Source organism: Mya arenaria, chromosome 14, assembly GCF_026914265.1.
Source record: "Mya arenaria isolate MELC-2E11 chromosome 14, ASM2691426v1".
NCBI classification, from domain to species: domain Eukaryota; kingdom Metazoa; phylum Mollusca; class Bivalvia; order Myida; family Myidae; genus Mya; species Mya arenaria.
Genome location: NC_069135.1, coordinates 48468171 through 48540259, shown reverse-complemented (window position 1 = coordinate 48540259; position 72089 = coordinate 48468171). Strand labels below are relative to the sequence as shown.

The 72089-nt window shown below is 37.2% G+C and overlaps 2 protein-coding genes across 2 annotated transcripts; one reads left to right on the top strand and one right to left on the bottom strand.

Annotated features, from left to right (window-relative positions):
• Positions 1-53751: 53751 nt before the first annotated feature.
• Positions 53752-55349, top strand: LOC128216195 (uncharacterized). The gene is made up of 3 exons (XM_052922768.1): positions 53752-54348; positions 54509-54513; positions 54567-55349. The coding sequence occupies exons 1-3, from the start codon at positions 53962-53964 to the stop codon at positions 55027-55029; spliced, it is 855 nt and encodes a 284-aa protein (XP_052778728.1). The 5' UTR covers positions 53752-53961; the 3' UTR covers positions 55030-55349.
• Positions 55350-55424: 75 nt separating this feature from the next.
• On the bottom strand, positions 55425-70555 carry LOC128216939 (glycoprotein-N-acetylgalactosamine 3-beta-galactosyltransferase 1-like). Its single transcript, XM_052923666.1, has 4 exons — positions 70421-70555; positions 61434-61634; positions 60417-61075; positions 55425-58807 (listed from the first exon to the last, which is right to left on the bottom strand). The coding sequence occupies exons 2-4, from the start codon at positions 61627-61629 to the stop codon at positions 58664-58666; spliced, it is 999 nt and encodes a 332-aa protein (XP_052779626.1). The 5' UTR covers positions 61630-61634; positions 70421-70555; the 3' UTR covers positions 55425-58663.
• Between the last annotated feature and the right edge of the window lie 1534 nt (positions 70556-72089).

Genomic DNA, 72089 nt, shown 5'->3' with positions numbered 1-72089 from the left:
TAAAATCAAATTATCATTCACGTACAGACAGACGAACAGTCGTATAATATTTTCAATACTTGCATTGTCTTTGAAATGTAAATATCTAATAAAACGGTAAGTTTGAATATGATATATTGACTAATAAGAAAATAATAAGCGCTTTACCATTTATATGTTTTATAAGGCGTAAAATAGGTCCTAAAGTCGTATTATCGTTAACGTACAGACATACGAACAGTCGTATACTATTTTCAATACTTGCATTGTCTTTGGAATGTAAATATCTTATAAAACGGTAAGTTTCAATATTATAACTTGACGTATAAGAAATTAATAAGGACTTTACTATAATATAAATGTTTTGTAAGGCTTAAAAATAACGCCTAAAGTCGTATTATCGTTCACGTACAGACAGACGAACAGTCGTATAATGTTTCAATACTCTCATTGTATTTGGAATGTAAATACCTAATTAAACGGTATTATTAAATATTATAACTAAACGAATAAAACAATTATAAGCACTTAACCATAATATGAATGTTTCGTAAGGCTGAAAAATAGCCCTAAAGTCGTATTATCGTTCACGTACAGACAGACAAACAGTCGTATAATGTTTTCAATGCTTCGTTTGTCTTTGGAATATAAATATCTATTAAACTGGTAAGTTTCAATATTACAACTTGACCAATAAGAAATAAATAAGCACTTTGCCATGATATTAATGTTTTGTAAGGCTTAAACACGCAATTATAGCCATATTATCGTTTACGTACACACGGACGAACAGCCGTATAATGTTTTCAATGCTTCGTTTGTCTTTAGAATATAAATATCTATTAAACTGGTATGTTTCAATATTATAACTTGACCAATAAGAAATAAATAAGCACTTTACCATGATATTAATATTTTGTAAGGCTTAAACACGCTGGTATAGCCATATTATCGTTTACGTACACACGGACGAACAGCCGTATAATATTTTCAATGCTTCGTTTGTCTTTAGAATATAAATATCTATTAAACTGGTAAGTTTCAATATTATAACTGGACGAATAAGAAATAAATAAGCACTTTACCGTGATATTAATGTTTTTTAAGGCTTAAAATAGCGCCTATAGTCGAAATATCGTTCACGTACGGACGGACGAAAAGTCTGATAATTTTTTAAACGCTTGCACGGTCTTCAGAATACAAATATCTATCAAGTAGCAAAGTTTTAATGCTAACCCTTGATGAATAAGAAATAAATAAGCACTTTACCATGATATTAATGTTTTTTAAGGCTTAAAATAGCGCCTATAGTTGAAATATCGTTCACGTACGGACGGACAAACAGTCTGATAATTTTTTAAACGCTTGTACGGTCTTCAGAATACAAATATCTATCAAGTAGCAAAGTTTTAATGCTAACCCTCGATGAATAAGAAATAAATAAGCACTTTACCATGATATTAATGCTTTTTAAGGCTTAAAATAGCGCCTATAGTCGAAATATCGTTCACGTACGGACGGACGAACAGTCTGATAATTATTTAAACGCTTGCACGGTCTTCAGAATACAAATATCTATCAAGTAGCCAAATTTTAATGCTAACCCTCGATGAATAAGAAATAAATAAGCACTTTACCATGATATTAATGCTTTTTAAGGCTTAAAATAGCGCCTATAGTCGAAATATCGTTCACGTACGGACGGACTAACAGTCTGATAATTTTTTAAACGCTTGTACGGTCTTCAGAATACAAATATCTATCAAGTAGCAAAGTTTTAATGCTAACCCTCGATGAATAAGAAATAAATAAGCACTTTACCATGAGATTAATGGTTTTTTTAGGCTTAAAATAGCGCCTATTGTCGAAATATCGTTCACGTACGGACGGATGAACAGTCTGATAATTTTTTAAACGCTTGTACAGTCTTCAGAATACAAATATCTATCAGGTAGCAAAGTTTTAATGCTAACCCTCGATGAATAAGAAATAAATAAGCACTTTACCATGAGATTAATGTTTTTTTTAGGCTTAAAATAGCGCCTATAGTCGAAATATCGTTCACGTACGGACGGACGAACAGTCTGATATTTTTTTAAACGCTTGTACTGTCTTCAGAATACAAATATCTATAAAGTAGCAAAGTTTTAATGTTAACCCTCGATGAATAAGAAAGATATAATACCTTACTATTATATACCCCCTTATATATATATGTGATATAAATAGTATAAATAAAAAAATTGAAAATCTTTGGTCAAAAGCACATTTTTCTTACAAAATGTTATAGAATATAACTTAAATAATATTTATTATTAATGCAAAGTACAAAGAACCTAAATATAATGCTTTTATTTCGTGTTTTTGAATCTGAAATACTTAGGGTTTGGGTTTCGGGAAAATGCAGTCCAACTTTGGGGTTAAAAAAAATATATTTTTAAATGATATAGAATAATAAAAATAATATTTATAATACACATAATTATGACGAATTCATAGATGTAAACCGTTTTTTGATATCTTTAAAACAAAAAACTATAACAACTTATTTCAAGAAAAACGGGAATATGCAGTCTAACCATTTTTTTAGGGTTATTAAATTTTGACGTAGAAAATGTTAATTAACGTCATTTAAAAAAGCCATAAACGTCAACAATAAACGTCTATTCAGATTACGTTAATGTTTATAAATAAAAAAATGACACACCGAATACCGCTGACCATATATATGCTGTTCATTTTTTATCTAATTAAAACTAAGGGAATATTTTTTGTCAAAACGGTCGACAATAATATATTACGTAATATGTGACGTTTTTGGCGTAATATATACATAAATAACAAAGATATTAAGAAATTACTACTCGGACTGCATATTCCCGTCTCGGACTGCATATTCCCGTCTCGGACTGCATATTCCCGTCTCCGGACTGCATATTCCCGTTTTTCGGACTGCATATTCCCGTTTTGACGGGAATATGCAGTCCGAGACTGCATATTCCCGTACAAAACCATAACCCTAACCCTAACCCTAACCCTAACCCTAACCCTAACCCTAACCCTAACCCTAACCCTAACCCTAACCCTAACCCTAACCCTAACCCTAACCCTAACCCTAACCCTAACCCTAACCCTAACCCTAACCCTAACCCTAACCCTAACCCTAACCCTAACCCTAACCCTAACCCTAACCCTAACCCTAACCCTAACCCTAACCCTAACCCTAAACGAATAAGAGAATTATAAGCACTTTACCATAATATGAATGTTTCGTAAGGCTGAAAAATAGCCCTAAAGTCGTATTATCGTTCACGTACAGACAGACGAACAGTCTTATAATATTTTCAATACTTGCATTGTCTTTAGAATGTAAATATCTAATAAAACGGTAAGTTTCAATATTATAACATGACGAATAAGAAAATTATAAGCACTTTACCATAATATGAATGTTTTGGAAGGCTTAAAAATAACGCCTAAAGTCCTATTATCGTTCACGTACAGACAGACGAACAGTCGTATAATGTTTCAATACTTTCATTGTCTTTGGAATGTAAATAACTAATTAAACGGTAATTTTAAATATTATAACTAAACGAATAAGAAAATTATAAGCACTTTTCCATAATACGAATGTTTTGTAAGGCTGAAAAATAGCCCTAAAGTCGTATTATCGTTCACGTACAGACAGACAAACAGTCGTATAATGTTTTCAATGCTTCGTTTGTCTTTAGAATATAAATATCTATTAAATTGGTGAGTTTCAATATTATAACTTGATGAATAAGAAATTATTAAGCACTTTAATATAATATTAATGTTTTATAAGGCTTAAACACGCTATTATAGCCATATTATCGTTTACGTACACATGGACGAACAGCCGTATAATGTTTTCAATGCTTCGTTTGTCTTTAGAATATAAATATCTATTAAACTGGTAAGTTTCAATATTATAACTGGACGAATAAGAAATAAATAAGCACTTTACCATGATATTAATGTTTTGTAAGGCTTAAACACGCTATTATAGCCATATTATCGTTTACGTACACACGGACGAACAGCCGTATGATGTTTTCAATGCTTCGTTTGTCTTTATAATATAAATATCTATTAACTGGTAAGTTTCAATATTATAACTGGACGAATAAGAAATAATTAAGCACTTTACCATGATATTAATGTTTTTTAAGGCTTAAAATAGCGCCTATAGTCGAAATATCGTTCACGTACGGACGGACAAACAGTCTGATAATTTTTTAAACGCTTGTACGGTCTTCAGAATACGAATATCTATCAAGTAGCAAAGTTTTAATGCTAACCCTCGATGAATAAGAAATAATTAAGCACTTTACCATGATATTAATGCTTTTTAAGGCTTAAAGTAGCGCCTATAGTCGAAATATCGTTCAAGTACGGACGGACAAACAGTCTGATATTTTTTTAAACGCTTGTACGGTCTTCAGAATACAAATATCTATCAAGTAGCAAAGTTTTAATGCTAACCCTCGATGAATAAGAAATAAATAAGCACTTTACCATGATATTAATGTTTTTTAAGGCTTAAAATAGCGCCTATAGTCGAAATATCGTTCACGTACGGACGGACGAACAGTCTGATAATTTTTTAAACGCTTGTACGGTCTTCAGAATACAAATATCTATAAAGTAGCAAAGTTTTAATGCTAACCCTCGATGAATAAGAAATAAATAAGCACTTTACCATGATATTAATGCTTTTTAAGGCTTAAAATAGCACCTATAGTCGAAATATCGTTCACGTACGGACGGACGAACAGTCTGATAATTTTTTAAACGCTTGCACGGTCTTCAGAATACAAATATCTATCAAGTAGCAAAGTTTTAATGCTAACCCTCGATGAATAAGAAATAAATAAGCACTTTACCATGTAATTAAAGTTTTTTAAGGCTTAAAATAGCGCCTATAGTCGAAATATCGTTCACGTACGGACGGACGAACAGTCTAATATTTTTTTAAACGCTTGAACGGTCTTCAGAATACAAATATCTATAAAGTAGCAAAGTTTTAATGCTAACCCTCGATGAATAAGAAATAAATAAGCACTTTACCATGAGATTAATGTTTTTTTAGGCTTAAAATAGCGCCTATAGTCGAAATATCGTTCACGTACGGACGGACGAACAGTCTGATAATTTTTTAAACGCTTGTACGGTCTTCAGAATACAAATATCTATAAAGTAGCAAAGTTTTAATGTTAACCCTCGATGAATAAGAAAGATATAATACCTTACTATTATATACCCCCTTATATATATATGTGATATAAATAGTATAAATAAAAAAATTGAAAATCTTTGGTCAAAAGCACATTTTTCTAACAAAATGTTATAGAATATAACTTAAATAATATTTAGTATTAATGCAAAGTACAAAGAACCTAAATTTAATGCTTTTATTTCGTGTTTTTGCATCTGAAATACTTAGGGTTTGGGTTTCGGGAAAATGCAGTCCGACTTTGGGGTTGAAAAAAATAATTTTTTAAATGATATAGAATAATAAAAATAATATATATAATACACATAATTATGACGAATTCATAGATGTAAACCGTTTTTTGATATCTTTAAAACAAAAAACTATAACAACTTATTTCAAGAAAAACGGGAATATGCAGTCTAACAATTTTTTTGGGGTTATTAAATTTTGACGTAGAAAATGTTAATTAACGTCATTTAAAAAAGCCATAAACGTCAACAATAAACGTCTATTCAGATTACGTTAATGTTTATAAATAAAAAAATGACACACCGAATACCGCTGACCATATATATGCTGTTCATTTTTTATCTAATTAAAACTAAGGGAATCTTTTTTGTCAAAACGGTCGACAATGATATATTACGTAATATGTGACGTTTTTGGCGTAATATATACATAAATAACAAAGATATTAATAAATTACTACCCGGACTGCATATTCCCGTCTCGGACTGCATATTCCCGTCTCGGACTGCATATTCCCGTCTCCGGACTGCATATTCCCGTTTTTCGGACTGCATATTCCCGTTTTGACGGGAATATGCAGTCCGAGACTGCATATTCCCGTACAAAACTATAACCCTAACCCTAACCCTAACCCTAACCCGAACCCTAACCCTAACCCTAACCCTAACCCTAACCCTAACCCTAACCCTAACCCGTACCCTAACCCGTACCCTAACCCGTACCCTAACCCGTACCCTAACCCGTACCCTAACCCTAACCCTAACCCTAGGGTTAGTCAGGGTGTCAGGGTTAGGGTATGTTATTGTTTTTATCAAAGTGGGTCAGGGTCAGGGTCACCCCTGACCACCCTGAGTGAGTCAGGGTGTCAGGGTCAGGGTCACCCCTGACACCCTGAGTGAGTCAGGGTGTCAGGGTCAGGGTATATAAAAAAATCTTTCAAAGTGGGTCAGGGTCAGGGTCACCCCTGACCACCCTGAGTGAGTCAGGGTGTCAGTGTCAGGGTATATAATTGTTTTTATCAAAGTGGGTCAGGGTCAGGGTCACCCCTGACCACCCTGAGTGAGTCAGGGTGTCAGGGTCAGGGTATATAATAATTTTTATCAAGGGGGTCAGGGTAAGGGTCACCCATGACCACCCTGAGTGAGTCAGGGTGACAGGGTCAGGGTCACCCCTGACCACCCTGAGTGAGTCAGGGTGTCAGGGTCAGGGTATATAATTGTTTTTATCAAAGTGGGTCAGGGTCAGGGTCACCCCTGACCACCCTGAGTGAGTCAGGGTGTCAGGGTCAGGGTATATAATTGTTTTTATCAAAGTGGGTCAGGGTCAGGGTCACCCCTGACCACCCTGAGTGAGTCAGGGTGTCAGGGTCAGGGTATATAATTGTTTTTATCAAAGTGGGTCAGGGTCAGGGTCACCCCTGACCACCCTGAGTGAGTCAGGGTGTCAGGGTCAGGGTCACCCCTGACCACCCTGAGTGAGTCAGGGTGTCAGGGTCAGGGTATATAATTGTTTTTATCAAAGTGGGTCAGGGTCAGGGTCACCCCTGACCACCCTGAGTGAGTCAGGGTGTCAGGGTCAGTGTCACTCCTGACCACCCTGAGTGAGTCAGGGTGTCAGGGTCAGGGTATATAATTGTTTTTATCAAAGTGGGTCAGGGTCAGGGTCACCCCTGACCATCCTGAGTGAGTCAGGGTGTCAGGGTCAGGGTATATAATTGTTTTTATGAAAGTGGGTCAGGGTCAGGGTCACCCCTGACCACCCTGAGTGAGTCAGGGTGTCAGGGTCAGGGTATATAATTGTTTTTATCAAAGTGGGTCAGGGTCAGTGTCACCCCTGACCACCCTGAGTGAGTCAGGGTGTCAGGGTCAGGGTCACCCCTGACCACCCTGAGTGAGTCAGGGTGTCAGTGTCAGGGTATATAATTGTTTTTATCAAAGTGGGTCAGGGTCAGGGTCACCCCTGACCATCCTGAGTGAGTCAGGGTGTCAGGGTCAGGGTATATAATTGTTTTTATGAAAGTGGGTCAGGGTCAGGGTCACCCCTGACCACCCTGAGTGAGTCAGGGTGTCAGGGTCAGGGTATATAATTGTTTTTATCAAAGTGGGTCAGGGTCAGGGTCACCCCTGACCACCCTGAGTGAGTCAGGGTGTAAGGGTCAGGGTATATAAAAAATTTTATCAAAGTGGGTCAGGGTCAGGGTCACCCCTGACCACCCTGAGTGAGTCAGGGTGTCAGGTTCAGGGTATATAATTGTTTTTATCAAAGTGGGTCAGGGTCAGGGTCACCCCTGACCACCCTGAGTGAGTCAGGGTGTCAGGGTAAGGGTATATAATTGTTTTTATCTAAGTGGGTCAGGGTCAGGATCACCCCTGACCACCCTGAGTGAGTCAGGGTGTCAGGGTCAGGGTATATAATTGTTTTTATCTAAGTGGGTTAGGGTCAGGGTCACCCCTGACCACCCTGAGTGAGTCAGGGTGTCAGGGTCAGGGTATATAATTGTTTTTATCAAAGTGGGTCAGGGTCAGGGTCACCCCTGACCACCCTGAGTGAGTCAGGGTGTCAGGGTCAGGGTCACCCCTGACCACCCTGAGTGAGTCAGGGTGTCAGTGTCAGGGTATATAATTGTTTTTATCAAAGTGGGTCAGGGTCAGGGTCACCCCTGACCACCCTGAGTGAGTCAGGGTGTCAGGGGTAAGGGTATATAATTGTTTTTATATAAGTGGGTCAGGGTCAGGGTCACCCCTGACCACCCTGAGTGAGTCAGGGTGTCAGGGTCAGGGTATATAATTGTTTTTATATAAGTGGGTCAGGGTCAGGGTCACCCCTGACCACCCTGAGTGAGTCAGGGTGTCAGGGTCAGGGTATATAATTGTTTTTATCTAAGTGGGTCAGGGTCAGGGTCACCCCTGACCACCCTGAGTGAGTCAGGGTGTCAGGGTCAAGGTATATAATTGTTTTTATCAAAGTGGGTCAGGGTCAGGGTCACCCCTGACCACCCTGAGTGAGTCAGGGTGTCAGGGTCAGGGTATGTAATTGTTTTTATCAAAGTGGGTCAGGGTCAGGGTCACCCCTGACCACCCTGAGTGAGTCAGGGTGTCAGGGTCAGGGTCACCCCTGACCACCCTGAGTGAGTCGGGTGTCAGGGTCAAGATATATAATTGTTTTTAACAAAGTGGGTCAGGGTCAGGGTTGTCAGGGTCAGGGTCTATAAACATTTATATACATGTGGTGGGTCAGGGTCAGGGTCAGGGTCACCCCTGACCACCCTGAGTGAGTCAGGGTGTCAGGGTCAGGGTATATGACAATTTCTATCAAAGTGGGTCAGGGTTAGCCTTAACAGCTATATAGGGTTATTGGTGAACCATTAGTGTCATCATCTATTTTCCCGCCAAATTGAAGGCGAGAACAAAGGAATCTATTTATAGTGCTTATGCAATGACTTTTGCGAAGTGCCCCTAGAAGTAATCAACAGTTTTCGAAAGTGTTTCATAGTGAGTGGTTGATTTATTTTATTTGGATAATTTCATTTGGATAAAAGCTAGGTAATTTTCATTCTTATTATTATACCCCCACGTTGTAAAAGTCCTTCCGTCCTTCCGTCTGTCCGTCCGTCCTTCCGTCCTTCCGTCTGTCACAGATTCTGTTCCGGAGCATAACTTCGAGAGGATTGATGCTAGAGGAATGAAACTTCATATGCAAATAGACCTCGATGAGACGACGTGTCATGCATAAGAACCATAACTCTGTTTGCACTCTAAGCGGAGTTATTCCCCTTTTTTACTTTTAGACTGTTGATTCTGTTCCGGAACATAACTCTCAGACAGTTGATGCTAGTTGAATAAAACTTCATATGCAGATAGACCTCGATGACACGACGTGTCATGCACAATAACCATAACTCTGTTTGCACTCTTAGCGGAGTTATTCCCCTTTGTTACTTTTGGACTGTTGATTCTGTTCCGGAATATAACTCCCAGACAGTTGATGCTAGTTGAATGAAACTTCATATGCAGATAGACCTCGATAAGACGACGTGTCATGCACAAGAACCATTACTCTGTTTGTACTCTAAGCGGAGTTATTCCCCTTTGTTACTTTTGGACTGTTGAGTCTGTTCCGGAACATAACTCCCAGACAGTTGATGCTAGTTGAATGAAACTTCATATGCAGTTAGACCTCGATGAGACGACGTGTCATGCACAAGAACCATAACTCTGTTTGCACTCTAAGCGGAGTTATTCCCCTTTGTTACTTTTGGACTGTTGATTCTGTTCCTGAACATAACTCTGAGACAGTTGATGCTAGTGGAATGAAACTTCATGTTAAGATAAACCTCGGTAAGACGACGTGTCATGCACAATTACCATAATTCTGTTCACACTGTAAGCGGAGTTATTCCCCTTTTTTACTTTGGACTGTTGATTCTGTTCAGGAGCTTAACTTCGAGAGGATTGATGCTAGAGAAATGAAACTTCATATGCAGATAGACCTCGATAAGACGACGTGTAATTCACAAGAACCATAATTCTGTTCGCACACTAAGCGGAGTTATTCCCCTTTGTTACATTTGTACTGTTTATTCTGTTCATGAACATAACTCTGAGACAGTTGATGATAGTGGAATGCAACTTCATGTTTAGATAGACCTCGATGAGACGACGTGTCATGCACAATAACCATAATTCTGTTCGCACTCTAAGCGGAGTTATTCCCCTTTATTACTATTGGACTATTGATTCTGTTCCGGAACAAACTCCGAGACAATTGATGCTAGTGGATTGAAACTTCATATGTAGATATACCATGCTGAGAGGAAGTGCAGTGCACAAGAACCCTAACTCTGCTTTGCCTTTGAAAGGAGTAATTTCCATTTTTATTTTTGGTCTTTTGATTTTGTCCGGAGCATAACTCTAATACTAATGATGATAAGTAGATGAAACTTCATATGTAGATAGACCTAGATGAGAGGAAATGCAGCGTATAAGAACCATAACTCTACATTTATTTTGAAAGGAGTTATTCCCCTTTTTGTATTTTCCTTTGTTATTTTGGGTATTTTAATTTTGTCCGGAGCAAAAACTATTGTTAACATTCAGTTTATGTGTCATGTGTATACATCCACTGTCAAAGATGGGGATGGGGGTATGAATTACCTTCAGTGATAGTTCTAGTTAGTGTTGTCACGGTTTAAGATTTTCTGAACCGGGATAGTATTATAAATAGCTAACGACGGAAATGTGTGATTTGGCAGCATGCGCCGATTATAATATGCTACTGTAACACTTTTAAACATTACAATGCAAGCAAAAGGGGCGTAGCACGATCAGTAAACTTATGCTTCAAACAGTTAGATGCCGAGTTACATTTAATTGACGACGGATATGTATCCATGCTGTTTGCATAGTTTCAGGCTGTTGGGACCGGTGTGATACATTTAGAGAACGTGCTTTGCACAGTTGAACTGCTTGTTGTAAGTGGCGCTAACGGTCAGAATATTTTTGAACCGGTCAGAGCACTGAACCGAACTGTGACCGGTTTACCCAGTAAACCATTAAACATGAAATAAATAATACATGTTTTTGCATGAATCAAAATAACACGAGTGTACAGCCCTTACTTACATTAACCATTCCTTTTGCAACTCAGAAATATGTCCGTTCGTCTGTCCGTACGGGCACAAAAGTGCAAGGTACTACAATGGCTCAGAAAGTCGCTTTTAAGGATTGAGTTTAATCACAGACACTATACAAAATAACAACATATTCTTATAGAGATAGAGATTGTGAACATTTTGGTTCATTGCCCTACTTGGTTTGGCTGTTCGTGCGTCTGTCTCAGACGAAAAACATAGGGCGTAAAGCTGAAAAATACACAAAATACAGCCGAACATGCTTCATTGTAATTTATTTCTGAGTATTAAGTATAAGAGATATTTTGATAAAACTGAAGTGGGGACATATTGCTTTGCTTATTGGTCTGTCCGTCTGTCTGCCTGTCTGTCCGTCCGTCAGTAGGTCGGTCAGTCGGTCGGTAGACCGATTTTAGCTCCATGGTTACAGAACCCTTTGATCTAGGTTTAATAAAAATAGTAGGATGGTTGGTAATGGCCAGTAAAATAACCCCTTTTTTGGGGGGGGGGGTCAAAATGTCAAAGGTCAATGTCAAAGTGGCCTTAAGTATCAATATTGTTTCCATTCATTATCTAGATAACCCTTTGACCTAATTTCACCAAATTTGTTGGGGAGGTTGGTCATGACGGTCCAAAAAGGATGAATAACATTTGTCAAACTTCAAACTTCAAACGTTTATTGTACAATCAGGCCTCCGGCCCATACAAACAAATATAATTTACATATATGTGCATAGCGCTGTGGACATTGGCATATAAAATATAAACACATTGCACTATAACTACTCATATACATGCGTGTTTGAGTCAATTTAAATGAAAAATGACCCACTCCACGTCATTATTCATTTAAATCCACCAAAACACATACTATCAATTATCCTGATATTATTAATCCTGATATTATTAAACTACCCATATTCATGCGTGTTTGAGTCAACTTAAATGAAAAATGACAAATACTATGTCATGACACTTCTTACATGATTCCCTCAAAATGCCTGATCAAAACAGAGCTTTACTTTCTTTCAGGAATTCAAAAATGAGTTCAGTAGACGAAAGTGGGTATGTGGCAGAGTTGATTAAAAACTGCGAACGGTTTGTTGCGGAGAAAGTGGCAGGACTAACAAAAGAGTTAAAGGCCAGTCATGACAAGAGCCGTGACCTTGAAAAGAGGCTCATAGCCGTGGAAAGTGACAGAGTTGGGTTAGGCAATAAGAACCGTGAGCTGGAAAAGAGGCTATCAGCCGTGGAGAGTGACAGGGATAGACTTTCAAATCAAGTGGCAAGTTTGAGCAAACATATGAATGACGCGGCAGCAGCACAGGACATTCCGCTGACACGCTGCATGCAGACAATGCAAAATGCATTTTGGGCAGCATACGCAACAACTGTGTCGGACAATGTAGGGGCTGTGCCATTAACGAGCACACCCAAACGGGGGTTGGAAATGATGGAAAGTTTGCAGACCATCCCAGAAACGGAAACCCTAACCCAGCCACAGACAAAGAGGCCATGTAACATCCCAGAACAGGAAACTTACATACAGCCACAGACAAAGAGGACATGTCTATCCCTCCGGAGGAATGCACCGAAAAAGACTGCAACGACAAGGTGAGTCGTTTGCTCTGTAAACTTCGCCACCTTACCTTGTGGTTACAGCAAGAAGTTTAAACAATCAACGATACTTGAGTTTTAATGTACTGATTTGCGTATTTTCATTAAAGACAAATATTTTCCATTAACTAATAAAACAAGATGCGACAGTGGGTCATCACGCTTCCCTCTTCAATTGTGCGATGACAGGACGGACATAGTACTCTATGATGCCAGCTTCTCAAATTCGGTTACGAAAGGAGGTTGTCTGATATTTGTATTGTGCCCATTCGGTCGTACCCTGAATGGCTTCTTTACAGTTACTCTGACTTCATATAAGTTATTGAGTACATTAGTGATTGGCGGATCCAGATATTGATTTCATTTAATAAGTATATGTTTTACATGTGTTTTAAAACTGTTTTTGCCATCACTGATGTTGTGGAGAAGTCGGCCAGGGGTAACTATTTATTTACACTGTTCGTCTATAAGGCTGAGAATAGGACAACTGTTAGGTTGGGCACCCCTTAACCGGTTTAAACCCCCAGCAGCATTTCCCCTGCTGACTGTTCCAAGGCAGTACTCCTATTTTTACCCTAACTTTATGTTTGTTATATGTGTCTTGTTTGTCTGCATTGTTTGTGTTTGACTTTGTATGGGGAATTTATGTAAAACGACTCATTACACCTTTTGATCTGCATTACTATTGGTTATTTTGTGGCAGATAAGCTTTAAAAAAAATTCGCTTTAGTTTTACCTACGATTTAACATCTCTTCTTCACTAAAGTTGAGCTAATGGGATTTTGGTGTCCATGTAGTATTTGATAAATTTCTTTGTTAATTGGCATTCCTGATTTTTATACTTGATCATAAATTTAACTTTTATCACCTTTTTGTGTTCTTATTTCAACCTTAATTGGAACCAGTGTGATTGTAATGTCGGTGTAGAAGCAGCTTTTTGCTGTTTTAGCGACTTGTACATTACTTTCTTACGACATTTTAACTTAATCATTAAGATTAGCTTTTGTATGTGGATTTTGTAGGGTGTATTCGACATATCTTGCATGATCTATCTTCTACTTTTGTCAATTGAAAAACAGACTTTTTTATTATTAGTTTTACATTTTCAGTCATTGAAGAACCATACAACGAACTCCAAGATATGTTTTAACCAATGATTATTCATTCATTTTTCTTTCTTTTCTTTGCAGCTTGATAACCAATTTCGATGACCTGGATCCTAAATTCAAGGAACAGATACAGCCTTTTTATACAAAGAGTAACTCGGCCACTTTGTCTGACCACTTAAACGAATGTCAAAGGGCTTTTGTGAAATATCAGGCAGACAAGATTGTCAAGACCAATGAAAAAATAACCACCATTTTGGTGGCGCAGATAATTAGAGAGGGCCTAACCCAGCGTCTTTGGCCAAACGATTTCTGCTTAGAGTCCGGAAAGGATTTCACAAGTTACCTTACAAATAGGTTAAAAAATGAAAAAAAGCGATTAAACCTGAAAAGTCTTAATAGAAACTGGAATGAAAGGATGCAGATGTATGTTGACACCAGTTTAAGTAACTCAGAAATCAACAGCAGCCAATTGGAAAGCACGGAATCAGTGTAAAATGGAAGTGATTTTACGGCCGTTTAAGTAGACATTGAGGTCATTGAGGTAGAAAAATGACTACGGCCATTTGAGTAGACAGGACTACGGCCATTGAGGTAGAAAAAGGACTACGGCCATTTAAGTAGACAGGACTACGGTCATTGAAGTAGAAAAAGGACTACGTCTATTTAAGTAGACAGGACTACGGCCTTTGTAAATGTCAATTGAAGTAGAAAAAGGACTACGGCCATTTAAGGAGACAGGACTACGGCCTTTGTAGATAGTGTAATTTATACGTGATTTATTTTGATTTTATACATAGTCCAATTACATGACAATCATTTCTAATCGTGTTACTAAAGCTTTCTGTGATAACGGCCATTTACGTTGAAAAAGGACTACGGCCTTGTACATATTTATAAGCATAACTGTGATAGTGTGATTCATACGTGATTTATTTTGATTATGTACATAGGCCAATTATTTAACAATCATTTCCAATCATTATCCGCCGCCTGTCTGACGGGGTCATCGTCCCGCGGAGGTGAACATTAATAACAGCGAAATGGCTGAAAGCAGCGAAAGGCTGCTTTCTGCCATTTCACTGATATTAATGGCCAACGGTCAGACGCTATTAGAATAAATAATAAATACACATTTCTACTTTATATTCTTATGCAGTTTTGCTTGTTTGGATACCGATTGCGTTCTAAGTGTTTCTTTGTATATGCCTAGTGATTCTTTGGATATACTTAGTGATGCTTTGGATATGCTTAGTGATTCTTTGCATGTACATGTACACATAGTGATTCTGCGAATTTGCTAAGGAATTATATATATATTACTTCTACTTTATATTCTTATGCAGTTTTGCTTGTTTGGATACCGATTGCGTTCTAAGTGTTTCTTTGTATATGCCTAGTGATTCTTTGGATATACTTAGTGAGGCTTTGGATATGCTTAGTGATTCTTTGCATAAACATGTACACATAGTGATTCTGCGAATTTGCTTAGGAATTATATATATATATATTAATTCTACTTTATATTCTTATGCAGTTTTGCTTGTTTGGATACCGATTGCGTTCCAAGTGCTTCTTAGTATATGCCTAGTGATTCTTTGGATATACTTAGTGATGCTTTAAATATGCTTAGTGATTCTTTGCATATACATGTACACATAGTGATTCTGCGAATTTGCTTAGGAATTATATATATATATATATATTACTTCTACTTTATATTCTTATGCAGTTTTGCTTGTTTTGATACCGATTGCGTATTAACTGAGTGTCACTGTGGTCAGAGGTACGTATTCACTAATAGTACTAAATCAGTGTCACTGTGATCAGAGGCAATTCTTTACAATTATAACTATCAGATTGTCACTGTGATCAGAGGCACAAAAATGGGTCTAACTCTATTGGAGTGTCATTGTGATCAGAGGCACGTATTCGCAATTATTACTACCTGAGTGTCATGGTGATCAGAGGCACTAATTAACAATTAATTATACCTAAGTATCACTGTGATCAGAGACACGTATTCACAAATATTACTACCCCAGTGTCACTGTTATGAGAGGCAGCTATTCACAAATATGGGTTGACAACTATTTCAGTGTCATTTTGATCTACTGTCCAGGTGCCTTTATAGTCTAGAAAGTTTGTTCTTAAACGATTTGAAAGTTCTGAAGGGAATTTCGTTTTCCATGCATTTTTGCCTGAATTGATCATACGCTGATCTCAAAGTGGATTCATCAGCTCTTCCACTTGCTACGTCTTGCAGAAGTTCAAGTTCTTTCGAAGTCCATCGTTGTTTCAAAGTGTTTACATTTTGTGGCAAACTGGTTGGAGCTCGGAAACAAACCTCTTCAGCTTTCATTACATCTACATCCTCAGATATCATGCTGATTTCTCCTTCTTCTAAGACATCAGCAGCTTCTTTGTCCTCATCTATCTTATCGACTTCAGCGTTAATGGAAACGTTCTTATCCACAGCAGGAAGTCTAAAAGATATGGTGTGGTGCAAGCGGAATAGCTTGTACTTGTTGAAATTGGCTAACAACAGTTTGGACTGTATCTCCATATCACGTAGGCGACACTGGTTGACTGGCATTTCCCTCATCAGTCTCTCAAGGTTAGCATATGCAACATACCACCCGTTCATCAACAGCGCAACACATGACAAAAAAGATAACACCAATACAATACCGTCATCTTCCAATTTCAGACATTGCAGCTTCTTAGCGCATTGTTCAATCCACGGAAACGACCTGGGAAGTTTCTTCAACTTGCTCACAAACACGATATTAAGTCTCTCCAATTCAGCAACAACAAGCATGGTAAGCACCCCTGGAGACCCGCGAAATTGGGAGGCATCCTTGCCCCCTCCAATGATTTTCCACAACCCAGACCTTAAAGACCAACTCATGATGGCATTACGGTTTCTGTCGTACGCATCGAGAGCTGGGAAATGGACAAGTTCCATCTGCACCAAGCCGTCTGTGATAACACTTTCCACGTCTATATCACACTTTCGTAACAACTCGCAAACACTTCCGTACGCCATAGCTACTCGCATTCTCCTAGCGCTACTGAGAATTCCTACGAGCTGTTTTACAGTCACGGCACCGTTCACCGGCAGTCCTTTTGGCTTGTCACGGAAGAGCTCCTTCTTATACTCTTCAAATCTTATGCAGCTACCCACTTTCCCAACTTCGAACAAATCTCCGATTAGTGTATCCAATAAGCGACGTCCCAGTACAAAGTTGCTGCTGTGTACCACATCGTGTACTCCAGCCGTTCGTATAATCTTCTTGATAACCACTTCAGAATTGGTCCATATCTTGCAAGGTGGTATGCTGTCTTCAAATGCCATACACGCTGTCCATCGTTCCAACGATAAAAATCCAAAGTAATCTGTCCGGCTCCTACTGCATTCCATTTTACCGGGCCCAAGACTAACCGAGTACTGACTACTTCGACCACAAAGGGGGTGACCCCATAACATTTTCTCCAACGACAATTCCAACTGGTAGGCTTTCCAAGTGGCCTCCACATTCCCAGTACAGGAATACCTGTCAAGCAGCTTCTTTAGTTCTGATGTTAAGTTCAGGCCAATCTTCTGAATGCATCTCATCGTACCTCTCGGAAATGGCACCAACATAGGTTGTCTAGTCAGCAAACCTAACACTTTATCCACGTTCAGACAGTCACTTGCTTTCACCTCTTCTTTCCACTCGTCTAACTCGGTGACGCACTCAAGTCTACATGTACCTCTTTTCATCAGGTAAAGATTGCTTTCCAATGCCGACAAGTAACGACTTGCATCCCTCTTAAATGCTACTGAAGTCTGTTTCGGATACACCATTCCGCCAACAATACAGCCGGATACTGGGTGATATCGAACTCGAGGTCTGCGATGAGGTAGGTCAGCATAAAGCTGCACGAATCGAAGCTTATCACCATGGAAACACACACTCCGTAACTCTCCTGAAATATCGAGCGCCCTTCCGTCAAGATTGCTACGGTAATTCACGCAATCTGTAAAGGAGGCACAGGTGTACAGCATACCCCTACTTCCAACGACTGCTTGTATCCCACTTGCTGACCAGAACAATTCCATCTCATCGGATAGCAGGTTCATCGCAGAATGTACCGTCACTAGACTTACGTCAGCTTCTTCAAAATCTCTTAAAGAAACACCGCCAGTATTTTTCTCGCCAAAACGAAAACAAAATATCAACGCCCGGAAACCACACAATACGTTGGATTCTTCTATGCTTTCCTGCAGAGTCTCCAGAATAGTACTGCAGTCATCAGGCAACACAACCAAACTGTCAATGCAGTTCAAATCATTTTTCATCAAGGTTCTAGTTGCCACTTCGGCAAGGCAAAGATTTTGCAGTTTCCGTTGAAATGAATTCTTCACACTTGTAAAGTAACGAATTGACTGTTCTTTCAGTACGTCCCTTCTTACCTCGGGTTGACCACTTCTAAAACAAGGTACAAGTCCCAGCCAGCATTCCCATCCGTACTCGTAGAACAATTGAAAGCCCACAGAGTGTCTAAAATTGGCTAATTCAGCGTGGGAATACAACGACAAATCCACATGCTTGTTTAACATTGACTGAATATCACGTACACTCATTACACCATTTCGCATCATACTTAAATGCCGAACATACAACTTCAGACCTCGCAAGGACCTCATTTCCACAACACATCCGTCAATGTCTAAAGTATATCTCAGAAACACGTGAACTTCCGCTTCATCTAGAGTGACTGCGCGAGCATATATACGTTCGTCCCGTTTAAGAAAATCTATAACACAGTCGTACCTACGGAAACAATCTGTGAAATACGAATTTTCCTTCATTATATCACACAGACCTTCCGTTTCGTCATCTTCAGAATCTGCCATTTTCTATTACACGATTGACGTACTGAATGAGCAATTGAACAAAAAATCCTTTTCTCCACTGGGATACACTGGCTCTACAGCTTTGATTACAAAGTATAGGTCCATCTAAACGAAAAGGGTCTTTGAACTATGTAACATCTAAAACACGGAGCAATTCTAATGTCGAAAACGCTGCCTAAGTTATAGCACAGAACTAGCTGCCGTGCACAAAACAAACACACGGAGTGTCGGCATATGGTCTTAACAGGTTGTCCAATCACACGACGGCCGCAAACATGACACCGGTGCATCTTGGAGACTGTTCAAATTCCTGGAAAAAATAAACAACCTTAAGTTAACAGAACTTTGAATGGCTGGGTCAGGGTCAGGATCAGGGTCAGTGATATATGGCTGTGGGTCACAATGAGTGAGAGGGTCGGGATCAGAGTAATACACATATTGTCATGTGTGTCACTTTGGGAATAATACACACAATATTTTGCCGTGTCATGAAACAAGACGGCCATGATGGCCCTATATCGCTCACCTGAGTATTGGACAAGACGATATATGAGGCATATAAGGCACATATAACATATAAGGAAAACTAACCCCACCCCTAGCAGCCATGTTTTTTGAGATATCAACATAATTTGAACAATATTGGTAAAGGGTCACACAAGGACACGTTCTGCCAAATTAATTTAGATTCTAACAAGTGGTATTCGGAGAAGAAGATTTTCAAAGTTTTCTACATGTATATAGCCTTATAAGGCAAACTAGTCACACCCTTTGCTGCCATGTTTTTTCAGATATCAAAATTCAATTCTGGTAGAGGTCCACACAAGAATCACATCTGTGAAATTATTTTGAAATTGGATCCGTAGTTTTGGAGAAGAAGATTTTCAAAGTTTTATATATAGCCGTAAAAGGAAAACTGGCCCCGCACCTGGCGGCCATTTTTTTTTTTGAGATATCAAAATTCTTTGAACAATTTATGTAGAGGTCCACACAAGGTTCATATCTGTGGAATTATTTTGAAATGGGATCAGCAGTTTTGGAGAAGAAGATTTTCAAAGTTTTCTGTATAGCCGTATAAGGAAAATTGGCCCCGATCCTGGCGGCCATGTTTTTTGGGATATCAAAATTCTTTAAACAATTTTGGTAGAGGTACACCCAAGGACCATATCTGTGAATTTATTTCGAAATTTTATCAGCAGTTTTGGAGAAGAAGATTTTCAAAGTTTTCTGTATAGCCATATAAGAAAAATTGGCCCCGCCCCTGGCGGCCATGTTTTTTGGGATATCAAAATTCTTTGAACAATTTTGGTAGAGGTACACCCAAGGACCATATCTGTGAAATTATTTTGAAATTGGATCAGCAGTTTTGGAGAAGAAGATTTTTAAAGTTTTTCAATTCCGTTGCCATGGCAACCAGAGTTCTTCATGAAATTAAGTTATTTGAACAACTTTGATAGGGGACCATTGCAGTGCAAACACAGTATATCCAGATCAGTCGCAGAGTCGGCGTCTGATCAGGCTCTGCTCAGTTTCCGGACTGTCAGACTGAACAGCATATTGTCATATACGCATTCAAAACACATTACAGCTTATAAGATGCTATTTTAAAAGCACACTGGTGCTGATCTAGATTTACACTGTTTGCATTTCAATAAGACTAGTTTTGTCAACGCACCGCCCATATATAATTATAAAAAAGTCTTACCTCTATTTCCAAAATCCACAATCCTTTTATCATCCTTTATAGATTACAATATACGCACAGAACTCCACGTGTAAACAGTTTGACGATCACCTCACTAATGATTTCTAAAGCCGTTCGGTGCGACCGTATTTCAAAGCGAGCCAATCAAATTTCAACAACAAATTATCACGTGATTTTCCCGTTGTGACGTATAAGCTTTTTGGCGGGAAATGCCCAACTCGGAGGGCCAAAAGTGAGTCAGGGTCAGGGTCAGGGTGTATTAACATTCATATCAAAGTGGGTCAGGGTGGTCAGGGTCAGGGTCAGGGTCAGGGTCAGGGTCAGGGTCAGGGTCAGGGTGGTCAGGGTGGTCAGGGTGGTCAGGGTCTGGGTCATGGTCTATAAACATTCATATAAATGTGGTGGGCCAGGGTCAGGGTCACCCCTGACCACCCTCAGTGAGTCAGGGTCAGGGTATATTAACATTCTTATGAAAGTGGATCAGGGTGGTCAGGGTCAGGGTCAGGGTGGTCAGGGGCAGGGTCATGGACATCCCTGACCACCCTGAGTGAGTCAGGGTGTCAGGGTCAGGGTCAGGTTCTATGAAAATTCTTATCAAAGTGGGTCAGGTGGTCAGAGTCAGTGTCAGGGTGGTCAGGGTCAGGGTCTATAAACATTCATATAAATGTGGTGGATCAGAACCGAGATCATTTTAATAGATATTTATATTCTAAAGACAATGCAAGCATTGAAAAAAATATACGACTGTTTGTCCGTCCGTACGGGATCAATAATATGGCTATAATAGCGTTTTTTAAGCATGTTTAATGGGGTGTATTATAGTAAAGTATTTATTTCGTTCTTATTTATCAAGATATAACATTAAAACTTTGCTATTTTATAGATATGTGTATTCTTAAGACCGTACAAGTGTTTAAAAAGTTATACGAATGTTCGTCTGTCCGTACGTGCGCGATATTTCGACTAAAAGCGCTATTTTAAGCCTTATGAAACATTTATATTATGGTAAAGTGCTTATTAATTTCTTATTCGTCAAGTTATAATATTGAAACTTACCAGTTTAATAGATATTTATATTCTAAAGATAAACGAAGCGTTGAAAAAATTATACGACTGTTCGTCTGTCCGTACTGCACGAAAACAGTCAATATGCGTTTTGTAAGCCTTATAAAACATCTATATTGTGGTAAAGTGCCTATTCTTTTGTTATTAGTTAAGATATAATATTTAAACTCACCAGTTTAATAGATATTGATATTCTAAAGATAATGCAAGTATTAATAATATTATACGACTGTTCGTCTGTCCGTACGTGAGCGAAAATACGACTTTAGGCGCTATTTTAAGCCTTATAAAACGTTTATATCGTGGTAAAGTGCTTATTATTTTCTTATTAGTAAAGATATATTATTTAAACTCACCGTTTTAATAGATATTGATATTCTTAAGATCGTGCAAGCATTTAAAATATTATACGACAGTTCGTCTGTCCGTACGTGAGCGATAATACGACTTTAGGCGCTATTTTAAGCATTATAAAACATTACTATTATATTAAAGTGCTTATTAATTTCTTATTCGTCAAGTTATAATATTGAAACTTACCAGTTTAATAGATATTTATATTCTAAAGATAAACGAAGCGTTGAAAAAATTATACGACTGTTCGTCTGTCCGTACTGCACGAAAACAGTCAATATGCGTTTTGTAAGCCTTATAAAACATCTATATTGTGGTAAAGTGCCTATTCTTTTGTTATTAGTTAAGATATTATATTTAAACTCACCAGTTTAATAGATATTGATATTCTAAAGATAATGCAAGTATTAATAATATTATACGACTGTTCGTCTGTCCGTACGTGAGCGAAAATACGACTTTAGGCGCTATTTTAAGCCTTATAAAACGTTTATATCGTGGTAAAGTGCTTATTATTTTCTTATTAGTAAAGATATATTTTTTAAACTCACCGTTTTAATAGATATTGATATTCTAAAGATCGTGCAAGCATTTAAAATATTATACGACAGTTCGTCTGTCCGTACGTGAGCGATAATACGACTTTAGGCGCTATTTTAAGCATTATAAAACATTACTATTATATTAAAGTGCTTATTAATTTCTTATTCGTCAAGTTATAATATTGAAACTTACCAGTTTAATAGATATTTATATTCTAAAGATAAACGAAGCGTTGAAAAAATTATACGACTGTTCGTCTGTCCGTACGTGCACGAAAACCGGTTAATATGCGTTTTTGTAAGCCTTATAAAACATCTATATTGTGGTAAAGTGCCTATTCTTTTGTTTTTAGTTAAGATATAATATTTAAACTCACCAGTTTAGTAGATATTGATATTCTAAAGATAATGCAATATTAAAAATATTATACGACTGTTCGTCTGTCCGTACGTGAGCGAAAATACGACTTAAGGCGCTATTTTAAGCCTTATAAAACGTTTATATTATGGTAAAGTGCTTATTATTTTCTTATTAGTGAAGATATATTATTTAAACTCACAGTTTCAATAGATATTGATATTTTAAAGATCGTGCAAGCATTTAAAATATTATACGACAGTTCGTCTGTCCGTACGTGAGCGATAATACGACTTTAGGCGCTATTTTAAGCCTTATAAAACATTTCTATTATATTAAAGTGCTTATTAATTTCTTATTCGTCAAGTTATAATATTGAAACTTACCAATTTAGTAGATATTTATATTCTAAAGATAAACGAAGCGTTGAAAAAATTATACGACTGTTCGTCTGTCCGTACGTGCACGAAAACCAGTCAATATGCGTTTTGTAAGCCTTATAAAACATCTATATTGTGGTAAAGTGCTTATTATTTTGTTATTAGTTAAGATATAATATTCAAACTCACCAGTTTAATAGATATTTATATTCCAAAGACAATGCAAGTATTGAAAACATTATACGACTGTTCGTCTGTCTGAACGTGAACGATAATATGGCTATGTAGCATGTTTAACCCTTATAAAACATTTATATAATGTTAAAGTGCTTAATAACTTCCTATTCGTCAAGTTATAATATTACCCGCCAGGTCTTTTGGTACACTGAAAAAGAATCTGAAAACCGTTTTTCAATACCTCAAATATTAAAAAAGTTATAATGGTTCGAAGCAAAAGGGCACGTTTTAACACTCAACCTAAAAAAAGATTCCCATCGAACGAAAGCAGATATCGAAAAACGGTTTTCGGATTCTTAATCAGCGCGAAAACTAACCTTTAGAGACAAAGTTTCGTCGTTATTCATTTTTTTTCGCTTAACCCAGGATTTTTCCTGATGTATACTTGGTGAAAATTTTGGATTTTAGTATCGTCCGATACTTTGATATATTGTGTAAAATTGCGCGCTGAGCACGAATCTGAAAACCGTTTTTCGATATCCCAATTAATAAAAAAGTTATTAATGTTTAAAGCAAAAGGGCACCTATTTTAGCACCCACCCTAAAAAAAGATTCACACGGAACTGAAGCAGATATCGAAAAACGGTTTTCGGATTTCACTTCAGCAGTAAAACTAACCACTAGACACACACTAACCTTAGCCCCTTGACCCTCTGTTATTTTTATTTTATTTTTTTTTGGCATATATATATATGTTTAGGTCGATTTTATTTATTTCTTTATTAAGACTCTGATTGTTGCAATACGTTTATTATAAAGGTTTTCAGGTGTGCTGAAGCCAAATCTGCAATCAGAATTGAGATATCTCAATCCGAACTTAGCCCCTTGACCCTCTGTTTTTTTTCATATATATATGTATAGGGTGAACTTTTTTATTTCTTTATTAAGACTTTGATTGTTGCAATACGTTTATTATAAAGGTTTTCAGGTGTGCTGAAGCCAAATCTGCAATCAGAATTGAGATATCTCAATCCGTTTTTGAGTTAGGTCCACTTCCGGTACGAAGGACGCCCCCTTGCGGACCGGAAATGATTTTTTTTGTATTTTTAGACCAAAAAACATTAACAGTAGAGTGTTTGGTGCATCAACAAGGTGAACATATAAGGAACCAGCGACCCCCTACACGCCTAGAGGTACCCCCACTTCCGATACAATGGATACCACCTGGGAGGGCCGGAAGTGGTTTAATTTGTAGGTTTTGACAGATGCTCTTGGAAAATGGACAGTTTGGTTCACCGCAGACTGACATTAAGAATCAGGAACAAAAAAAGTAAAATTTGCACTTCACAGGGCGAAAATGACAACTTGGGGTTAACCCCCAGACAAAAGCACCTGCTCAAAAATCTTAGAAAATGGTCCCATGTTATCATGCAAAACCTAACAAAACTGCACCCACAAACTTTTACCCCAAAAAAAATGAGTCAGACAAAGTTGGTATCCGGGGTACTTCTCTGCGCTAGGGTTAGCTTGCTGAGACCGAAATGGCTGCGTGGACCCTACCTCGCTCGATTTTTGCCAAAGAACCCCCCTAAAACCCGGGTTTTTCTTGTTAAGGGGACAGTCAGCTATCAACTGAACGCAAAATGGCACCTGTGAGGCACTTATTTATGAAATGCGGGCTCTCAACCGTAACCCTAGCTAACCCTAGCTCCGAAAACCGCTGTTTTCACCTTTTTTCCACCTATCTTTTTTTTAAAGGGTCAGATAAGTTGAGGACTTATTGTTTTCGTGTCGCGCTAACCTCACCCTTAAACTAACACCAAAGTGGGTCTTCTGAGCGGATTTTATATGAAAATATTCAAATTTTATCGATTTCCGCCAAAACCCGGAGCGCAAAAGGGCACAACTTTATTTTTCAAATCATTAATAAGAGTCTGGAAGTACCTATAAACGAGCTCAGTCGCTAGCGGGAGCAAAAAAATGGCCATAGCAAAACAATTTCGCACTCCATCTCCACTTTGAAAAAATCTAGCCCTGATACAGTGTTTTTGCTCTATATTGGGCGCTGGGGGGTTGTTTTTGCAATATTTACAGACAATTTCTGACTCTATTTTCTTGGTATTTAAACGTTCTTTCCATAAAACACGAGCTATGGATGCTGGAAGCCGAAATTCGCGAAAATATGTGCTCATCGCAAAAAGGCACAATTTCAAAAACACCCGGGACCTCCCGAGTTCGGGTATAAAGAATTCAGATATCGCCAAACGGATTTCGGATTCGTACTCGGCGTGAAAACTAACTGCTAGACACAAAGTTTCGTCCAAATTATATTTTTTTCTATAAACCTCGAGTTGTTCCCCTTTGTGAAATTATGGGTTCAATTGTTTGATTCTATTATCGCCCGATACTTTGATATATAGGGTAAACTGGCGCGTTGGGCACGAATCTGAAGTCGGTTTAGCGATATCTGCAATATTAAAAAAGTTATTAAGGTGCAAAGCAAAAAGGCACACCATGTCTGGCAGCCAGGACTCTACCAGTTTAGGTAGATCCAAACGAGATATCGTAAAACGGTTTTCGGATCTGTGATCAGCGTTAAAACTAACCGCTTTAAACAAAGTTTGAACGTTTTTTATTTTTTTTGGTCGAAAAAAACAATCTCACTGATACCCCCCCTGGCTGAAATCATGCTTTTTTTCAAAATGTGTTTGGGTTTCCTGGTTTTCTGTGCATTTCCATGTATCCAATCACACTGAGAACGAATTTGAAAACCGTTCTTAGATATCTCAACTATTTCGTAAGTTATTCGCACATTTGGATGGTTAGATTAGGGTGTGCCCTTTCGCATTTAACTTCAGGAAATGAACAAAAATACTTCCGGCTGTTAAAGAAGCGGTAATACAACATGTCTGACAGCTTTTGTGGACTCTAAACACTTTAAAAAACGTTTGGACACGAAATTCCCACCCGTTCAAAAGTTATTACTGAAAAACGGATATTAGGGGGGTACCCCCACCCCCAGGTTCTCAAAAAGTATAAATGCTAGAGAGTCGCGTTTTTTTTATTCGATTCAGCGTCGTGAAAAACTATTGTACTGTAAAAACCATTCAATTGGGTTAATTCAAACAAAAATGACACTTAGTTGAAGTGAACTTTTTTATTTTTATTAATTTGTTTACTTTTTATTTTTTAACCCCGGGGGTTGGGCAAAAAGTTTTTAAGACCCATTTTGGCCGTAGAACACGATTCCGAACTCGAAACTCCGCTATTCCTGCACATAAAAAAGTATGTAGAAAAGCACAAACAGTTTAAAGCAAAAGGGCACAATTATAGTGCAAAAAGGCACAACGTTTGCCGGCGAGTGCAAAAAGGCACAAGTGCAGCGCAAAAAGGCACAACTGGCCCCAACCATTCTCATATACATTTGTTCTCAAATAAGTAACCCAATTTGTGTAGCCTAGCCTGTCATAATGCAATAGCATGTCGTAACACAACCTAACATATCTGTTTCCTGGCAAAGATAGAAGCCTCAACCAGTATTTAATGCCTCTTTTTGCGGCATATATGCCCATGGGGTACCGACCTAGATCCCCTAGTATAGCATCATTACATGCTTGCATGTTTACCTTTAAAAATCTTTTACAAGCAAATATTTGTACATTTTCAACACATGTCATGCTTTTAAAACCCCAGAGTTCTGACCCATATAACAAAATAGTGGAAATCTTAGAGTCGAAGAGCTTGAAGAACGTTTTAAATGGCAAACATGGAAACTGGTGCAGTGAATTGAAAAGACAAAGCACGGCCTTTTTTGCTTTAGCAGAGGTAGATTCTGCCATTTTATACAGTGAAAGACGATTGGTAAAATTAATGCCCACATATGTGAAAAAGCTAACAACCTCAAGCTTATTGCCTCTATACGTCCACTGTTCTCTGCTTGCTAATCTCCCACCTCTTTTAAACACCACCGCCTTTTTTTTTTGCAATATTAACATTAATTTTGTACATTTGACAATAATTTTGTAGAACGTTAAGCTGTTTTTGTAATCCTATGACAGTATCTGCAATCAGCGCTATGTCATCAGCAAACATTAAAAGAAAAACCTCAACTTTATCAGGAAATAACTGCACACCACGTATATCTTCAGCACAAAGCATTGTATACAGTTCATTTATAAACATAACAAAAATTTTGGACTTAAATTACAGCCTTGTCGTAATCCAATCGGACATTCAAATACACCTGTAATTCCAGAGCTAGTTTTAACATATGCTTTGACATGATTGTATATAGACTGTATGGCTTTAAAAATATTTCCATGAACATCATTCTTTTGCAAAACATGATATAAAAGTCTGTGATCGATTGAGTCAAAAGCTTTTTGAAAGTCAATAAATGCAACATATAAAGACTTTCTTGTCATACTCAGATATTTTGTTACTATAGAATATAATATATAGGCGTTATCAATTGTTGAATAACCAGCTCTAAAACCACTTTGACTTTCACATATTTTGTCGTATACTTCGGTATAAAATGTTAGGCGCTTTGTCAGAATAGAAATATAAACTTTGCTCAAAACATCTATTAATTCCTCTGTAGTTATTTGTACAATTAACGTCACCTTTCTTATGTATAGGAACAATAACAGACACAGTTCACTGCTCAGGAAAGATACCTTGTTCAAAAAGCCTGTTAAAAACTCTTATGATAAAGGGTTGTAGTGCATTCAGACCATATGCTAAGTGTTTTGGTAACAATCTACCTCCAACAGATTTATTTACATTTAATGATTTAATACCATCTCTGACTTCAGTATCAGTTATTTCGGAGTTCAAAATAGTCTCCTGAGTATCGTCCAAACTGTGTTCGTTAGCTTCTAGTTCAACGTTATCAATCTGGTCATCATTTGTATTATCTGACAAAAGGTTGCTAAAATGTGTATACCAGTCATCAAGTGGTATTGTGGGTTCCATTCGTGGTTACCCAAGATAACATTTGATGTCTTGCCAAAACGACCTGGAATTATTAAGGTTTGATTCTAAGGAATAAAGGCTTTGTTTATTAAACTCAAATCTTGTTTGTTTGCAGATGCGTTTGTACTGTAGTTTACTTCCAATACAAATCTGTAGCTTATCATCTGATCTTGAAGTTCGAAAATCACGAAGACACCTTCTGGCATGCAGCTTGGCAGCACGACATGCACCATTATACCATGTCTTATATTTTTTCTCGCTTTGACATCGTTTTACTTTTTTAAATATATTGCTACTCTCTGGTATTGCATTTTCTAGCTCAAACACTATACTATCAACACAGGATTCAGGATCATTTAACAATTTATCAACATTATTAAAACATCCATTTAGTACGTTTACACTTAAAATATCACTATAAAGACTTGCATCATCTATTTTGTAATAACACTTTTCACTTGCATGTTTATCGCTGCCTTGAGACTCAGTTCGCACCTTGACGCTAACACCTAGAGGCAAATGACAACTTTCCGATCTTAACCTTATATCAAAACTGCCAACAGAATCTAAAATACATTTAGTTGCAATAAAATAGTCAATAATGCTCCTTCCATTCTGTGAAATAAATGTAAAGTCTCCACTTTTATTTCCAAAACGGCCATTTAATATGTAACACCCATAAGTTTTACAAAATTCTATAAACTCACGACCGACCTTATTGACTATTGTATTCTGTGACACTCTATCATTACCAATATCCCCATCAAGAATATCAATAAGGTCACTAAATTCGGGGATATATTTTTCATTGCATACAGTATAGTCAGCACTATCAGAAGTACGAGCATTAAAATCTCCACTTACGAATAGTTCATGGTTACATAAGTCAAATTCACTCAAAATATCTTCTAATTGCTGACGAACTGAGGTTCTACAAGTTTCGTACACTGCAGAGTTCTCTGGTGGAATGTATATACTAGCATACAGAACATTTTTTACACATATTAACACACCACCCACAGCACGACCACCTACTCTAGACTTTTGTGCAATGCATGTAAAAAAATGCAACGCCAGTTCTAAGCCACTTTTGTTCATAACTTATCTTCCAAATCTACGTCTTAATGCAGTTATTCATGTACCCAGGTTCGAATCTTGCTGGCACCCCAAGTGAAGCAACCGGAAGTCTGGGGCGCAAACTCTTGAAGCTATTTTGTTGCAATGGCAATTCTAAGCAACTTTTGTTCTATATCTTATCTTCCAAATCTACGTCTTAGTGCCGTTATTCATGTTTGAAGATATTATACTATTATACTATTCTCTCAAACAGTTAAAATTCAGGTTCGAACCTTTTTGAACCTCAGTGTCGAGCCAACCGGAAGTCCAGGACCGCAACACTTGACTCCACTTTGTTGAAGCGGTAATTCTACACAACTTTTGTTCTATAACTTATCTTCCAAATGTTCGTCTTCATGCAGTTATAGATATTCAAAGATATTCAAATGGGTCAGGGTGGCCCATTTCAAGTGGCCCATTTCGTCATTTTGCCTATACCCTAACCCTAACCCTAACCCTAACCCTAACCCTAACCCTAACCCTAACCCTAACCCTAACCCTAACCCTAACCCTAACCCTAACCCTAACCCTAACCCTAACCCTAACCCTAACCCTAACCCTAACCCTAACCCTAACCCTAACCCTAACCCTAACCCTAACCCTAACCCTAACCCTAACCCTCTCTGAAGCAGGTCGACTGCGCCAAAGGCCACCAATTTGCAAAATGCCACTATTCAACAACGACACTGTTAAGCAAAAGGCCGCTATTCAGCATTTGCCACTTTAGCGCAAAGTGCATATATTCAGCAATTGCCCCCAAAAAGCAAAGCGCCCCTATTTAGCAATTGCCTCTATAAATCAAAGCGCCCCTATTTAGCAATTGCCCCCAAAAAGCAAAGCGCCCCTATTTAGCAATTGCCCCTATAAAGCAAAGTGCCCTTATTCAGCAATTGCCCCCAAAAAGCAAAGCGCCCCTATTCAGCAATTGCCCCTGAAAAGCAAAGCGCCCCTATTCAGCAATTGCCCCCAAAAAGCAAAGCGCCCCATATTTAGCAATTGCCTCTATAAATCAAAGCGCCCCTATTTAGCAATTGCCCCCAAAAAGCAAAGCGCCCCTATTTAGCAATTGCCCCTATAAAGCAAAGTGCCCTTATTCAGCAATTGCCCCCAAAAAGCAAAGCGCCCCTATTCAGCAATTGCCCCTGAAAAGCAAAGCGCCCCTATTCAGCAATTGCCCCCAAAAAGCAAAGCGCCTCTATTCAGCAATTGCCACAATAAAGCAAAACATTTAGAGGGTAATAGAGATACCTAACATATAGAGTTTAGTTTAGTTTAAACTATATGTGTTAGGTTTCTCTAATACCGTCTAAATACCTAACATATATGGTGGTTTCCTTGAATATATTCTAGGTATTTTTGTCAGAATAATTATATCTCCACAGGTTAAACTACCAGTAAGTTAGCCGGTGTGGTTCACAGCACTTTGTGAGCTCATATATAAAAAAATGAAAGGGGAGCCCCGGCACGGTGGCGTCCCCGGTGCCCGGCGCGCGCGCGCTAATGATCGCAGCGTGCACACACGGGTTGATTTGGCCGCCGCGCGGAGCTCCCCACACAGGTACACGGTAGTTCACCCGTTCAATCTACCATAAAAAACTACATCCGGCGCGCCAAAGTGGCGGGCCATCGTACCGGAAGTAGTGTTATCTCGATAACAAAAAGAGATATCTCAATTCTGTTTTCAGATTCCTTTTCAGAGTACCCCGAAACCTGGCGAGTAACTTTTTTCTAAAGAAAATCTCACAGAATGAACAAATGGATTAATATGTTGTTGTTTTTAGCCACCCAAAAATGGCCATTCGCCCACGTACGGACGAACGCACTTGGAAACACCAAAGTGTCGTACACCGTTCGACGCGGTTTTTTTTTCCCTAGGCGCCTGTCCAAGTTTTAATAGGATACCTCTTAAGACAAAATAGTTATTGCCAAAAAACATATCGCGCGGACGCTATAGAGAGCACATTTCTCTCGCCTGTATCGCCCCACGACCTCGTACGGGCGAACGAACAAGTATATGTTCATAATTCTTTTTGTGTTAAAACAGGTATAGAATAAACTAGATAATGAGGAAATTTCAAAAGCATTGCACAAAAACTAAAGGTACGAGACAAATTTCAAACCAGGACGCTTCTATAATTACATGTGAAACTCGGCCCGCATGGCACTTTTGGTCCCAGACAGGCGGACACACGCCGTTTATTGCATTGATTTTCACAAGTCCGTCTAGGGCATGGTTATAACTCAAACAAATGGGTGTTTCCTCGGCTATATATCGGGTAATTTTGTCATAACATAATATCACCACAGGTAAAACGGCCCGTAAATTGACCCGAGAGCTTTGCGTGTTCATATATTCACTAGCAGATGCACCTGGCACTCCGCTGTTAATGGTCTTTGGTCAATATCTACCAAAAAAAATCAACTTCCGGCGCTGCAAGCTGGCTGGCGGCAAACCGGATGTCGATCCATCTTGAGAACCGAATCTGATATCACGATTCTGATTTCAGATTTGTGTTCGGCATGCCCTAAAAATCATACAATAGCAACTCTGTAAGCAGTCAAGGTATCGCGTTCGAGCAGGTACCCGTCCGTCCGCGGGTACCGGGCTCGAGCCCGGCCGCGAACTTGACGGCTATGGACGCAGCTCGCCGAGACCTTACAACGGTGGCTCGTTCGCCCCGATCTTAAATTGCATTCGCAATAACGGGTTATAACATAGACATGAATGCGCGTGTTGATTTCATTAATTCCTTAAAAAATCATTGTTGCGAACAGGGTGTGGAAACTTCGGGTCAATGAAGGCAAATGTCCTGCCCGTGTTAACACGGTACCGAAATAATTCCAACTTGGTCCCCGGGTGTGCTGGGGATCGTCGGGCGAAGCACGATGGTGATTGTCAACAGGAGCAATTTGCTGGGAAAAAGACGTATTTAGACATAAGGATTGAGCACTAAACTGTTATTATTCCGAATACAGGTACGAAACCTTGCACACAGCTAGGTAAACGTGTCCCCCGTTACGTTGTGCTCGTGAAACTTCATCTCTAAAGCCCAAGTACCCGCACGGGAGGTGGGGTCGACGGCAGGATGGCGGCCGTGTGTCATACGGGTTATAACATAGTATGCGCGTGTTGGTTTCATTAATTCATTTAAAATTCATTATTGCGAACAGGGTGTGGAAACTTCGAGACAATGAAGGCCTATGTACTGCCCGTGTAACCATAGCAGAGAAATAATTTTAACTTAGCACGGGTGTGCTGGGTATCCTCTGTCCATGCATGCTGGTGAATGTCAACATAAGCAGTTTGCTGAAAGAAAGCCGTATTAAGACATAATGTTTGAGCACTAAAACGTTATTATTCCGAGTACAGGTACGAAACCTTGCACACAGCTAGGTAGACGTGTCCCCAGTTAAGACGTTCTCGAAAAACCGTATTTCTAAAGTGCATGTAGCCGAGAGGCGAGGTGGGGGGCGGCAGACGGCGGCGTTTATAACATTCAAATGAATGCGCATGCTACTGCCCGTATACTGGAATGCGACAGATTTAAATGCTCATATAAAGAAAGAGAGCCATTAACGTGTCCCCCAGCTAACAGTGCTTGGGCAAGCGTGTTCTAAGCGTTCCTGTGCCCGTGCGCGCCAGTCGCGCGCTGAAACGCTAATGACCACCGTGTTAATCTTATGCTTCGTATCACTGTAGATGTACGCTCGTGTCAATGAAGAGTAGCAAACGATAATGCCCAGGGCGTCCCTGAGTGAGCCGCCGGTCGTCGGCGATCACACGCCGCTGCCTTCAATATATATGCACGTTTTGTCGCAATAAAATGAATAAGAACCTCAGTACGTAAATAGCTAACCGTCTAAACCGAGCCCGGCACGGTGGCGTCCCCGGTGCCCGGCGCGCGGGCGCTAATGATCGCAGCGTGCACACACGGGTTGATTTGGCCGCCGTCGCGGAGCTCCCCACACAGGTACACGGTAGTTCACCCGTTCAATCTACCATAAAAAACTACATCCGGCGCGCCAAAGTGGCGGGCCATCGTACCGGAAGTAGTGTTATCTCGATAACAAAAAGAGATATCTCAATTCTGTTTTCAGATTCCTTTTCAGAGTACCCCGAAACCTGGCGAGTAACTTTTTTCTAAAGAAAATCTCACAGAATGAACAAATGGATTAATATGTTGTTGTTTTTAGCCACCCAAAAATGGCCATTCGCCCACGTACGGACGAACGCACTTGGAAACACCAAAGTGTCGTACACCGTTCGACGCGGTTTTTTTTTCCCTAGGCGCCTGTCCAAGTATTAATAAGATACCTCTTAAGACAAAATAGTTATTGCCAAAAAACATATCGCGCGGACTCTATAGAGAGCACATTTCTCTCGCCTGTATCGCCCCACGACCTCGTACGGGCGAACGAACAAGTATATGTCCATAATTCTTTTTGTGTTAAAACAGGTATAGAATAAACTAGATAATGAGGAAATTTCAAAAGCATTGCACAAAAACTAAAGGTACGAGACAAATTTCAAACCAGGACGCTTCTATAATTACATGTGAAACTCGGCCCGCATGGCACTTTTGGTCCCAGACAGGCGGACACACGTCGTTTATTGCATTGATTTTCACATGTCCGTCTAGGGCATGGTTATAACTCAAACAAATGGGTGTTTCCTCGGCTATATATCGGGTAATTTTGTCATAACATAATATCACCACAGGTAAAACGGCCCGTAAATTGACCCGAGAGCTTTGCGTGTTCATATTTTCACTAGCAGATGCACCTGGCACTCCGCTGTTAATGGTCTTTGGTCAATATCTACCAAAAAAAATCAACTTCCGGCGCTGCAAGCTGGCTGGCGGCAAACCGGATGTCGCTCCATCTTGAGAACCGAATCTGATATCACGATTCTGATTTCAGATTTGTGTTCGGCATGCCCTAAAAATCATACAATAGCAACTCTGTAAGCAGTCAAGGTATCGCGTTCGAGCAGGTACCCGTCCGTCCGCGGGTACCGGGCTCGAGCCCGGCCGCGAACTTGACGGCTATGGACGCAGCTCGCCGAGACCTTACAACGGTAGCTCGTTCGCCCCCATCTTAAATTACATTCGCAATAACGGGTTATAACATAGACATGAATGCGCGTGTTGATTTCATTAATTCCTTAAAAAATCATTGTTGCGAACAGGGCGTGGAAACTTCGGGTCAATGAAGGCAAATGTCCTGCCCGTGTTAACACGGTACAGAAATAATTCCAACTTGGTCCCCGGGTGTGCTGGGGATCGTCGGGCGAAGCACGATGGTGATTGTCAACAGGAGCAATTTGCTGGGAAAAAGACGTATTTAGACATAAGGATTGAGCACTAAACTGTTATTATTCCGAATACAGGTACGAAACCTTGCACACAGCTAGGTAAACGTGTCCCCCGTTACGTTGTGCTCGTGAAACTTCATCTCTAAAGCCCAAGTACCCGCACGGGAGGTGGGGTCGACGGCAGGATGGCGGCCGTGTGTCATACGGGTTATAACATAGTATGCGCGTGTTGGTTTCATTAATTCATTTAAAATTCATTATTGCGAACAGGGTGTGGAAACTTCGAGGCAATGAAGGCCTATGTACTGCCCGTGTAACCATAGCAGAGAAATAATTTTAACTTAGCACGGGTGTGCTGGGTATCCTCTGTCCATGCATGCTGGTGAATGGCAACATAAGCAGTTTGCTGAAAGAAAGCCGTATTAAGACATAATGTTTGAGCACTAAAACGTTATTATTCCGTGTACACGTACAAAACCTTGCACACAGCTAGGTAGACGTGTCCCCAGTTAAGACGTTCTCGAAAAACCGTATTTCTAAAGTGCATGTAGCCGAGAGGCGAGGTGGGGGCGGCAGACGGCGGCGTTTAAAACATTCAAATGAATGCGCATGCTACTGCCCGTATACTGGAATGCGACAGATTTAAATGCTCATATAAAGAAAGAGAGCCATTAACGTGTCCCCCAGCTAACAGTGCTTGGGCAAGCGTGTTCTAAGCGTTCCTGTGCCCGTGCGCGCCAGTCGCGCGCTGAAACGCTAATGACCACCGTGTTAATCTTATGTTTCGTATCACTGTAGATGTACGCTCGTGTCAATGAAGAGTAGCAAACGATAATGCCCAGGGCGTCCCTGAGTGAGCCGCCGGTCGTCGGCGATCACACGCCGCTGCATTCAACATATATGCACGTTTTGTCGCAATAAAATGAATAAGAACCTCAGTACGTAAATAGCTAACCGTCCAAACCGAATGTGAATCTGGTCGCCCTTATATACACTTCGCCTCATACATGGCGCAGGCACACCATTTGTTTTGAAATGTAAAAATGACACTGTTCTCGTAGCGTTTTGACAAATAACTGGAAAATGAGATAAACCCTGAACCAAAATAATCAAAGGGAGGTAATAAGTCGCCGAGACGGAGGCTGGGGGGTGGGGGGTGGGTGGGGGTGTGGCTGGATAAATTATGAACGACCGTTCCTCAGTAGCCAGTGGGCCGATCCGGGCGATTGAAGTACTGTTGGATAGGGCTCGACGATACCTTAACGAACCGACCGCGCTAGCCCCGTAGCTTGGACTGTCCCGGGGTCTGGGCTCGAAGGGCGTTCTGAAGTTTAGCGTCTTATGTTTACAATGCACGACAAAATCATGTTATCTCTCGGTGTTGTACCAACCATTCACCGTGTACAATGTTACTGAGAAAAAATAACAACACGTAATTCTTGAGCACCAGGATGTCAGTGCTGGCGCAAGGGCCTGTCGGTCTAGATTTTCACGCCTCTGAGGCGGACACGCGAGGTGCGAACGACCCTTCCCCACACAGGCCACTGCCTGCCAATAAGGTGTCATTTAGCACCTCGCTCGGTGTGGGTACAATGGGCCCCTACTGGCATGTGCCACTGTTCATGAGCAATGCCAGTCAATTTAGGGTGTTCGTATATAATCGGACACTGCCGCTGAGACAGCCACAGTTTATCTTGACTATTCACACACTGAACTTGTTCATATCACAAACAATGCCAGGACATAGAAACATGAAGAGATGCCCACTCTGCACGAGCATCGTGCAGCGTCTAAGGGCACATGTAAGAAGTCAACACGGTAACAGGCTAACCGAGCTGCAGGTGAAGATCGTCGCCAACATCGGCAACATCCAAGGGCGCACGGCTTACCGGGGCCGCCTGTACAAGATATGCCCGGTGGACGGCTGCGGAGCCGTGACACGGTTCATTACCGCTCACCTTCGGAGGCAGCACGCGCTCGACACTGATGATATACGCCGGCTCCATGCGCAGCCGGTCGGCAGGTACGAGATGCCAGACATGGAGATGGTCCAGGACGGGCGACCAATGCCCGCAGAGGTGGCCGACCGATCCGAGGACCAGCACGATGAGCTGACCGTTGCGACTACAGACGGCCGCCCTAGAGACAGTACTGACAAGCCAGTCATTGGAGCGGAAGGGGACGCCGCAACCTCAGGATCCAGCCCGGACCGCGATGAGCAAGGCGCGACACCCGGCCGTCCTCGTGTGCAGCTGGGCGCGGACGCACTTGAGTTCCGCCGGCACCTCCAGCGTCGCGCCGGGGGGCAGCGGACAGCCGATATAGCCGAACAGTACGCACGGACTACGCAGAAGTTCCTCGACTACTGTGGGGAGGGCATCCCCGGTGAGGTCGCGCTGAGCCGGCACAACGTTGAGGACTATCTTGATCACTGCGAAAGTGAGGGGCTAGCGCCGGGAACGCTCACGAGCCGGCTGACCATACTACTATTGTTCGCCAGCTGCCTCCACTACCTGGGTCGCCTGACCGCCGAGCGCCTCGCCGCGATCAACGCCTCGCTCGAGGGTACCAAGCGATCGCTCAACAAGCAGAAGGTCAGACGTAGGCTGACACTAGCCGCAAAGGACAGAGAACAGGTCGTGGCTCCCGGAAACCTGAGTGTGTTCTACGAACACAGCACGAACACGGCGACAATAGACCGCGCGGTGCTCGACGGAGTCGGGCCGGCCAATGTAAACCGCGCCCGAAGATACATTATGTCAAACTTCCTACTCGCCTCTGGGGCGCGAAGCGGCGTCTTGGAGGGTTTGACGATCGAGGAGATAGAGGCGGCCAGACGGGAGGTGGCCGTGGACGGCACCGTCTACTACGTGATTGCCGTCGCTAACCACAAGACGGCCAATCTGGGGAGTTTTCTTATACCGGCACTTGAGCGGTGGCACCTGGCAGCACTGGCACTGTGTCGTTACGTCCGTGAGAGTACACCCACGGCCACCCACCCCTTCGTGTCGAGCACCGGACGGCCATTTCCTAGCAGTAGGGTGGGGTACGAGTTACGAGAAGCGTGGCGCGAGACTGGCTGCCAGGCTGCGTACGGGGATTTCAGCAGTACGAAAAATAGGAAACGCTTCGCCACCCTAATGGCAGACTTCCGGCCGGACATGCGGGATGCGGTCGCGCGCCAGCTCAGGCATAGCAGCGAAACGGAGAGGCGTTATTACGACCTCGGTTCCGGGCCCTCACAGGCAGTGAACACAGTGAACGTAGCGAGGAACGTGGAGCGGGCGTGTGAGCTCCAGCAGCTTCACTAGGTGGCGCATTAGTGCAATTTGATGTTATTTGATTTGTTTATATGTAATCGGAACAGTATCTGTTAAATGGTTCACTTTCTGGAACACGCACACTTTGAAATAAACTATTTCCTAGTTGTAGACATTGTGTTCTTTTATATACCCAAAGATGTGATGTTTTCCAATCGATTAACAAGATCGAAGGAGCGACTTAAGAATCGTTGACTGTTTATTTCATCACCTAAAATACCAGTAACCACAGACCTATTTGGAGATATGGTAGATATATTTGGTGAAATTCTGGGTTAAAATTTTTGGATTTTAGTATCGCCCGATACTTTGATACGTTGTGTAAGTTTGTGCGCTGAAAAAGAATCTGAAAACCGTTTCTCGATATCTCAAATATTAACAAAGTAATTCAGGTTTAAAGTATATTAAAGGGACTCTGCCAAAATTTTGGGATTCAATATTCGGACTACAATACCGACTTTTGATATGATTTCTAGAGTAAATCAGTGCCCTGAGTACGAATCTGAAAACCGTTTTTCGATATCTAAATTATTCAAAAAGTTATAAAGGTTAAAAGCATTTTTAAAGGGGCTCGGTCACATATCGGGGTAAAAATAAATTTCTACTAAAATACCGACTATAATATATGAATTATGGGGTAAATTAGTGCTCTAAATACAAATCTGAGGTCCTTTTTGCCGTATCTTAAATAAAAATAAAAATAATAATGTTCAGAGCGAAAAGGCACAGCTTTTCTGCCACCCCGGACCCCAGCGGTTCGGGTAGAAGGAATACAGATATCGAAAAACGGATTTCGGATTTCAATTCTGCGTGAAAACTTACCACTAAACACTCACCAGCCTTAACTCCTTTACCTCTTGTTCATTTTTATTTTCATTTTTACTGTATAATTCTCCGCTGTAAAAAATTGGGGATCAATTCTTGGACTTCAATATCGTTTGGCCGCCGCGCGGAGCTCCCCACACAGGTACACGGTAGTTCACCCGTTCAATCTACCATAAAAAACTACATCCGGCGCGCCAAAGTGGCGGGCCATCGTACCGGAAGAAGTGTTATCTCGATAACAAAAAGAGATATCTCAATTCTGTTTCGTATCACTGTAGATGTACGCCCGTGTCAATGAAGAGTAGCAAACAATAATGCCCAGGGCGTCCCTGAGTGAGCCGCCAGTCGTCGGCGATCACACGCCGCTGCATTCAACATATATGCACGTTTTGTCGCAATAAAATGAATAAGAACCTCAGTACGTAAATAGCTAACCGTCTAAACCGCATGTGTATCTGGTCGCCCTTGTATACACTTCGACCCCTACATGGCGCAGGCAAACATTTGTTTCGAAATACAAAGATAGACCAAGAGCCCGTGCCGAAGCCGGGCTCCCTTTGTTGGACCTGGAAACGCGACGGCAACTTCACTAGGTGGCCCCTAAGTGCAATTTGATGTAATGTGATTTGTTTTTATGCAATCGAAATAGTATCTGTTAAATGGTTCACATTCTAGAATACGCACACTTTAAAATAAACTGTTTCCAAGTTGTAGACATTTGTGTTGTTTCATATACCCAAAGATGTAATGTTTTCCAATCGAAGATCGAAGGAGCGACATAAGAATCGTTGACTGTTTATTTCATCACCTAAAATACCAGTAACCACAGCCCTAACCCTAAAAAAAGATTCCCATCGAACGAAAGCAGATATCGAAAAACGGTTTTCGGATTCTTAATCAGCGCGAAAACTAACCTTTAGAGACAAAGTTTCGTCGTTATTCATTTTTTTTCGCTTAACCCAGGATTTTTCCTGATGCCCTTGGTGAAAATCTGGGTTAAAATTTTGGATTTTAGTATCGTCCGATACTTTGATATATTGTGTAAAATTGCGCGCTGAGCACGAATCTGAAAACCGTTTTTCGATATCCCAATTAATAACAAAGTTATTAATGTTTAAAGCAAAAGGGCACCTATTTTAGCACCCACCCTAAAAAAAGATTCACACGGAACTGAAGCAGATATCGAAAAACGGTTTTCGGATTTCACTTCAGCAGTAAAACTAACCACTAGACACACACTAACCTTAGCCCCTTGACCCTCTGTTATTTTTTATTATTTTGTTTTGGCATATATATATGTTTAGGTCGATTTTTTTTATTTCTTTATTAAGAATCTGATTGTTGCAATACGTTTATTATAATGGTTTTCAGGTGTGCTGAAGCCAAATCTGCAATCAGAATTGAGATATCTCAATCCGAACTTAGCCCCTTGACCCTCTGTTTTTTTCATATATATATGTATAGGGTGAACTTTTTTATTTCTTTATTAAGACTTTGATTGTTGCAATACGTTTCCTATAAAGGTTTTCAGGTGTGCTGAAGCCAAATCTGCAATCAGAATTGAGATATCTCAATCCGTTTTTGAGTTAGCTCCACTTCCGGTACGAAGGACGCCCCCTTGCGGACCGGAAATGATTTTTGCTTGTATTTTTAGACCAGAAAACATTAACAGTAGAGTGTTTGGTGCATCAACAAGGTGAACATATAAGGAACCAGCGACCCCCTACACGCCTAGAGGTACCCCCACTTCCGATACAATGGATACCACCTGGGAGGGCCGGAAGTGGTTTAATTTGTAGGTTTTGACAGATGCTCTTGGAAAATGGACAGTTTGGTTCACCTCAGACTGACATTAAGAATCAGGAACAAAAAAAGTAAAATTTGCACTTCACAGGGCGAAAATGACAACTTGGGGTTAACCCCCAGACAAAAGCACATGCTCAAAAATCTTAGAAAATGGTCCCATTTTATCATGCAAAACCTAACAAAACTGCACCCACAAACTTTTACCCAAAAAAAATTGAGTCAGACAAAGTTGGTATCCGGGGTACTTCTCTGCGCTAGGGTTAGCTTGCTGAGACCGAAATGGCTGCGTGGACCCTACCTCGCTCGATTTTGCCATAGAACCCCCCTAAAACCCGGGTTATTCTTGTTAAGGGGACAGTCAGCTATCAACTGAACGCAAAATGGCACCTGTGAGGCACTTATTTATGAAATGCGGGCTCTCAACCGTAACCCTAGCTAACCCTAGCTCCGAAAACCGCTGTTTTCACCTTTTTTCCAACTATCTTTTTTTTAAAGGGTCACATAAGTTGAGGACTTATTGTTTTCGTGTCGCGCTAACCTCACGCTTAAACTAACATCAAAGTGGGTCTTCTGAGCGGATTTTATATGAAAATATTCAAATTTTATCGATTTCCGCCAAAACCCGGAGCGCAAAAGGGCACAACTTTATTTTTCAAATCATTAATAAGAATCTGGAAGTACCTATAAACGAGCTCAGTCGCTAGCGGGAGCAAAAAAAATGGCCATAGCAAAACAATTTCGCACTCCATCTCCACTTTGAAAAAATCTAGCCCTGATACAGTGTTTTTGCTCTATATTGGGCGCTGAGGGGTTGTTTTTGCAATATTTACAGACAATTTCTGACTCTATTTTCTTGGTATTTAAACGTTCTTTCCATAAAACACGAGCTATGGATGCTGGGAGCCGAAATTCGCGAAAATATGTGCTCATCGCAAAAAGGCACAATTTCAAAAACACCCGGGACCTCCCGAGTTCGGGTATAAAGAATTCAGATATCGCCAAACGGATTTCGGATTCGTACTCGGCGTGAAAACTAACTGCTAGACACAAAGTTTCGTCCAAATTATATTTTTTTCGATAAACCTCGAGTTGTTCCCCTTTGTGAAATTATGGGTTCAATTGTTTGATTCTATTATCGCCCGATACTTTGATATATAGGGTAAACTGGCGCGTTGGGCACGAATCTGAAGTCGGTTTAGCGATATCTGCAATATTAAAAAAGTTATTAAGGTGCAAAGCAAAAAGGCACACCATGTCTGGCAGCCAGGATTCTACCAGTTTAGGTAGATCCAAACGAGATATCGTAAAACGGTTTTCGGATCTGGGATCAGCGTTAAAACTCACCGCTTTAAACAAAGTTTGAACGTTTTTTTTTTTTTTTGGTCGAAAAAAACAATCTCACTGGCTGAAATTATGTTTTTTTTCAAAATGTGTTTGGGTTTCCTGGTTTTCTGTGCATTTCCATGTATCCAATCACACTGAGAACGAATTTGAAAACCGTTCTTAGATATCTCAACTATTTCGTAAGTTATTCGCACATTTGGATGGTTAGATTAGGGTGTGCCCTTTCGCATTTAACTTCAGGAAATGAACAAAAATACTTCCGGCTGTTAAAGAAGCGGTAATACAACATGTCTGACAGCTTTTGTGGACTCTAAACACTTTAAAAAACGTTTGGACACGAAATTCCCACCCGTTCAAAAGTTATTACTGAAAAACGGATATTAGGGGGGTACCCCCACCCCCACCCCCAGGTTCTCAAAAAGTATAAATGCTAGAGAGTCGCGTTTTTTTTTATTCGATTCAGCGTCGTGAAAAACTATTGTACTGTAAAAACCATTCAATTGGGTTAATTCAAACAAAAATGACACTTAGTTGAAGTGAACTTTTTTATTTTTATTAATTTGTTTACTTTTTATTTTTTTTAACTCCGGGGGTTGGGCAAAATGTATATAAGACCCATTTTGGCCGTAGAACACGATTCCGAACTCGAAACTCCGCTATTCCTGCACATAAAAAAGTATGTAGAAAAGCACAAACAGTTTAAAGCAAAAGGGCACAATTATAGTGCAAAAAGGCACAACGTTTGCCGGCGAGTGCAAAAAGGCACAAGTGCAGCGCAAAAAGGCACAACTGGCCCCAACCATTCTCATATACATTTGTTCTCAAATAAGTAACCCAATTTGTGTAGCCTAGCCTGTCATAATGCAATAGCATGTCGTAACACAACCTAACATATCTGTTTCCTGGCAAAGATAGAAGCCTATTTAATGCCTCTTTTTGCGGCATATATTCCCATGGGGTACCGACCTAGATCCCCTAGTATAGCATCATTACATGCTTGCATGTTTACCTTTAAAAATCTTTTACAAGCAAATATTTGTACATTTTCAACACATGTCATGCTTTTAAAACCCCAGAGTTCTGACCCATATAACAAAATAGTGGAAATCTTAGAGTCAAAGAGCTTGAAGAACGTTTTAAATGGCAAACATGGAAACTGGTGCAGTGAATTGAAAAGACAAAGCACGGCCTTTTTTGCTTTAGCAGAGGTAGATTCTGCCATTTTATACAGTGAAAGACGATTGGTAAAATTAATGCCCACATATGTGAAAAAGCTAACAACCTCAAGCTTATTGCCTCTATACGTCCACTGTTCTCTGCTTGCTAATCTCCCACCTCTTTTAAACACCACCGCCTTTGTTTTTGCAATATTAACATTAATTTTGTACATTTGACAATAATTTTGTAGAACGTTAAGCTGTTTTTGTAATCCTATGACAGTATCTGCAATCAGCGCTATGTCATCAGCAAACATTAAAAGAAAAACCTCAACTGTATCAGGAAATAACTGCACACCACGTATATCTTCAGCACAAAGCATTTATAAACATAACAAAAATTTTGGACTTAAATTACAGCCTTGTCGTAATCCAATCGGACATTCAAATACACCTGTAATTCCAGAGCTAGTTTTAACATATGCTTTGACATCATTGTATATAGACTGTATGGCTTTAAAAATATTTCCATGAACATCATTCTTTTGCAAAACATGATATAAAAGTCTGTGATCGATTGAGTCAAAAGCTTTTTGAAAGTCAATAAATGCAACATATAAAGACTTTCTTTTCATACTCAGATATTTTGTTACTATAGAATATAGTATATAGGCGTTATCAATAGTTGAATAACCAGCTCTAAAACCACTTTGACTTTCACATATTTTGTCGTATACTTCGGTATAAAATGTTAGGCGCTTTGTCAGAATAGAAATATAAACTTTGCTCAAAACATCTATTAATTCCTCTGTAGTTATTTGTACAATTAACGTCACCTTTCTTACGTATAGGAACAATAACAGACACAGTTCACTGCTCAGGAAAGATACCTTGTTCAAAAAGCCTGTTAAAAAGTCTTATGATAAAGGGTTGTAGTGCATTCAGACCATATGCTAAGTGTTTTGGTAACAATCTACCTCCAACAGGTTTATTTACATTTAATGATTTAATACCATCTCTGACTTCAGTATCAGTTATTTCGGAGTTCAAAATAGTCTCCTGAATATCGTCCAAACTGTGTTCATTAGCTTCTAGTTCAACGTTATCAATCTGGTCATCATTTGTATTATCTGACAAAAGGTTGCTAAAATGTGTATACCATTCATCAAGTGGTATTGTGGGTTCCATTCGTGGTTTCCCAAGATAACATTTGATGTCTTGCCAAAACGACCTGGTATTATTAAGGTTTGATTCTAAGGAATAAAGGCTTTGTTTATTAAACTCAAATCTTGTTTGTTTGCAGATGCGTTTGTACTTTAGTTTACTTTCAATACATATCTGTAGCCTATCATCTGATCTTGAAGTTCGAAAATCACGAAGACACCTTCTGGCATGCAGCTTGGCAGCACGACATGCACCATTATACCATGTCTTATATTTTTTCTCGCTTTGACATCGTTTTACTTTTTTAAATATATGCTACTCTCTGGTATTGCATTTTCCAGCTCAAACACTATACTATCAACACAGGATTCAGGATCATTCAACAATTTATCAACATCATTAAAACATCCATTTAGTACGTTTACACTTAAAATATCACTATAAAGACTTGCATCATCTATTTTGTAATAACACTTTTCACTTGCATGTTTATCGCTGCCTTGAGACTCAGTTCGCACCTTGACGCTAACACCTAGAGGCAAATGACAACTTTCCGTTCTTAACCTTATATCAAAACTGCCAACAGAATCTAAAATACATTTAGTTGCAATAAAATAGTCAATAATGCTCCTTCCATTCTGTGAAATAAATGTAAAGTCTCCACTTTCATTTCCAAAACGGCCATTTAATACGTAACACCCATAAGTTTTACAAAATTCTATAAACTCACGACCGACCTTATTGACTATTGTATCCTGTGACACTCATTATCATTACCAATATCCCCATCAAGAATATCAATAAGGTCACTAAATTCGGGGATATATTTTTCATTGCATACAGTATAGTCAGCACTACCAGAAGTACGAGCATTAAAATCTCCACTTACGAGTAGTTCATGGTTACATAAGTCAAATTCACTCAAAATATCTTCTAATTGCTGACGAACTGAGGTTCTACAAGAACATTTTTGTCAAAAGAAAATAATGCCTTATCTAAAACAAGTATTACGCCATGGGTAAATTCATTACAAACCTGTTTTACATATTTCGCAAAGCAGTTTTTTACACATATTAATACACCACCCATAGCACGACCACCTACTCTAGACTTTTGTGCAATGCATGTAAAAAAATGCAACGCCAGTTCTAAGCCACTTTTGTTCATGACTTATCTTCCAAATCTACGTCTTAATGCAGTTATTCATGTACCCAGGTTCGAATCTTGCTGGCACCCCAGGTGAAGCAACCGGAAGTCTGGGGCGCAAACTCTTGAAGCTATTTTGTTGCAATGGCAATTCTAAGCAACTTTTGTTCTATATCTTATCTTCCAAATCTACGTCTTAGTGCCGTTATTCATGTTTGAAGATATTATACTATTATACTATTCTCTCAAACAGTTAAAATTCAGGTTCGAACCTTTTTGAACCTCAGTGTCGAGCCAACCGGAAGTCCAGGACCGAAACACTTGACTCCACTTTGTTGAAGCGGTAATTCTACACAACTTTTGTTCTATAACTTGTCTTCCAAATGTTCGTCTTCATGCAGTTATAGATATTCAAAGATATTCAAATGGGTCAGGGTGGCCCATTTCAAGTGGCCCATTTCGTCATTTTGCCTATACCCTAACCCTAACCCTAACCCTAACCCTAACCCTCTAGCGTCCTCATCAAGCAAATTGCCCCTGTTTCGCAAAGGCCACCATTGAGCAGAATGCCCCTGTTTCGCAAAGGCCACCGTTAAGCAAATTGCCCCTGTTTCGCAAAGGCCACCATTGAACAAATTGCCGCTTTTCATCAAATGCCATTGTAGAGCAAATTGACAAACACTGAGCCATGTCCTATCACAGCTTTGCAGACAGCCTGACAGACAGACAGACAGGCAGACAGACAGACAGACAGACAGACAGACAGACAGACAGACAGACAGACAGACAGACAGACAGACAGACAGACAGAATAAACCACAGGAGGCAAGCATGTTAAAAAAAAAAATCGTTTTTTTTTTTTTTTTTTTTTTTTTTTTTTTTAAGTGTTTTGCCAAACATGAGTTAAGTATACTATACAAATATGTTCACTAATGTCCTACGATGATTTTGGAATGTACGCTGGATGCACTTGTTTTTTTTTTATAAAATCTATGTCCGTAACCCTAGCCTAACCCTAGGTGTATTTTGCTTTTAAAATAAATTGCCTGCCTGCCAACTGTTAGCTGGCTGTCAATTGCCAGCTGGCTGCCAACTGTTAGCTGTTAACAGCTGGTTGCCAACTGTTAGCTGGCTGCCAATTGCCAGCTGGCAGCCGTTCACAAGGCGGCTGCCAAAGGTCGAGCTAGGCTCTTCATGGCTAAGTTTAAAGTGGCTGCCAACTGTTAGCTGGCTGTCAATTGCCAGCTGGCTGCCAACTGTTAGCTGTTAACAGGCTGCCAGCTGGCTGCCAACTGTTAGCTGGCTGCCAATTGCCAGCTGGCAGCCGTACACAAGGCGGCTGCCAAAGGTCGAGCTAGGCTCTTCATGGCTAAGTATAAAGTGGCTGCCAACTGTTAGCTGGCTGTCAATTGCCAGCTGGCTGCCAACTGTTGCTGTTAACAGGCTGCCAGCTGGCTGCCAACTGTTAGCTGGCTGCCAATTGCCAGCTGGCAGCCGTACACAAGGCGGCTGCCAAAGGTCGAGCTAGGCTCTTCATGGCTAAGTATAAAGTGGCTGCCAACTGTTAGCTGGCTGTCAATTGCCAGCTGGCTGCCAACTGTTAGCTGTTAACAGGCTGACAGCTGGCTGCAAACTGTTAGCTGGCTGCCAATTGCCAGCTGGCAGCCGTACACAAGGCGGCTGCCAAAGGTCGAGCTAGGCTCTTCATGGCTAAGTATAATGTGGCTGCCAACTGTTAGCTGGCTGTCAATTGCCAGCTGGATGCCAACTGTTAGCTGTTAACAGGCTGCCAGCTGGCTGCCAACTGTTAGCTGGCTGTCAATTGTCAGCCGCACATAAGGCCTAACCAGAGCCCAATAGCGTCCTCATTAAGCAAATGGCCCCTGTTTCGCAAAGGCCACCATTGAACAGAATGCCCCTGTTTTGCAAAGGCCACCGTTAAGCAAATTGCCACTGTTTCGCAAAGGCCACCATTGAACAAATTGCCGCTATTCATCAAATGCCATTGTAGAGCAAATTGACAAACACTGTGCCATGTCCTATCACAGCTTTGCAGACAGCCTGACAGACAGACAGACAGACAGACAGACAGACAGACAGACAGAATAAATCACAGGAGGCAAGCATGCTAATTAAAAAAAATCGTTTTTTTTTTACCAATAAGTTCCTACCAGAGATTTGTTCACTCATGTCCTACGATGATTTTGGTATGCTAGTTGGAGAAAAAAATCTATGCCCGTAACCCTAACCTAACCCTAGGTGAGTTTTGTTTTAAAATAAAGTGGCTGCCAACTGTTAGCTGGCTGTCAATTGCTAGCTGGCTGCCAACTGTTAACTGTTAACAGGCTGCCAGCTGGCTGCCAACTGTTAGCTGGCTGTCAAATGCCAGCTGGCAGCCGTACACAAGGCGGCTGCCAAAGGGCGAGCTAGGCTCTTCATGGCTAAGTATAAAGTGGCTGCCAACTGTCAAACTATTTTTATGGTATAGCCACAAGGCATATATCTTGACAAGCTTGTCCACTAAACGCCCATGTAATTTCCTTGTACATACGGAAATATCTTATTTACTTTGTATTTACACTCATGAACTGTCAAGCTAATTGGACTCATAGCCAGTGGCTATAATGCTTTTCGGTTTGCCTGTCAAAAGATATGCATTTGTGAATTTGCATGAATATCAACAATTTAATACCTGAATACTCTAAGATCACAAAAGTCACATGTTCAACATAACAAAATCATTCACAAGCATTTATTGTTGTTACATTATTATTGAAATATTTCTGTTTGTACAACAATACATGTTTCAGCGTGTTCTACGTATTCGCCCATATACAAGATGTTTTTTTATGGATGTCTTAATGCAATATTTCTATACATACTTATTCTACTTCGCTTTTTGAAGTATTGTTTGTTTCTGTTGTGTATTACAAACATTTTTAATGTTTGTATGGTGCCTTTTTGCACTTCTTATCCTTTCGCATTTGTTTACGATAAGAATGTACTTCGGGCTAACATCATATTACTTCCATTTTTTTCAGTTTAGAAATCTGTCAAAGAACGAATTCTTTCTTTTTTTCCTCTTTAATTATCTATATTTAGGAATATCCTTATATAATGCAACACAGCAAAAGCATTATTCATATTATATCTCTTAACGTTCAAGGTTTAAGGGATAGCAGTAAACGCGCCCGTTAATTATCTATATTTAGGAATATCCTTATATAATGCAACACAGCAAAAGCATTATTCATATTATATCTCTTAACGTTCAAGGTTTAAGGGATAGTAGTAAACGCGCCCGTTTATTTCAATGGTTAATTAACCAAAAAGCAGATATAGCCTTTCTACAAGAAACACATTTTACTGATAATATCGACAAAATATTTAAAAATGAATTCATTGGGTGGACTCTTATAAATAGTTATGGTGAATTGAAAAGAAAGGGTTGTTCAATATTGATAAAAAATGAACTTGAAATAACTATTTTAAATTACATAAGCAATATACAAGGGAGATATACTTTACTCAATTTAGACATATTTGATAATACATACACATTAGTGAACTTTTTCTCCAAATGGTAAAAAAGAGAGAAATGATTTTTATACCAAATTATCAAATATCATAATTATATGAAAATAGTTCAGGTATTAAGATTATTGGGGGTGATTATAATTACACTTTAACAATTAGCGATCGAATAAGCAAGTCACAAAAGTCAAAACTGTTAAAACCTTATTGAACCTGATCAAAACGCATAAATTGTGTGATATTTAGAGGTTACTTCATCCAGAGAAACAACAATTTACTTGGAGGCGTAAAAATGATATTGAGAAAAGTAAAATAGATTTCTGGCTAATTGAGCATAACTTTGTACCCTAAATTTGTTCAACAGATATAAGACCTGCCATCATAAAAACAACCGATCATATGGCTATCTCAATGAAAATCAAAATACCTTATAAACGAGGTCCTGGGTTTGGAAATTTAATAATTCTCTCCTTGTAAATAATGAGTACAAAACTATTATCGGCATTCTTTTAGATACAATCATTCAACAAGACATCAAACCTCAGATAAAATGGGAAATTTGCAAAATAGAATTAGACATCGAAGAGTTGAACTTTCGAAACAACAATCGCGAACTCACCATAACCGTCTTAATGAATTAGAAAAAGAACTTAAATTATAATATGAATCGAATGACAATCACCCGGACGGTAAAATTTCCGCACGTATTATTCAAATTGAAGGAGAAATAAAAGAAATATTTAAAAATAAAGCCATAGGCGCACAGTTACGGTCAAAGGCAGATTTTATTGAAAAAGGAGAAACTAATTCAAAATAATTCTTAAATGTTGAAAAATCACTTTAAAGTAAGAAAGTCATTAATTCAGAGATAGAGCCCAATGTAATGAGACGAGGAGCACCGAAGCCATAAAGATGACCAACTACAACGAGCAATATTCTCGTAAGACCAACTTCAAGATGATGGCTGTTAGGGAGGAACGGGGCGAAACAGAGATGAGGCTTGTTGAGAAGGTGGACGAGATACTGAAAAGAGAGGGTGCCGAAATATCAAGGGATGAGATCCTGGCGATACACAGAATACCAACCAGAGGCGGTGGGATAAGACCAGTAATTGTAAAGACCATTAACAATAGTGTCAAGACCCGTGTTATGAGAAAGCGGAAGGAGCTGAGGACCTCCGGGCACCGGGTTACAGACGATGTCACTCGCCTCAACACGGCCCTTATTAATAGACTGTATCTAAACGACCAGATAGAGACTGCATGGTTCTTTAATGGATCAGTTTTTGGACAGACACACGAGAAAGAACGAGTGAAATTTGACATTTATGATGACATCAGTGAGAACATTGCAGACTACAGACTTAGACGAAACCAGAAGTAGTGTGTGCTATATATAATTATTGCTTCATATTATTTCTATGTTGCACAACTTATATTTGTTATTTGATTTCGAAGCCATATTGTCTTGATTTTATTCAGATCTTTTCATCTCTAAAAACATATTAAATTGTATGGATCGATAAAGGACCCACTATATTAAACCTATAATACTTACATTTCATTCTAAAATTTGGTGTAGTCTTCTTGATCTATATAAGTGTTACGTTAATCAACAATGAAAACAATGATCTTTAAATGTCATAGTTGTTATTATAGGACAGTTGGGGTTGTTCTTATGTAAGAAGTCGTTCTCTGTGTCGCTTGATTTTGCACTAACTTGTCACATGTTAGACGAATGGTAAAAATAACATCAATTCCAGATTTGTTCATAGCATGCTGGTATTTATATATATAAGTATTTTTTTTTTTTTCTTCTTTTTTCTCTTTTTTTTCTTGATAAAAAAATAATGAAATAACTTAATATAACTCAACCCCAACAGGTAAAGACAATGTTATCAGTCTGTGACAGCCATATTTTAGTCAAATAATTGATCCTTATTATACACTAGGTTACTAGATAGATCAAATATTTGATCCCTTTTTACTGTTATTGACAGGTATTGAGAGAATATTTGTCATATATTCTAACCATATAAATTGAAGTGGTCCTACTTTATGTAAATAGATAGTTTTGAATATTGTAGAAATTAGAGTAACCATGAATTTGTACTTTCCATGTATAAAGTGAAAACTAGTTTTTTATTTTTGCTTTTTTTTGTTTTGGCTTTATGCTTTCTTTGATTGAATATTTAAACATGCATTGTATAGTTAGTGTTTTGTACATAATGATGTTTGTCAAGATTATATTATTATATAAGTGTAGTTACAACTATTATAGATTACTGATTAGCTACTTAGACACAACCTTTACTTATGTCTAATTTATCATTGTGTTCCTACAACTGCCGTGGGCTAAACAATACTAAAAAACGCCTTGATATTTTTAATATACTTAAAGAGAAACAAGTTGATATTGCCTGTATTCAGGAAACACATTTTACAAATGAACTTGAGACAATGATATATTCAGAATGGAACGGAGATTGTTTTTTTAGTAATGGTAAATCTAACGCTAGAGGAGTAGCTATTTTTATCAAGAAAAACTTAAATGTAAAAATAATAAATGTATTGAAAGATAATTGTGGAAACTTTCTTCTCCTTGAATTATTGTACAATGACGTGCCCTTCCTGTTAGCCAATACATATGCACCAAATAAAGACTGTCCTGATTTTTTTAATATGATATTTAATAAATTAGATACATTTAATAACATTGATAAGTATATGATTTGTGGAGATTATAATCTTGTGCTTAATCCAGAATTAGACTACAAAAATTATAGATCGGTAAACAACAATACTAAAGCTCGAAAAACCTTGTTAAACATTATCGCTGATAGAGGCTTGTTAGATCCTTATAGAGAATTACATGGGGAGACAAAAACATTTACATGGAGAAGATTAAACACGTGTCAACAGGGAAGGCTTGATTTTTTTTTTATTACAAATAATATGATGAATTATGTTAGAAAGTGTGATACAGATATTTGCTACAAATCTGATCATTCAATTGTTGTTATAGAATTATGTCTTTCAAAAGCTAAACATGGCAAGGGCCTTTGGAAATTTAATAGCTCACTTTTATCTCAAATTGATTATTTAGAAGGTGTTAAAAGAAAAATTGATGAGATTATTTTACAATATTGTGTTCCAGTATATGATTTTAATGCTGTATTAGAAATGGACAGATCAGAAATTCAATTTGTAATAAATGATGAATTATTTCTAGAAACGATGTTAATGGAAATTAGAGGTAAAACGATATCATATGCTAGTTATAAATCAAAGGAGAGGAATAGACTAGAGGAAATGTTGCTACATGATATTTTAGAATTACAAAAAAATCTTTCAGAAACTAATAAAGATCAACTACTTACTTTAGAGACAGAGCTTAGTGAATTAAGAAACAATAAACTGAAGGGATATGTAATAAGATCTAGGGCAAATTGGGTAGAAAATGGAGAAAAGGCTACTACTTTTTTTTGCAATTTAGAAAAAAGAACTATTGCTGATAAGCATATACCATTTATTGAAAAACATGATGGTTATCAAATTTTGGAACAAGAGGAAATTTTGAAAGAATCCTATAATTTTTATAATAATCTATATAAGGAAAACTTGTCATGTGACTTTGATTTACAAACTGAACTTAATAATTGTAACTATAATGTACTTAACAATCAGCAGTCAAACTCTCTAGAGGGTCTTTTAACATATGAAGAGGTTGCAGATACTGTCAAACAAATGAAAAATGATAAAAGTCCAGGCTGTGATGGTTTTACAGTCAACTTTTATAAAATGTTTTGGAAAGATATTGGAAAATTTATTTTAAGAGCAATTAATCATGCCTTTTTGTCCAATTCATTTTCTAGAAATATCAAATTGGGAACAATTGTATGTATACCAAAAGAGGGTAAGCCTAAACAGTTTTTGAAGAATTGGAGACCTATTACTCTTTTAAATGTTATTTACAAAATAGCTTCAGGAAGTATAGCCAACAGATTGAAAAATGTTTTAGATACCTTAGTTTCAAAAGATCAAACAGGATTCATAAAAGGTCGAAATATAAGTGAAAACACAGATTGTTGTATGATATTATGAAAACATGTGATGATAAGAAAATTCCTGGCCTAGTGATGCTGATTGATTTTGAAAAGGCGTTTGATTCCATATCTTTTAATTTCATTGAGAAAACTTTGTCTCTGTTCAAATTTGGTGATATGTTTAAAAAATGGATAAGAATTTTTATGTATAATACTGAAGTGGCGATCCAATTAAATGGACACCTTTCTGAGTTTTTTAAGATAGGAAGAGGATGTAGACAAGGGGACCCTATTTCTCCATATTTGTTTATTTTATGTTCAGAAATTCTGGCAATTATGATAAGAAACAACTGTAAAGGGTATTGTAATTGATGGTGAAGAGTATAAGATCTCACAATTTGCTGATGATACATCTCTTCTGTTAGATGGTACTGAGGATACAGTGAAAAAGGTTGTAGATTTGTTGTATCATTTTTCACAATTATCAGGGCTCAAAGTTAATTATGATAAGACCAAATTAGTTGGGATAGGACCACTGAAATACTCATCACAGTCCATAAAAACAAAATTTAAATTATCATGGGGCGATACTAGATTCAAATTGCTTGGGTTACATTTTGATGTAGATTTAAATCAAATGGGTAAGATAAATTTTGATGAAAAAATGTTAAAAGTTAAAAACAGTATCTCATATTGGAAAAAGAGGAAACTTACACCAATTGGCAGGCTTACGGTAGTTTAGTCACTTTTACTACCATTATTCACACACCTTTTCATTAGTTTACCTAATCCAACAAAGGATTTTGTTAAAGAGCTAAACAATTTATTTTTTGAGTTCGTGTGGAATGGAAAAGCAAAAATTAAGAGTAACATTTTCAAAAAAGATTTTCCAGAAGGTGGTATTAATATGATTGATATTACAAGTTATATTTATAGCTTAAAATTAAAATGGATAAAAAAATGTATATTGAATGATAGTAGTAAATGTTTCAAACTAATGTCTGTATTATTTGATGTCAATAAAATGTTGAATTTTGGTAAGAAATTTTGTGAAATTATTTGTCAAAAGATGTCAAACACATTCTGGAAAGATGTAATAAATGCATATATGTTATATATAGATAGGTTTTGCATAGACAATGTTAATCAATTTATGCATATGCCATTATTTTATAACCACAATTTTGTTAATGGAAACTATGTATTTATTCATACCCTATACAATAAGGGATTTCGTTGTGTAAAAGATGTTTTTGATGCCAATGGAAATCTGTATAGCCTATTGGAAATTGAAGCAATAATTGATAAGAAAATCAACTTTTTACACTATAACGGATTGACTTCTGCAATTAAGGCCTATATAAGACATTGTAATCTTGTCCTCAATGTCTTTAACTTTTTAGAATGTAGTAACCCATGTATGAACACTTTTATTAACCCAATTTTGACAAAAGAAAATGTAAACAGATTTTTTTACAAAATCTTTATTGATAATAATGAAATTCCTACAAGTCATCATAAATGGCTGTTACAATATGAAAATGTCAGTATTAATTGGAAAAATGTCTATAGCTGTGTATTTAAGTGTACAAAGGATTCTTACATTCAATGGTTACAATTAAGAGTTCTTCATAGAATATTACCAACAAACTCATTATTATATAAAATGAAGGTAGTTGAAAATGATAATTGCTCCTTTTGTGAATGCTGTAAAGAAACTCTTTTACATCTATTTTGGGATTGTAATAAAATACAGCCGGTATTGCAGGATATGCTACAAAAATTGAATACAAATGACTCAAGTATTGTCATAAACAGTATGTATGTATTGTTAGGTTCTGGGAATAATAAGTTTAAATTTGATATACTTTTATTAGAATATAAGAAATTTATTTTTTTGTGTAAAAGAAAAAAGTGTGTTCCAACAGTAATTGGTTTCAGAAATAGCCTTCAGTTAGCATGGAACATTTTTTAAAAATACAAATATCTCAGATAAATTTAAAAGTAATTGGGCAATTGTAAGAAATTTGTTTTTGTAGCTACACTTTTTCAAAAGTTGTTTGTTCATTTCGATACAATGTTTTATTCATTTGTACAATTAGATCATTAACATGCATGTTTTGTGATTTTTTTCTTTTCCTTCCTTTTTTTCCCCAGTATTTTTTTTGGTTTAGATTGGTTCTACATTCATAGTATCTCAATTACTATTCATAAATAACATAACTGCATTCTTATAGCATGCTTGTAAATTGGTATTATGTAATGTCATACTATGCTATGTAAAATGCATATTGTTAAATAAATCATGTACGAATCTGAAAAAAAAAAAAAAAAAAAAAAAAAAAAAAAAAAGAAAGTCATTAATTCACTCAAGACTGATGGGACCAGAATACTTATAAGTCAAGATATACTAAATGCAGAGGTCGAATTTTATAAGAATTTATACACATCAAACTTTAAAAAACGACGAACATTAAAACCAGTATTTAAATGATATCGAATTAGATTTAACATTGGATTCTAAATTAGCCGATAATTGTGAAGGAGAAATTTCTTATGAAGAAGCTACAAGAGCACTTAATGATATGAAACTTGACAAAAGTCCTGGACTCGATGGTCTTACGGTAGAGTTTTATCAAACGTTTTGGCATTTAATTGGAGATCAAGTTATTTCAGCTTTAAATGAGAGTTATGAGAAAGGTGAATTATCTTTTACTCAAAAACAAAGTGTATTTTCGCTATTATATAAAAAAGGAGACCAAGAAAATCTTGAAAACTCGTGACCTATTTCTCTCTTAAATATTTATTATTAGTTAGCAGTAAAGGTATTAGCAAAACGACTTCAATCGGTTTTACCAAGCATCATAAGTCAAGACCAACAAGAATACATAAAAAATAGAAATATATGTTTTAACATTAGGCAAATAGATGATATAGTTGATTATACGGATTTAACTGATTTAGACGGTGCTTTTCTATTTTTAAATTTAAAAAAAGCTTTTGATACAGTCGAGTGGCCTTTCCTGCTCGAAATTTTGAACAAATATGGATTTAAACCCTCCTGTCTTAATTGGGTGAAAACTCTGTATTGTAACATAACATCAAAAATTGCAAACAATGGATGGATCACAAACTCATTTAGACAACAACGTAGTGTACGGAAAGGTTGTCCCCTTTCTGCTTTGCTTTTTATTATAGTAGCTGAAGTCTTATCAACACAGTTAAGAAAATATGAAAATTATGAAGGTATAAAAGGGAAACATCTTAAAGTTACTCAACTGTCTTTTTAAAAAATCTCCATGAAATACAAATTGTTCTTGATATAATTGATCAGTTTGGAAATATTCTGGACTGGAATTAAATAGGGAAAAACCCCAAGGCCTTTGCATTGGCAAATCGAAAAATAAGATAAGTACTATTATTAATAACATAAAGTTTAAGTCAAGATACGTTAAATCACTTGGAGTATATTTTGGAAATGATAAACATGAATGTATAATTTAAAGCTGGAATGAAAAAATAGTTAAATGTTAACAAATGTGCAATAATTGGATTAAAAGAAATCTAACTGCCTTTGGCAAAATACCTCTTGTAAAATCTTTACTTTTTCCAAAACTTGTATATCTTGCTCAAAATATAGTAACGCCTTGCCCCAATTTCTCTAAACTTCTTAAGCTTAACAGGCTTACGTAGCTTATTTTAATAAGCCAAAATACATACTAAAATTGAATTTTGATAAATGAAAAATGGTTTATTGTGATTATCACAATGGTATTCCCTATCTAAAGTATTAGAAATCTTAAAGAAGTGAATATTATGCAATTTATTGAACACCAAAAATAGTGAGCTTAGCTTAATCCTTTTAAAAGGGACTTAAGAAGTTTTGAGAAATCGGGGCCTGATTCAATTATAAAGACTATAAACTCCATGGTTTTTGAATTTCTTTGGAGTGGAAAAAAAATCAAATCAAGCGTAAAACAGTTATAGGAAGCATAATTGAAGGTGGTTTAGAGATGCCAGATTTGGAATATTATTCTAAAACAATGAGATTAAAATGGGTGACTAATCTCGCTAATACAGTTGATGCAAATTGGAAAATTATGCCATCAGTAATATTAGACCAATTTGGACAGAATTTTCTTATATTTCATATGAATTTAGACTCCATTAAATATATACCTATTAAAACAAACAAAATCACTTTGTTCTATAAGCATTTATTATTAATATGGATTTAGTTTAAGCAACTTCCAGTTAACCAAAGAAAAATACCCAAATGTTACTTCAATATAAAGAAAGAAATAATATTTATACTCATAAAAATAAAAAAATAAAATCTTCTATTTAAGAACTGGATTGATTTCAACATACTCTACATAAACGATATTTTATCGAATTCGGGCAACTTAGGCGCTAATTGTATTCTTAATTATCTCAAAAATAAAATTGGATTGCAGAAGTAAATATTTCAAAACAAGCAATTCCTAACACTTTGAAAGAAACTCTTACATCTGATATATCTACAAAAACGAACGCCAATCCACAATTTCTAATAAGTATACAAAATAAACCTCTTAAAGATATGACGAATAAGCAAATATATCAAATCTATTATATATAAAGCAATTTTATGAAAAGCCTTACATTCACGTTTATTGGGATCGACGGTTACAAGAGCATATTTGCTGGAACTCTTGGTACTATAGTGTTCATAAGTCCATTGTGGATAATAAAGTCAAACAATTTAAAATAAAGTTATTGCATTATCTTGTAGCAAAGATTTAAATGTATTTACTTGGAAGTTGAAGGATTGCCCTTTATGTATTTATTGTAATGATGTAGAAGACTACGAACACTTCTTTAATAAATGTCCATTTTTGACAACTCTCTGGAATGCTATACATAATATCTTTAAAGGATGCGGAATACAGAAAGAAAATAAGAATTTAAGATATATAGTTATAGGATACAAAATTTACCTAAAAGAGTATAATATTGTAAACATTGTTTTAAGTCAGATTGCCTATTGCATCTATAAGACCTACTTTATTTGTGAAAGGAGATCCAACCCGATAAATATTATGTACCATTTATATAATGATTTGAAAGTTCTTCAAACTCACTTGAACAATGAAAGCATTTCTAAACGTTTTTTGAACGAGTTTGTTAATAAAATTACAATATAATGTAAAGGCATTTTCAAAATGTTTAATATTTACCTCAATTATTAAATAATATTGTTCCACATTGATATATATATATATATATTGTTATATATTGTATGTAATGATTGTTTTATAAAATAAATGAAATAAACGGGTTGTCATGAACAGGCAATTCCAAAAAAAAAATCCACTTTTTTCGAACGAACTATTTTCGATTGCTGAAATGTCTACACTGGTGTCGAATGCAGTCGCCTTTTCTAGCATCATAAAACCATATATTTGACTTAAATATCACAAAATCCAAGTGTCCTATGATATAATGTCACCAAGCCCGAAAGCATTACGCCCCCTTGCACAAAAAATCAACTTTTCTAATACACACGTAAAAAATAATCTCATTTACCTCAAGATTATTTTACTTTTACTGCTACGTCATTTCCGGGTTTACGTCACATCCTGATTTAGTTCTTGATGTTTGAAATGAAGACCGTAAGGTCTTAAATGGTAAACAAAATACTCCAGTGCGTACATGTTGGCCGGGGAAACGTAGTGGAAGCTTATTGCATAGTCGGAGATGCTCTCTGGACCCTGAAAGAGTAAAAGTAAAAACCTGTTAAGGATACATTAAACGGTTTTTTTTATTCGGGCAATAAATTTATTAAGAGTTATTAGAATTGCTACATTTGTGAGGATTGCACAATTGATGAAATTCGTCAGAATATGTACAAATGTAAAAAATATCAGCTCTTGCAATAAACTTATGACGGAAACACTTCTAAAATCGGTTTCAGATACCATAAATAGGAAAACTTTCTTTAGATTTCTAGCCTTAAATCGCTGATTGCTTATAGTAATGGTCATTCCCATTTTCATGGTGATGTTTTAAAGAAAATTCGTGAAATAAAAATGTTTTCGCAGTTAGTTGGGCAGATAGACTCAATGAATTGCTTGGATTTAAACCGTGGATATAACGGCAATACTTTGAAGAGTACTTGCCTTCTTGTTTTTGTTGATAAAATCTTTGAACAAAATATAAGGTTGAATATGGCGTCCTTGCATAACTAAACTTTCAGTGATTTGATTTTTTTTTGATTTTTTTTATTTCAACTTATCTTTTAAACTGTATTTTCTTTGCTGGCTAAGGACGCCCCCAGCGTCTGACGTCTTTTTCCCGTAACTTTTACTTAGGCTATCATTTGGGAGAAAACATTAGCAATACATGTCGTTTTTTTTTTAATAATGTTTTCTTTGTTTGTTCCCAGTTTTGGTACACTCGTGCTTATTATTATGAAACTCTATGATCACTCATTTTTAAACCTTTTAATTGCTAAGGCAGACTGTGTGTGATGCTCATAATTTCAAACAATAACTGCATCGAATCTTTGAAAATGTTTCATTAGGTACGCTGAATTGGATTCCTTTGTCTGCTGATAGAGTTGGGATTCCTAATCATTGAAGTATTAGTGATTTACCTATTTGTTTATTATTTTTTGTTTTATTATTAAGTTTCCTCATGTTATTGCATACTATGATAAGATTTATTTTTTTGCGTTTTTACTTTATCGGGATTGTTGGGATAAGTGTGTGGTTGTGCACGCAAACTGGTTTAAACCCCCAGTTAATTATTTTTTCTGACCGTTCCAATGCGGTACCTAACAATTAATGATAAACACACCTAGTTTTATGAAGTATATATGCACTGTGTTGTTTGTGGAGTTTAGTGCTGTTGTTCCGTGTTTCTTGTTCGTGATTTTGTTTTGTTTTTTTTGCGTTCTATGTCTTTGGCATTTACCCTGTGCCAACAAACGGAGTTTATGTTGAAACTTTTGGCTACTGAGCTTGTTTCTGTAGCATTTTATACACAACGTCAAGGTTGTATTAATACGAACACTTTGCAAAAAGCAGGACAATAAGATTCGATGTTATGAAAGTAACTATGCTTTAAACATTTCCTTACTTATTTTTTGAAAAAAAGTAGAAAAGGTCTTTATCCACTCAGATCAGGTAAATATACTTTGTAGTAGTATATATGAGAGTTTAAGGTTTTTCTGTACAAGTAGTTGACATACAGTTAAGAGTAAAATATGATTTATAAGAGGAGAACAAATTGAAGGCTATAATCAGACAGGCGTTTATATGATGCTACATTGTTCTTTGGAAGAGCCATCGGAAAAAGTTACTCTTGGCATTTACTCACACTTTTGGCTCCATGTGCGTCAAAATTGATATACCACTTCGGATAGGCGCCAATCAGATGTGTAGCCGGTTCATAACAATGGAATCGACTTCGACCGAACCGGTCATAGGAGTTACCAACTTTAACCCCCAAGTTGTCCATACACTTGCCAAATTCCACGTCCTCATCACCGCCATCTTGGCGGCACGTGGATGCATTCGTTTCGTGAGTTCCAAATTTCCTTAGCGCCTCTTTGCTTATTATGTACCCAGCGCCTCCACTGAAGTACCCATGTTTAACCTTATCTTTAATATGATGACCGAAAAAAATTGGCGAGTCTTTATTCTGGCTCGAGAGGAAATAACGCAAGTTTTCTAAAATAGTGTATGTGTCGTCATCGGCTTTCATAAACCAATCAGCGTCGTCGAAATGATGATCGAACACATATTGAAATGCTTTCATAGTCTTACCAGTCAAATGCTCGCGACCCTCGGGAACATCAACTCCAACCGTAGGAAAACTGTTATTAGTCACTGAACTAATAAATATAAGCTTGTTACATCTATGAGCCCAGGTGGCACGCACATGAACGGCTTTTTTCTCTAGATTCTTGGGACTAGTCATTATCCAGCATAAAATCCGTACTTGATCGTACAGTTTTCTTGCCTCTGTGTCGTCGCCTGAAAATAGGTTTTGTGTGAGATCATGTTTAATTTAAGAAACATATCAAAGATAAATTTGACATAAATTATTTCAAAAATATAGATGCCGATCATTTTAATGTTACGCATTTGAATCAGATGAATTATAACGATTTTAACATACACATTAAAGTTAATGCCATTATGTGCAAAACTAATGCCTGCTTGAAAGTTAATCATACATTTAGCATGATGACGACGAATGTGACTATCATGGCAATTCGAATTACGGCTATTGTATTGGTATTATGATGATGATATAAATAGTAAAGCAAACGGTAACCATGATGATGATGATGTTGTAAAAAGTAGAGTAAACGGTAACCATACCACTTACCATGATTAATTTTCTGTATCTTATAAAGATCTTCATGCGTATAAAAAGAGTCTCTTGGGACCTCAACCCTGGATCCGTGCTTGACGCTGGCTGATAACCCGAGGATCTCTGGGGTTACTAAGATGGAGATGCCCATGCACGCAAACACCAGACCCACTGACAGCCCAAATAAGAAGTATAAAGTACCTGTCTGCATCTTGTCTGCAAACAAACAGTAGATATTCGTAATTTCAGTGTTTATAGCAGTTTATGTTAGTATTTTGTGTTACTATCCAATTACATAGTCATCGTTGATGTTATAAGAAAGATGTTGCGAAATGCTGCATATATCCGTACGTATATTAGTGGATCACGTGTTCTGGTCTACGCCATCCAGTTATGTTGAAGCTTAAAGAGTGAAGTCTTTATCTAAGACGCGTTTAGATTTGAGATATATGTAAAACAGCAACAACATGGAGATCACATTTATCATGAGTAAGGCCCAGTCTATGAGAATCACTCTAAGTATACCAGTACAAACGTGTTTGGTGGGCGGCATTCATGGGCTTGCTCACGGTACGCAGAAACTCTGTCTGTTGCATTTCTTTCCTTTTAATCATGCATGTAAAATAATAATATCATTTTATTTTTAAATATCAAATTTATTCCTGTCATTTGCCTTGAAATGCTTTATATTTGATTACTTCATCACCGCAGATTATAAGCCATTACCTAATGTATTTCATTAAATAGCTGTTTAGCCAAAGATATACACATATTCTTGCAAACCTTGTCAGCACTTATAAGGAAATGCAAATAAACTAAATTAAAATCTACATTTGCAGCAATTATAACCGCTTATCAGTTTAAATTAGCGGAAAATGCAGTTTTAAAAATGAAAAGGCATGGCGTCCAAGTTTGGTTCTGCTGAAAACACGATACAATGTAATGGAATTAGAACAAATCATTTTTTATGACGGGCTCGTTCGCTCCGCCGCTCTTAATCTTAAAGTCTTAAGATTCTACATATTATGTTCTTACTGTTTCAAAGTGCAAGCACCCACTTTTCGTATTGGCAATAGCATAGTTTTTCAGCTGCACGGTCTGTAGTTGCTAATGGCGCTACACACGTAGTTCAGCGACGAAGACTTCAATGGCAAAATTTTACCATTTATAAACATTCATAAAGAAAGCATGGACTCACACAGATTTACTTCTGAAACAAAGTGAAATACTTTTTATTGGCCCAGATAAACAAAGTTTCACCAATCTCTTAGGGGGTTTCACTAAGTTTTTGTTTATATTTTTTATTTAAAATGTCTCAACTCTGTGAACCATTCGGAGCTTCTCGGCCATTTTCTATCGAAAAAAACTCTGATGGATATGGACAGTTAACAATGTCATTTAACTACACTGCGAGAAGGTCGCGCAGTAATTAAAATGAGCAGTTTAACTTAATGACTCTACTTTTGGGAATCATAATTAAATATGCAATATACTCTTCAAAGGCAATCTATTTAGACGAAGAAATAATATCGAAGAAAATGGCCTTTGAGTTCCGAATGGTCAGTGAACACTCCAACAATTGATACATTGAAAAAATAACATACTTAAGGAGCATTGATGTTGACAGATCATGAAGTTACCTCATTTATTTAAAATACTCTGTGTGCGTGCTTCATATCTTGTTTATGTTTTCCCCATATGACGTTTGAGCACGTACTTGTGAAGGTTTCAGAAGTCTAGAATGTTCTAGAAATTTATATTTAATCCTGGTAAAGAAGTCTAAGAATAAACAAGATACGTAAACGATTTTTGTAGAATGCATAGGATAATTTTGCGAACCTCCATATGTTTTTGGAAAGGTAGAGTTTTCTTTAAAAAGCTAAGTTAAGTCTAGTTTCACAATGGAAATATTTTTTTTAAATATTTGATTTGATTTATGTATTCTATGAGGATTACATATTAGTATTTTGTGGAATTAATTTGAAATGTGATGTTTGATATAATTCGTGCTCATATGGTTTGTTCAATATTTCATTTGAATTACATTATGTGGACATTCACAAATGCAAAAATCTGTAATTATTTTTGTTGAGATTTGGACTTAATTCATTATTCCAACTCATCTCTTTTGGTATTTAAACACCTAAATTATTGTTTATTCCAAATCAACTCCTGTGATATTTAAACTTTCATAATATTCTTTATTCCAACTCAACTCCGGTGGCAGATTTTGAATAAAGGAGTGCGATCTTCGCCAGTAGCATAAACTCAAACCAATATCATGTCGAAATGCACAAGGATCAAGGCCAGTAGCCTAAACTCTGACCAATATCCTTACGAAAGGCACAAGCGTAAAGGACAGTTGCCTAAACTGTAAACAATATCAGATCAAAAGGCAAAAGGATCTAGGCAAGTAGCCTAAAATCTAACAAATATCCTATCGAAAGGCACAAGGATCTAGAAAAAGAAGCCTACAATCTAGTCAATATTCTAGCAAAAGGCCCCAGTATCAATGCCAGTAGCCTAAACTCTAACCAATATCCTGTCAAAAGGCCCGATGATCAAGGACAGTAGCCTAAACTCTTACCAATAACCTGTCGAAAGGCCAAAGGATCAAGGACAGTTGCCTAAAATCAAACCAATATCTTGTCGCAGGGCAAAAGGACCAAGGCTATAAAAAGCCTAATATCTACCCAATATCCCAAGTACCGTTTTGAAGGCACAATGATCCGGGCAAGTATCCTATATCTTAATATTATCCTGATGAAAGGCACAAGAATCTTGGCCAGTATTATAATCTCTAGCAAATATCCTGTCGCAAGGCACAAGGATCTTGGCCAGTAGCCTAAATTCTAACCAAGATTATGTCGAAAGGCACAAGGATCTTGGCCTGTAGCCTACATTCTAACCAATATCATGTCGAAAAGCACTAGGTTTATTGACCAATAGCCTAAACACTAGCCAGTTGCCTCAACTTTTACCAATATCCTGTCGAAAGGCACAACGATATTGGCCAGTAGCCTAAAATCAGGCCAATATCCTGTCGAAAAACATTTTGGCCAGTAGCCTTAATTTCAAACAATATGCTGTCGAAAAACACAACTATCTTGGACAGTAGCCTAAACTCTAGCCAATATCCTTTCAAAAGGCACTAGGATCATGGCCAGTTGCCTCAACTCTAACCAATATTCTGTCGGAAGAAACATGGATTGCAGTGATCTTTGTTTATGGATTATGGTGATGTTTGAAAGATAATTCGTAAAATTAATATGTTTCCAGCAAGATGTTGGGCAGATAGACTAAATGAGTTGCATTGATTTTATTTAAACCGTCAGTATAAAGGCAATACTTGAAAAGTACTTGCCTTCCAGTTTTGGAAGATGAATTCTCGAAACAAAATATAGGGTTGAATATAGCATCCTTATATAACTAAGCTTTCAGTCCTTTATTTTTTATGAACATTTTGCAAATTCATGTTATCTTTAATACCTTCTTTTGCTGGCTCGTTGTGTTTCGGCATGTGACGTCATTTTCTGCATATGATTTACATAGGTTATCATTTGGAAGAAAGATTAGCTTATATATGTCGCTTTATTTTTAATAATGTGTACTTTATTTGTTCCCAGTTTTAGTACAATGATGCCTTTTATTATGAAACTCTATGATCACAGAGTTGTAAACCTATTATTTAATAAGGCAGCCTGTGTGTGATGCTCATAGTTTCTAACAATGACTGTTCTCGTATCTTTGAAAAGTTTTTGCATTAAGGGCTCTTAATTGTATTCCTCCGTTAGCAGATATAGTTGGGATCTCTTATCATTGAAGTACTTGGGGTTTACCTATAAGTTTATTCTTATATGTTTTATTGTAAAGTTTCCTCAAGTAAATGCATACTTTGATAAGATTTACCTTTTGCGTTTTATCTTTATTTAGGATTGTTGGGGTAAGAGTGAGGTTTGTGCGCTTAAACTGGTTTAAGCCCCCAGTAAATTGATATATTAGTGACAGTTCGAAGGCGGTACCCAACAAACAAACCTTTATAAACAAACCTAGTTTTTATATATAGTATGTATGTACTGTGCTGTTTGTGGAATTTTGTGTTGTTCGTCCATGTTTCTTGTTTGTATTTATTTTTGTTTTTGTGTTCTTTGTCTTTGGCGTTTACCCAGTGCCATTAAAACCGGGTTTATGTTTAAACTATTTGCTACTAAGCTTGTTTCTGTAGTTTTTCACATCAGTATTGGAACCAGTCACTTTATCTATTTTAGTATTCCAGTCTTATAGAAGCTTATGTAGGGAACCAGCTAACAGGAAATTGGCAGACTTTGACTGACGACCGACTGAGACACGACTTACATTTGACGTTCTTGACATTCATATTTAAATCCATGTACATCTGTACAAGAGTTGATGCTACAGGTTATCTTTTACAAGGTATGTTATTTGGATATTGATGGCGCTGCGACTTTAAATTGGTACATATTACCTGCGTTTAAATTGTTGCAGAAAGTCTCAGTGTTGTGGTTGGCAGTCATATTGTTTGTCAAGATTTTCAAACCGTGTTATTGCAATTGTTTCTGAATGAAATGTTGAGAATACATTTGATTTATTTAATATGTATGAATTGCCATTGATTCTAACCAAGTTCTGATATTTTGATAGGTTATTTCAGGATTTTACATTTCGATTCTTTCACTTTCACTTTAAGGGTTAGGGTTAGGGTTAGGGTTAGGGTAGGGTTAGCATAAATTTTGAAATTTTGAAGAACAGCACAAAACTCAACAAGCAGCACAGTGCATACATACTATATATAAAAAACTAAGAATGTTAATCAAGGATTGTTAGGTATCGCCTTGGAACGGTCAGTAAAATGTAAATTTACTGGGGGTTTAAACCAGTTCAAATACTACTGTGTGTCATAAAAACTCATTGTCAGTAAAATCTCAGTTTGTTAAAATCCATGCAAGTGTCGGATGGAATAATTGTCTAAATTGGTTTCAAAAGTATTTGGAATAACTATTGTAAATTATTGTTAATTTTGTGATGTTACGCAGAGATTGGTAAAACTCCTCTATTCAGACCACCTATGGTACTTTGAAAAAAATGGTCTTAATAGCGGGTTGGTCTTGTTACTGAGTTTGTGCTGAATAGGGTTGTAATTGGTCAAGTGGTGGACTACATTATTTTCGAACTATGTGGTGCTGGGTAGTGCACATTTAAGTCATGGTTTAATCTTAAGTAATGCGACATGTGCCACTTTATTTCACAAATATGAAGCTATACTTTGAGTCTGCATCTGTGTCCGAGTGAATATTATTCGGCAAAGAAAATAAATACAACATGTACAAAGTTCTGTCATTTATTCATTACATTACAAATTATTCAATGAATAACATTTATCAAAACAACACAGTTTCAATGTAAGTAACCCTTAAAATATTTGTTGTTGTGATGTTGATGGAAAACTAATTTTATGACTGTTAATTATGAGAACTCGGGTTACTCAATTATCTATTTTAAAAGTGATATTAAAAGTCACACAAGATCATAAAGCATCTGAGGTCCTGTAATTAGATTTTCACAGTAAGTCTTCACGAAAATATAAAAAAACAACATTAAATCAATCAAGTATCAAGCACTTCCATGTTTTCACTCTAACCTTGACCATTATCGTGAAAGGCTAATTAATTGTCGTAAAGTGGTCGGTGATAATCCTTAAACTGGAATAAGTGTTCAAGTCAAATTATGCTTTATTTCACTCATTCCAATACAAACATGGATAAATGATGTAATATCATATGTTAAATGTCACAAAGGCAAACGAGTGAAATGCAAACATATATAGATTTGATTTCTTACATTACAATTGTATGGCAGTGTATAAACATTAATTTTCCAGTGTTATCAATTTGGTTAAATTCTTGTCACATACATAAATGAATAAATGGATAAATTGAGAGTCAATAACATATCTAGCAATTAGGCTACAAAATGGCTCATATTTTGAATAGTTCAACAGGCATGTAATACAACTAAATTGTTTTCAATAAAATTGTTTTAACATAAAGTATGAAGTTAAAAATCTGTATTTTATTCCGGGTAAAAGTAGGGCTTCAGATATTTCTTCCGTTCTTCATCAAACAGGTTACATTCGAAAAAATAGTGAAATTCATCGCCTAATTTATCTACAAACTCTTTCATATAAAAACGCCAAAGACATAGAACAAAAAAACAAAAAATCAAAAACAAGAAACATGGAAGAACAACACAAAAAATTCAAATACATATATATATATATATATATATATATATATATATATATATATATATATATATATATAAACTAAGTATCTTTATCAAGGATTGGCCGTGGAACGGTCATTAAAATGTAAATTTACTGGATGTTTAAACCAGTTTGTGTGCACAACCTCACTCTTATCCCAACAATCCCGAATAAAGTAATATCATAAATGGTTAAAAGTCATCAAAATTTCAGGTGTTTCCTAAATCTTTACCCTTCTAGTTATTGCCATAATCTCGTTTAAATTAGGAATTCTTTAATTTTCTATTTATATATAAAAAATAATAGGTGTGTTTATCATGGATTGTTACAACTATTATTTATATATCTTTCAATTTTTGCTTTACCGTTGCCTAAAGCCATTTTTGATTCACAAAGTTTTGGCTTTCCTATATATCGTTTAGTCCACATTTGCTTAAAATCAATTTTAGATGATGAATATAGTCCGGATTGGGTAATTTTACACTGCTGTCTATATTGTTACTGATAAATTACTCGTGTAAATCGTTCAGAAACAATGAAAACAAAAGTTGAGACAATTTTTTCCCCTGTCTGACACCTATATAACTTGGGAAATAATTTGACAATTCTGAGTTAACTGTAACGCAGGATTTGATATTGTTGTGGCGGAGAACGCAATTTAGATACGCTATCTAATAGTCAACAATAGTTTTAAAAGTGGATTTTCTCAATACATATACAGTAAAAAGTGAAAGGAACTATTAATCTAGTGAACAGTGAAAACATATATATGACATAAAGTGTTTTTTTGTGATTTTGAGCCTTTTGTTCTCTAAAAGCGCACAAACAAATGATTTGGATAATGGCGGAGCAGTGTGATTCCGCCTAAACTTTAGGCTGTGTTTCTCTAGTGTATTTTTAGCCGTCATTTAAGAAAATCCCGTAAATTTAATTGCATATACACTGGAAAATATTGGATCGTGTAATATCTTTAATTATTTGATTTATATGACTAGCAAAATGTCTGAAAAAGAATCCAAAAATCTTCAAAGGGAAGCATCGCCACGGGAAATGGAACCCCAAAGACTAAACCAGGACCTAGGACAACACACGAGCACTCACAGTATCCTAGCGTGTTCATACCACCCTACTCCGGACCCACCCCTCATACTACCCCCAGCCACCCGGTTTTGCAGGGTACATGCACCAAACATAAAGCCACGACACGAGTGTACACGAACTTTTGAAAGAGGTAAACTCTCGTCTAATTACAATGGAAAACAGTATGACACGACTTATGTCACTAGAGAATGATATCACTAACCTGAAATCCAAATTCGAAGTCGTCCGTGATGTAAACAAATCACTCTCATCAAGGATATCAGAAGTAGAACAATTCTGCCAAACATTTAGTGACATTCCTGATGACTATTTATCCAATAAAAGGAATATCCAAGAACAATTAACTTTACTTAACACACAGAACAAAGAAATAGATTAAAAACTTAACACGTATTCCCAGCAAAACGCAACCTTAAAAAACCATATATGATCTATAAATTCATAGTGTTACTTACATTGTTACTACAGAAATCATTATACAACTATGTTGTAAATGACCTGAAATTAATCAGTTTACCTGACGTAACAATTTAAAATAAATCAATGCAAAACATCAACTTAAAATGACATATTAGATTAATCTAACGTAGAAAGAATTATTTTTTCTGCAATTGTTTCCATGGCAACATCCCGATTCATCCTAATTCTTATTTGAATTAAGTGTAGAAATCTTGTATATAACATTTTGTTTTTTTATTTGCTGCAATATTGCTTTAGAAGTATAATATATTATCATTTATGTTCAGAGCATTGTCATTTATTTATCATAACTGAAAACTACCCCTTGAGTAATATGTTGCCATGTCAACCGAAAGGTTGATAGAATCATCAGATGACATTTCATTTTTTAAATGCCATTGGTTGTTCTACAAAAATTCACGGGAATCAAGCACATGGTGCCATTGTTTTCCTTTCTTAAACAAGCATCAAACTTTAATGTAATGTTTATATTTATATTTAAGTACTACAGTTTTTAAGAGAATCAAAGCGTTAACAGAAACCTTAAAATATCTTGTCGACTAGGTGAATTTTCACAGCAAGCTTGGATGCCATCTTGAAAATGAGAATATCACCAAAGATGGTGCGAGGCCACCGATCAGATTCTTGTATAAGAGGGTCTAAACAACCGAAATATTCGACAATATTATTCGCTCCGAAATTAACAGTACCGCAATTCATATAATTGTTTTAATATACCAAAAAGGATACATATGTATTAAAAACAATGGTTCTTTTGAAGGAAACCGAGTTTAATTTGAAAGAAGAAACACGGTAGTTCCACCTTATGAGACGATAGCTGATCACTGTAAATGATTTAGAATGATTTTGTGTTTGTTTTACAGGTGTATGTATTGATTGTAAACACGAGTATTATTTAGATATTACAATGAAGGCAGATTATAGAAACTTGTTTACACTGTGGTATTGATGATACATGTCAATACTGAGATAAACTAACAATAATTTAGATTAATCCCTATATATACGATGCGTATCTGATAAATATATACATTTTACATTATCACAACATACATGTAAAGTCCTATACACGTATGAACTATAAATTTTTTAACATAAATGCCGTACATTTTGTTGAAAATTTACTGCATGTACCTACCTTTAAATTCGACATCTGTCAAGTGGCAGCTTCGTCTTCACAATACCGTGTCATATGTTAACTAAAATGCGATTCCAAGTGTCTTGTGCATTTGAATGGCTTATATCTTAATATCACATGGTACTTTCCGTAATCGGTGTAATATTATATCCAAGCATGAATAGCGAAATTCAAAACCACTCATCTCAATACTGAGTGTATCGACATATATTTTTCCATAATCATCGACCCGCAATAAAGACCTTTTTTGTATAAACATCCAGTTTTGCGGTCAAACACACCGAGGTATCAAACATATCTAACTTTATTCGTGTTCTTCTTTTGACAGCAATTAAAGTTTTACAAAGTATGCGTGCCCATTAAGCTAGACGTGGTAAATATTGGTTTTGGCATATACACGAAATACATACAATTTTGTGACAATTGACAATGTTTCTAAAATGGTTGTTTTTCGAGCTCCAATAAAGAAAATTCTTTATAAAACTACGAAAATAGTAGCTGTACAAACCATGTATGTTTAATTTACGTACTTAATGAGTGTACGTTTTGGGGTTTTATTGTGTCCTTTTTTCATTTTTGTGTGAGTTTTAAGAAAATAATTTGATTCTTCAGAAACAGTGTGACCTTTGGAATTATTATAAAGTGTATAGATTTTGGTGGTGATCGTTTTTTGTTTGTTTTTGTTTTATAATTGTTTTGAATGATTTTGAAGTTTTCCCACACATTTTGACATTGAATACATACGTTTTTGTTTTTTTCTTCGACATCGTGATTTTACACACTTTTTTATTTATTCAACTACACACGTGTTGAACTCTGAACAAGATAGGGATATACCTAATTTGGTCACATTGTCATTACGAAATAGTCGAGAGGCTTTGAATAATTTTACTGTACATCATCAAAAACAGTGTTTTCACACAAGTGGTTTGCCAAATTTATTTTATACACATATATATATCCTAGATAGCTAAGAAAAAAATCAATTTCATCACATGTTGCAATTTATTCACATTTTCTTTAACTCAAACTACGATTTCTTGAATTACTTGTTTTGACATCGAATGTACATACTATGACCATTAAACTTGCTTTAAACGTATTTACTATACGACTTGGTGTAAATCGAAAAATATTTGATATTGTGTGATTTTTTGCATATTTAAGATATTTAACGCTTTTAAACGTACTGTAGATACGATATATTAGTTATTTTACACAAACATACTACTTTAGTCGTAATATAGTAAATATTGAACTTTATGACATTTTCAACTTCTATATGTTTTTTTTTCATCCGCATTGTTCGACCTTCGATACACACACTATTTGATTTTTTTGGTCTTAAACAAGATACGACAAGTTTGTTATTTTTTCCACTTTGTTTATCCGGTAATAATGAAATATATTTATTCTTCATGCATTTTGTTTCTACACCATATGGTTGCCAATTAAATATGCTACAAACGTTTAAAAAAAATCTGGACGTTAAATTCAAAATATAACCATTATTAATATTTTCCTTTTTAAACATTTTGAGTTCTAATAAACAATGTTTAACCGAATGAAGTGGTTGTCACACAATACTAGCATATTCAACTTTCTACACATGTATTCAGTTTTGATATTAATTGAATACGAACATGTTCCAGTTGATGTTTCAATGAAT

Bases quoted from the DNA above. Each gene is read 5' to 3' on its own strand.
- LOC128216195 (XM_052922768.1), top strand. From the start codon at position 53,962: ATGATTGATATTACAAGTTATATTTATAGCTTAAAATTAAAATGGATA.
- LOC128216939 (XM_052923666.1), bottom strand. From the start codon at position 61,629: ATGCAGACAGGTACTTTATACTTCTTATTTGGGCTGTCAGTGGGTCTG. The intron at 61,076-61,433 runs GTAAGTGGTATG...ACCTATTTTCAG, and splicing joins GATACAGAAAATTAATCATG to GCGACGACACAGAGGCAAGA. The intron at 58,808-60,416 runs GTGAGTAAATGC...TTACTCTTTCAG, and splicing joins ACGCACATGGAGCCAAAAGT to GGTCCAGAGAGCATCTCCGA.